Source organism: Chiloscyllium plagiosum, unplaced genomic scaffold, assembly GCF_037043375.1.
Source record: "Chiloscyllium plagiosum isolate Xiang-an unplaced genomic scaffold, Cpla_swu_hap1 HiC_scaffold_2, whole genome shotgun sequence".
Lineage (NCBI taxonomy): Eukaryota > Metazoa > Chordata > Chondrichthyes > Orectolobiformes > Hemiscylliidae > Chiloscyllium > Chiloscyllium plagiosum.
In genome coordinates, this window is record NW_028270140.1 from 72,299,248 (window position 1) to 72,370,989 (window position 71,742).

The 71,742-nt window shown below is 44.7% G+C and overlaps 1 long non-coding RNA gene across 1 annotated transcript; it reads left to right on the plus strand.

Moving 5' to 3' along the window:
• The first annotated feature begins 10,494 nt into the window (after positions 1-10,494).
• LOC122539284 (uncharacterized) lies at positions 10,495-60,101 on the plus strand. Its single transcript, XR_006309019.2, has 4 exons — positions 10,495-10,596; positions 13,821-13,925; positions 14,162-14,235; positions 60,088-60,101. It is a non-coding gene; the product is annotated as an uncharacterized LOC122539284 (long non-coding RNA).
• Positions 60,102-71,742: the final 11,641 nt, after the last annotated feature.

Genomic DNA, 71,742 nt, shown 5'->3' on the forward strand with positions numbered 1-71,742 from the left:
CAGAGCCTTGGGGGGAGGTAGGGATGCAGCAGCAGACATAGAATGGGTATGGGTTATCTGAGACATAATACCCTAGCAGAACGGAGAAGGTTCAAGACCTGCCCGCAGCGCTGTTGTGCATTCCCACAGTTGGTTGAAACCACACTGCCCTGGACAGCAAACTCACAGCAGGCTGGAAGGATCTGGAGTCAGGGCCTCCCCCGCTGATTCTAGGGAAGAGGAAGGCCCTCTTCTGCACTACCCTATCCACCAGAACTTTCAATTCCCTGTCTACCAAGTGGGGTGCTAATTTCCCTTTGGCTGTCACAGCCAGGACACATATCATGTGCTATGCAGCGCAGCTTGGACTGAATTGCGTGTCAGAGTGCACAATTGCCATTTAAAGACGGTGCTGGCATCAGGAATCCGAGCATGTCCTGATTGTGTTAAACATATCTAGCTGCAGCAAGTGGGAGAAGCAGGCTAGCATCGGGTGACAAGGGCACCATGAGGCAAGTTTGGGACAAGTTTCGGAGAAACTCACTCTGCTTTGCAGAGAAAACTCTCCCACAAACCCATAAAAATGACACCAGCAAAGTAAGGGAATTCTCAGCTCCAGGGGCTTTGCAAGATCAAAATAGTTGACTTTACTATCATCATTCCCAGTGCATTGAGGAGACTGGGCGGTGCATTCAGTTTTGTTGCTTTGGTAAAACTCCAGCTTCTTGAAAACCGCGTTAGGGAACTGGAGCTGGAGCTGGATAAACTTCGGATCATTCAGGAGGCAGAGAGGGTTATTGAGAGGAGTTACAGGGAGGTAGTCACTCCTGAGGTACAAGAAAAAGGCAAATGGGTTACAGTCAGGAGACGGAAAGGGAACCGGTAGGCAGTGCAGGGATCCCCTGTAGCCATTCCCCTCAACAATAAGTATACCATTTTGGATACTGTTGGGGGGGACGACTTACCAGGGGAAAGCCGTGGGGTACAGGGCTCTGGCACAGAGTCTGTCCCTGCTGCTCAGAAGGGAAAGGGGAAGAGGAGCAGAGCAGTAGTCATTGAGGACTCCATAGTTAGGAGGACAGATAGGAGGTTCTGTGGGGACAAGAGAGACTCACGGTTGGTGTGTTGCCTCCCAGGTGCCAGAGTTCGTGATGTCTCTGATAGTGTTTTTGGGATCCTTAAAGGGGAGGTGGAGCAGCCCCAAGTCGTGGTGCACATAGGCACCAACGACATGGGTAGGAAGAGAGATGGGGATTTAAGGCAGAAAGGCAGGGAGCTAGGATGGAAGCTTAGAGCTAGGACGAACAGAGTTGTTGTCTCTGGTTTGTTGTCCATGCCACGTGCTAGTGAGGTGAGGAATAGCGAGAGAGAGGAGTTGAACACGTGGCTACAGGGAAGGTGCAGGAGGGAGGGTTTTGGAGTGTTGGATAATTGGGGCTCTTTCTGGAGTAGGTGGGACCTCTACAAGCAGGATGGTCTTCATCTGAACCAGAGGGGTACCAATATCCTGGGGGGGATATTCACTAAGGCTATTGGGTGGGTTTAAACTAATCCAGCAGGGGAATGGGAACCAAAATTGTAGTTCAAGTATAGAAAAGGTTGAGAGTAGGGAGGTCCAAAATCAAGTTTCAAGGATGCAAGATGGCACCGGAAGTTGGTTTGAAGTGTCTACTTCAACACCAGGAGCATCCGGAATAAGGTGGGTGAACTTGCAGCATGGGTTGGTACCTGGGACTTCGATGTTGTGGCCATTTAGGAGATGTGGATAGAGCAGGAACAGGAATGGTTGTTGCAGGTTCCAGGATTTAGATGTTTTAGTAAGAACAGAGAAGATGGCAAAAGTGGGGGAGGTGTGGAATTGTTGGTCAAGGACAGTATTACAGTTGCAGAAAGGGTGTTTGGGGACTCGTCAACTGAGGTAGTATGGACTGAAGTTAGAAACAGGAAAGGAGAGGTCACTCTGTTGGGAGTTTTCTATAGGCCTCCGAATAGTTTCAGAGATGTAGAGGAAAGGATAGCAAAGATGATTCTCGATAGGAGTGAGAGAGACAGGGTAGTTGTCATGGGGGGCTTCAACTTTCCAAATATTGACTGGGAACACTATAGTATGAGTACTATAGATGGGTCAGTTTTTATCTAGTGTGCGCAGGCGGGCTTCCTGACACAGTATGTAGACAAACCAACAAGGGGCGAAGCCACGTTACATTTGGTACTGGGTAATGAGCCCAGCCAGGTGTTAGACTTGGAAGTAGGTGAGCACTTTGGTGATAGCGATCACAATTCTGTTATGTTTACTTTAGTGATAGAAAGGGATAGGTGTATACCACTGGGCAAGAGTTACAACTGGGGGAAAGGCAATTACCGATACAATTAGCTGAAAATGTGTTGCTGGAAAAGCGCAGCAGGTCAGGCAGCATCCAGGGAACAGGAGAGTCGACTTTTCGGGCATAAGCCCTACTTCAGGATACAATTAGGCAAGATTGAGAAAGCATAGGGTGGAGAAGGAAACTGCAGGGGATAGGCACATTAGAAATGTGGAGCTTTTTCAAGGAAAAGCTACTGTATGTCCTAGATAAGTATGTACCTGTCAGGCAGGGAGGAAGCTGTAGAGCGAGGGAGCCATGGTTTACAAAGGAAGTGGAATCTCTGGTCAAGAGGAAGAAGAAGGCTTATGTTAGGAGATGTGAAGGCTCAGTTAGGGCGCTTGAGGGTTACAAGGTAGCCAGGAAAGACCTAAAGAGAGAGCTCAGAAGAGCCAGGAGGAGACATGAGAAGTTATTGGCGGATAGGATCAGGGTAAACCCTAAGGCTTTCTATAGGTATTTAAGGAATAAAAGAATGACAATGGTAAGATTAGGGCCAATCAACGATAATAGTGGGAAGTTGTGTGTGGAGTCAGACGAGATAGGGGAAGCACTAAATGAATATTTTTCGACAGTATTCACTTTAGGAAACGGCAATGTTGTCGAGGAGAATACTGAGATACAGGCTACTAGACTAGGTGGGATTGAGGTTCACAAGGAGGAGGTGTTAGAAATCCTGCAGAGTGTGAAAATAGATAAGTCCCCTGGGCCGGATGGGATTTATCCTAGGATCCTCTGGGAAGCCAGGGAGGACATTGCCAAGCCTTTGGCATTGATCTTTAAATCGTCATTGTCTACAGGAATAGTGCCAGAAGACTGGAGGATAGCAAATGTAGTTCCCCTGTTCAAGAAGGGGAGTAGAGACAACCCAGGTAATTATAGACCAGTGAGCCTTACTTCAGTTGCTGGTAATAGGTTATAAGAGATAGGATTTATAATCAGCTAGAAAAGAATAATTTGATTAGGATAGTCAGCACGGTTTTGTGAAGGGTAGGTTGTTCCTCACAAGCCTTATTGAGTTCTTTGAGAAGGTGACCAAACAGGTAGATGAGAATAAATTGGTTGATGTGGTATATATGGGTTTCAGCAAGGCATATTTTTTTTTTGATAAGGTTCCCCACAGTAGGCTATTGTACAAAATGCGGAGGAATGGGATTGTGGGAGATATAGCAATTTGGATCAGTAATTGGCTTGCTGAAAGAAGACAGAAGGTGGTGGTTGATGGGAAATGTTCATCCTGGAGTCCAGTTACCAGTGGTGTACTGCAAGGGTCGGTGTTGGGTCCACTGCTGTTCGTCATTTTTATAAACGACCTGGATGAGGGTGTAGAAGGGTGGGTTAGTAAATTTGCAGATGACACTAAGGTCGGTGGAGTTGTGGATAGTGACAAAGGATGTTGTAGGTTACAGAGAGACATAGATAAGCTGCTGAGCTGGGCTGAGAGGTGGAAAATGGAGTTTAATGCGGATAAGTGTGAGGTGATTCACTTTGGTCAGAGTAACCTTTTTTGCAGCAGAGCGCGACGGGAGCTGGGCGGAAGTGAAGTCGGAGCGCAGAGCCGGTTGGGAAAGTAAGTGATTGTTATTTGAGTGGGTGTGTTCTAGACCCCAGGTCCTACAAAGTAGGGCCTCCTCTAATCTAACTTTAAAGTCCACAGACTTGCCCCAAAAAGAGAGTCCAGGGAAGTTCCTGTTGAGAGAAGAGAGAGTCTTTAGCTCAGGAGTCTTCGACAAGGAGGTTGAGTGAAGTGATTACGCCACAGTTGAAGAGGGTGAAGACATGACTGCCCAGCTGGTTCAGTGTGCTACGTGCATGATGTGGGAGGTCAACGACTCTGGTGTATCTGGCTCGTATATCTGTGGAAAGTGTGTGCATGTTCAGCTACTGAGAGAGCATATCGCAGCACTGAAGAAAGATCTCGAGGATCTTAGGCTCATCCGAGAGATCGAGATCTTTCTGGACAGGACCTTCAGCAAGGTTATTACACCGACCATACCAGAAGAGAGCAGCAGAGTGAAGATGATAAGGAAGACAGAGAGGAAACAGGTGCAAGAGACTGCGGGGGAAGTACCTGTCAGGAACAAGTTGAATCTTTTGGAAACAGTAGAGACAGATGACACTGCCAATCCATGAGGCGGTCAGGTCTGTCAATCAAAGGTTGGCGTGGAGGCAGAGCTGAGGAGTCAGACATCGCACAGAGCCGTGGTGATAGGGGACTCCATAGTGAGAGGAACTGAATGGGGTTTCTGTAATAGCAGGCAGGATTTAAGGATGGTGTGTTGCCTTCCTGGTGCCAGGATTAAGGACATCGCAGACAGAGTGCAGGAAATCCTCAAGGGCGAAGGTGAAGAGCCAAAGGTGGTGGTACATGTCGGCACAAATGATGTCGGGAAAAAGAGGAGGAACATACTACAGCGGGACTTCGGAGAACTAGGAGGAAGGCTGAAAAGCAGGATGTCCAGAATGGTTATCTCCGGTTTGCTTCCAGTTCCTCGGGCTGGCAAGGCCAGGAACAGGGAGATAATGGACTTGAATGTGTGGCTGGGGACCTGGTGCAGGAAGCAAGGGTTTAAATTCTTGAATCACTGGGGTATGTTTTGTGGTAAGCATAAATTATACAAAAGAGATGGTTTGCACCTTAATAGGTTAGCGACCAGCATTCTGGCAGGCAGGTTTGCTACTGCAACACAGCTGCGTTTAAACTAAATAGCAGGGGGGAAGGAAATTGAAGGGAAAGTTAGAACAAGGGAAGTCAAGAAAGACAACGGTATCAATGAAGCAGAAAACTCAAAAAGGGATCATGCCATAAGGTTGAGTGAAATAGGGGTTGATAGGAAGAGTGAGGGCAGTAACAAATTAAAAATACTATATATGAATGCACAAAGTATTAGAAATAAGATGGATGAGCTTGAGGCTCTTTTGGAAATTGGCAGCTACGATATTGTGGGGATAACTGAGACATGGCTTCAAGTGGACAGGGCCTGGGAAATGAATATTCAAGGCTATACGTGCTATCGTAAGGACAGACTGACGTGCAGAGGGGATGGGGTGGCCCTGTTGGTAAGGGATGATATTCAGTCCCTTGCGCGGGGGGATCTAGAATCGGGGGATGTAGAGTCAGTATGTTTAGAGCTGAGAAATTCTAAGGGTAGAAAGACCCTCTTGGGAGTTATCTACAGGCCCTTAAACAGTAGTATGGATGTAGGGTGTAAGTTGAATAAGGAGCTGAAATTGGCCTGTCGCAAAGATGTTACTACAGTTGTTATGGGGGATTTCAACATTCAGGTAGATTGGGAGAATCAGGATGGTATTGGATCTCAAGAAAGAGACTTTGTGGAGTGCCTCAGAGATGGATTCTTAGAACAGCTGGTGCTGGAGCCTACCAGGGAGAAGGCAATTCTGGATCTGGTATTGTGCAATGAACCAGAATTGATCAGGGACCTTGAAGTGAAGGAGCCATTGGGAAGTTATGACCATAATACAATAAGCTTCAATCTGAAATTTGAAAGGGAGAGGGTACAATCGGTAGTGACAATATTTCAGTTGAATAAAGGGAACTATGGAGCTATGAGGGAGGAGCTGGCCAAAATTCAATGGTGCGATACCTTAGCAGGGATGACAATGGAGGAACAATGGCAGATATTTCTGGGTATAATACAGAAGATGCAGGATCAGTTCATTCCAAAAAGGAAGAAAGATCCTATGAGGAGGCATGGGTGGCCGTGGCTGACGGAGGAAGTTAAGAAACATATAAAGTCAAAAGAGAAAATGTATAACATAGCAAAGATAAGTGGGAAAACGGAGGACTGGGAAGTTTTTAAAAGAACAACAGAGGATTACTAAGAACGAAATACACAGAGAAAAAATGAGGTACGAAGGTAAACTGACCAATAATATAAAGGAGGATAGTAAAGGCTTTTTTAGGTATGTGAAAGGGAAAAAAATGGTTAAGACTAAAATTGGGCCCTTGAAGACAGAAACAGGGGAATATATTACGGGGAACAAAGAAATGGCAGAAGAATTGAATTGGTACTTCAGATCGGTGTTCACTGGGGAAGACACAAGCAATCTTCCTGAGGTAACATTGGCTGAAGAACCTGAACTGAAGGGAATTTATATTTGCCTGGAATTGGTGTTGGAGACACTGTTAGGTCTGAAGGCGGATAAGTCCCCGGGGCCTGATGGTCTACATCCCAGGGTACTGAAGGAGGTGGCTCGAGAAATCGTGGATGCGTTGGTGATTATTTTCCAGAGTTCGATAGATTCAGGATCAGTTCCTGTGGGTTGGAAGCTGGCTAATGTTGTACCACTTTTTAAGAAAGGAACGAGAGAGAAAGCAGGAAATTATAGACCAGTTAGTCTGACCTCAGTGGTGGGAAAGATGCTAGAGTCAATTATAAAGGATGAAATTACAACACATCCGGATGGCAGTAGCAGGATAGGTCAGAGCCAGCATGGATTTATGAAGGGGAAATCATGCTTGACTAATCTTCTGGAATTTTTTGAGGATGTAACTCTGAAGATGGACAAGGGCGATCCAATGGATGTAGAGTACCTGGACTTTCAGAAAGCCTTTGATAAAGTCCCACATAGGAGGTTAGTGAGCAAAATTAAGGCTCATGGTATTGGGGGAAAAGCACTGACTTGGATTGAAAATTGGTTGGCTGACAGGAAACAAAGAGTAGTGATAAACAGCTCCCATTCGGAATGGCAGGCGGTAGCCAGTGGGCTACCACAGGGATCAATGCTGGGACCGCAGCTTTTTACAATATATATTAATGATATAGAAGATGGTATTAATAATAACATTAGCAAATTTGCTGATGATACAAAGCTGGGTGGCAGGGTGAAATATGAGGAGGATGTTAGGAGATTACAGGGTGACCTGGACAGGTTAGGTGAGTGGACAGATGCATGGCAGATGCAGTTAAATGTGGATAAATGTATGGTTATCCACTTTGTGGCAAGAACAGGAAGGCAGATTACTACTTAAATGGAGTCAAGTTAGGTAAAGGGGCAGTACAAAGAGATCTGGGTGTTCTTGTACACCAGTCAATGAAGGCTAGCATGCAGGTACAGCAGGTTGTGAAGAAAGCTAATAGCATGCTGGCCTTCATAACAAGAGGGATTGAGTATAGAAGCAAAGAGGTTCTTCTGCAGCTGTACAGGACCCTGGTGAGACCGCACCTGGAATATTGTATGCAGTTCTGGTCTCCAAATTTGAGGAAAGACATTCTGGCGATTTAGGGAGTGCAGCATAGGTTCACATGGTCAATTCCTGGAATGGCGGGATTATCTTATGTTGAAAGATTGGAGCGACTGGGCTTGTATACCCTTGAGTTTAGAAGACTGAGAGGGAATCTGATTGAGACGTATAAGATTATTAAAGGATTGGACACTCTGGAGGCAGGAAACATGTTTCCGCTGATGGGTGAGTTCCGAACCAGAGGACACAGCTTAAAAGTAAGGGGTAGGCCATTTAGGACAGAGATGAGGAGAAACTTTTTCACCCAGAGAGTGGTGGGTGTGTGGAATGCTCTGCCCCAGAAGGCAGTGAAGGCCCAGTCTCTGGATTCGTTGAAGAAAGAGTTGGTTAGAGCTCTCAAGGATAGTGGAATCAAGGGTTATGGAGATAAGGTAAAAACAATGACTGCAGATGCTGGAAACCAGATTCTGGATTAGTGGTGCTGGAAGAGCACAGCAGTTCAGGCAGCATCCGAGGAACAGTAAAATTGACGTTTCGGGCAAAAGCCCTTCATCAGGAATAAAAAAGGCAGGAACAGGATACTGATTGAGGATGATCAGCCATGATCATAATGAATGGTGGTGCAGGCTCGACGGGCAGAATGGCCTACTCCTGCACCTATTGTCTATTGTCTATTGTCTAACCGGAATGCAAAGTACTGGGCTAATGGTAAGATTCTTGGTCGTGTAGATGAGCAGAGAGATCTCAGTGTCCATGTACACAGATCCTTGAAAGTTGCCACCCAGGTTGACAGTGTTGTTAAGAAGGCATACGGTGTTTTAGCTTTTATTAATAGAGGGATCGAGTTCCGGAACCATGAGGTTATGTTACTGCTGTACAAAATTCTAGTGCGGCCACATTTGGAATATTGTGTACAGTTCTGGTCACCGCAATATAAGAAGGATGTGGAAGCTTTGGAAAAGGTGCAGAGGAGATTTACTAGGGTGTTGCCTGGTATGGAGGGAAGGTCTTACGAGGAAAGGCTGAGGGACTTGAGGCTGTTTTCGTTAGAGAGAAGAAGGTTGAGAGGTGACTTAATAGAGACATATAAGATAATCAGAGGGTTAGATAGGGTGGACAGGGAGAGCCTTTTTCCAAGAATGGTGATGGCGAGCACGAGGGGGCATAGCTTTAAATTGAGGGGTGATAGATATAGGACAGATGTCAGAGGTAGTTTCTTTACTCAGAGAGTAGTAAGGGTATGGAATGCTTTGCCTGCAACGGTAGTAGATTTGCCAACTTTAAGTACATTTAAGTCGTCATTGGACAAGCATATGGACGTACATGGAATAGTGTAGGCTGGATGGGCTTCAGATTGGTATGACAGGTCGGTGCAATATCGAGGGCCGAAGGGCCTGTACTGCTCTGTAATGTTCTATGTCCTATTTTTGAGACTTTTTCATGGTTAGATACAACTGCTCGCTCAGCCATTGTCGAGTGTAGTTAACAATATATATGTAGACCAAACCAGGTAAGGACAGCAGATTTCCTTCCCTAAAAGGTATTAGTGAATGAGAATTTTTGCTTAACTACAATTGCTTTAAGGTCGTCATTAGGCTTTGTATTTTCAATTTCATTTTTACTTAAGTTCAAATTTGACCATTTGCCATGGTGGGATTTGAAAATTCATTCTCAGAGCATTACTGGGATCTCTGCATATTAATGCTACTATACCATTGTTACCCCATATTATATCATTGCTGCCTCATACTGCAGTAGGTCTCACCAATGGAGATTTCAGTAATTAATTTGATAAGGTCCCACATTGCAGAGTGGTCAACAAGTAAAAGACCATGTGATACAAGGGTTACCGTTGGATTGGATCTACAATTGATTCAGTGACAGGAAATAGAGAGAAATGGTCAAAGATTGTTTTCACAAATGGAAACATTTATGAATGGCATTCCACTGGATTCAGTATTGGATCCCTGGCTGCTTGTTGTACATCAATTATTTGAACTTAAATGTGAGAGATGTGGTGAGGAAAGTTGAAGATGGCACAAAAATCAACCATGTGGTTGAGAGTAAAGAGGATGTCTGTCAAATTCAGAATGATACCATTGGTTTATTTAAGTCAATGGAATGAGACAAATGGAATTCAAATCAGAGAAGTGCAAGGTTTGCATTTGAAGAGGGCAAACAAAGCAAGGGAATGCATAAGAAATAGGAGGATAGTATGAGGATAGAGGGTATGAGAGTCCTCCAAATACATGTCTACCATATGCATGGAGGATATGAGGATAGAGGGTATGAGAGTCCTCCATATGCAGGTCCACAAGTCCCTAAAGATGGCAGGACTGGTCAATAAGGTTATCAAGAAATTGTATGGAACCCTTTCATTTGTTGCATAAGGCATAGCATACGAAAGCAGGGATGTAACACTGAAAATTGTGTAAAATGTTGGTTAGGCCACAACTGGATTGTTGTGTACAGTTCTTGTCACCAGATTACAGGAAAAATATAATTGCTCCAGAGAGAGCACAGAGCAGATTTACAGGAATCTTATCAGGACGTGAAATCTGCACCTATCAGGAAACATTGAATAGAAACAATCATTCACAGAGCCAAAACAACATTTTCATCAGAGATTCCCACAACCTAAAAGTACCAAATATTTTGGCGGCAATTAAAGGTCCACTCAGAATGATGCTCAGTATCCAGGCAGAAGGATCCAATCCACATTGATTTTGTAAGGTGACTGCAAAAAAAATGGGAAGACAGAAGTAAACAGAATATATGTTTTATTTTGACAACTTGAACGGTGTTATCAGTAAATAAACTTTGAGCTAAACTATAAATCAGCTTTGAGAAATTCAGGCTTCTGAGTTCTGAATCATTTTTTCACTGAGACTTACTCCACAGGTGTTACACCGCAGGAGCAATGGAGCTGAAGTAAATAGTGTCTGCTCCATTCCCAGCAGAAAGAAAACTTCAAATATCTCCACAGGGCTCCCAACAGTTATATCCTGCAACAACATGGGGCAGCATTGCTGATATTCCACCAATGCGGTGAGTAAAAGGATTATAGAACTTGCCTGCTTCGTTAATTAGTTCAGGAAACAACAACAACTTGTATATATGTCAAGTCTTTAGCATAATGAATTATCCCAATGCGCTTTCAAGGAGCACTCTCAAGTAAAATTTGAACTGAATCACTGAAAAATATACTGTAACCCTGAACCATACAGAAATCTTTAATTCAGAAACACAAGTTATCTGGAAATGTTTTTAGCTGAGGGGTCCCAAGATAGCTTCGGGGACCACAAGGTCTCCCACTTCCAAAGCAGCAATTTCAACTATGGAGTGGAGACAGCCTGGTCCTGAGACTCTGGAGGCAAAATCCTGGACCCAGATGATTACTGCTGCTGAATAGCAAAGGCTGATGAGCCCAAAACCTCTTTAAGCTAAAAACACACCATTATCAGCAAGTACTGAGAAGCTCCTGGATGATTATGTGCCAACATATCTTGGTACAAGATCAAAATAAATGTTGTGTACAGCCATCAGGTTTCCTTATCCTCTAACAGGGGCAGCACGTGGCTCAGTGGTTAGCACTACTACCTCAAAGTGCCATGGACCTGGGTTCGATTCCAGCCTTGGGTGACTGCCTGTGTGGAGTTTGCACATTCTCCTCATGTCTGCATGGTTTCCTTTGGGTGCTCTGGTTTCCTGCTACAGTCCAAAAATGTGCATGCCAGGTGAATTGGCCATGCTAAATTGCCCATAATGTTAGGTGCATTAGTCAGGGGTAAATAGGGGAGTGGGTCTGGGTAGGTTACTCTTCAGAGGGTCACTGTGGATTTGTTGGGATGAATGGCCTGTTTCCATGCTGTAGGGAATCTAATCTAAAAGCATTTGTTTGGCCTTTTGATTCCCAGGATCCAAGATTAAAACCTCAGTTAGTGAGTATTTACATATGTAAAGACCAGACCCACCTGTCCTATACAGTTTTCCACATGCTAACAAGCAAAACTGAGTTAAATGCATAAGTCAACTTGCTCCTGTTGCTTCCTAACATAGCATATTTTAACTGTCATCACCACAGAATTAACCCAGGACAGTAGTTTAAAATTCAGTGCCGAGTATTTGGATTCTTTCGTTCCAAGCAAAAAAGCAAATGTACAAAGGTAGCCTGGTTTTCCAGCCAAGTTCTTGAGTTGGTTGCTAAGGTGTTCCAAAAGATTTCACTAACTTCAGAGATCCTAAAGGAATCTTGGAAGCAAGATTTAGACTATTCATTGCTGAAATATTACAAGACTTCTGGAATATTGAAAATTCCTCTAACCATTCTGGACGGCACGGTGGCACATGGGCGGCACGGTGGCACAGTGGTTAGCACTGCTGCCTCACAGCGCCAGAGACCCGGGTTCAATTCCCACCTCTGGCGACTGACTGTGTGGAGTTTGCACTTTCTCCCCGTGTCTGCATGGGTTTCCTCCGGGTGCTCCGGTTTCCTCCCACAATCCAAAAATGTGCAGGCCAGGTGAATTGGCCATACTAAATTGCCCATAGTGTTAGGTAAGGGGTAAATGTAGGGGTATGGGTGGGTTTCGCTTCGGCGGGTCGGTGTGGACTTGTTGGGCCGAAGGGCCTGTTTCCACACTGTAATGTAATCTAATTACATGCACAGTCAAGAGAATGAACATTCGTGATGTATGGTGGACTTTTTTCTTGCTTTTAATAATATTTCATTCTTAATACTTGTTATAACATTACCTTGCTGCATTTTTCATGTTTCATTTGATGTTCTGTTAGGGGACATTTACTATAAACAGACATCTCATTATGATGTGTAAAATGCTTGACTCTTGAGGACTATGCTATAATGAGGGCAGAGTGTACCCTTCAGTGAAATAAACTATTTGTTGGAATTTTTTTTCTACATTTCTGGCATAATCCCAGGGAGCTAGAAGAAAGCATCAAATATTAATGTTGAACATAACAAAATTATGGCATCAGCTTTAGTATGCATCTACATGGTTTTGTGACAAATGAAGCAAGTATATTTAATTTTTAACAAGCCCTTGCTGTTCTTGTTTTCCCTTCTGTGAAATACATGAAGCATAAAAATTTATTCAGGTTGAAAGAAAGGCTAAGGTACCAGTCAATCACCACTTCACCACATGGCAATACTTAATTTCTAAAAAGCTATTTGCTTCAAAAGGGAGGTAAAATGATGATCTATAGTAAACACACGGGATATATTCATCAAAATGTGGGAATGTTTCAGGAAAAAAAAACAAGTGAATTTCCTGAGGTAACTGTCCTTGACCTGGGTCTTTAATCGAGTGAAATTTCATCACTTTATCTAATATCATGCTTCATGCTTTGAGCTCGCAGCAATTCTATTTTAGTGTGGTCTAATGGGCAGCTGACATATCCACTCAGCACCAGACTGTGCAATATGTGCTGACACACAAATGTAGTGTGCACTCTAGTGAGAGATGTTTAGTTCCCCATTCCTCCTCCTCACCCCTTGGAAGAATTCCGAGTTCAGAATCTTTGAAAAATTGTGTCAATCTTAATTTTGAGGATGTATACAAACTGTTCATTCCGAGGCTGGGGTGTAAGGATAGGGAGAGGGAGAACATGTTTATAATATTGAGGTTGTTCAGATTCCAGTTATTATTCGCGACTGAAAATTACATCACACATTAGCTTTCAGGAGCATTCACTGGGTCTAACTGCAATTCAAAAATAAATTGGTAAATCATGACTGCATTTTTAATTGCTGCAAGTATCAATTCAGAATTCGTATTTGAATTTTCAGTTTTATTTTCTATCCAGCCTTTTCAGTCTTCAAGAAATAGCCAATTGCACTTCATAGGCACTAAATCAGCATTGTAACCATAATATTTTAAAATGTTACTTCATTTTTTTTTTAAGTTTTGGCTTTTTAAATCCCATTTTCAAAGCACCTGCATTTTTTTTCATGTTTTTGTGCAAATGCTTGAGCCAATCAGGACGCTGGATGCCAATGTTGTAAATATTTTTGGGTTTGCTGTTGAACCTCAGCACACAGAATGAAAACATGCATTTTCTACTTTTCTTCATAACCGGCAGAAGTTCGACACTGTTGGAATGTTGGGAAATGCAGCAGTTAACTTACATTCAGCAAGTCCCACAAACAGCAAAATGAGAACAGCCCAAAATTGTTATTTTGTAATATAGATTGTTGGGCAAATATTGGCCAGGACATTGGAGATAATTCCCCTGCACTTCTTTTGCCATAGGAACTTTTGCCCCCACCGACAATCAAATTGGCTTCTGGTTTAACGTCATGAACAAAATACAAGGCTCCAACATTGCAATATCCTCCCGATGTCTGTAGATAAAGTGTAAGTAAATATCATCAAATAAATATGAGCTAATTTAAAAGCATTATAAAACTCTTTTGGCATGCATGTATTTCATGATCTATTTATTGTACAATATAATTTAAATGAGTTGTGAATGGTAATTGATTTGAAAAATTGTCCTGCAACTAAAATGATTGACTACTACAGTTGTATCCAACATCAGATTTAGTCCATCTTCAAAACCTGAACTAATTATTGCATTGGTATAATCATAGAATCTCAGAATCATACTGTATAAAAGAGGCCCTTCAATCCGGCAAGACTGCATCAATAAAAGCTACTAAATGAGGTAAGAACTTATGGTGTTCGGGACAAGATACTGGCATGGATGGAGGATTGTCTGACTAACAGAAGGCAGAGAGTAAGAATAAATAAATGCTTTTGGAACAGTCTCTTAAAGTAACACTTTCCAAAGCCAACCAAAGAGCAGTCTTTACTATAGCTAATAATGTGCAAAATGCTGGATTAATTAATTATCTGTTAATAGAGGCACCCTGAGGTGGCAGTGATCATAATACGATTGAATTTCATATTAAGTTTGAAGAGGAGTAGAGTTAATGTAAGCCTAGTGTTTTCAAATTAAATAACAGCAATTATAAGAGCATGAAGACAGAACTGGTTGGAGTGAATTAGAAGATTAGGTTAAGAGATAGGTCAGTCGAGATCCAATGGCAGCCGTTTAAGGAGTTATTCAAGAATACTCAGAAAAAGTACACCCACATGGCAAGAAAGTATAGAGGGGAAGGCAAACAATCCATGACTAACTAAGGAAATGAAAGATAGAATCAAATAGTAAGCAAAAGCATTAATACTGTAAAGGCAAGTGCAAGGTCAAAGAAGGAACAAAATACAAATGACAGCAAAGAATGAAAAAAAATGTTAAGCAGAGAAAATATAGAGTATTGAGAAAGCTATCTAGAAGTATAAAAACAGACAGCAAGAATTACTATGGGTATTTAAAAAGGGAAAGTAAAGTGAATATTTGTCTTCTAATGAGTCAGTTTGGGAAATTAATAATGGAAAATAAAGATGTTGGATGAATCAAACAAGCATTTTGAAACTGACTTCACTGCAGGAGCTACAGATAAGATCCCAGAACTAAGTGAAAGTCAGGAGGTAAAATGGGGAAAGGAACTTTAAAAAATTATGATCACCAGAGAAAGGATATGGAGAAGGTGTTTTGAACTAAAAGCTGATAAACTTGGGTTCTGATGAACATTAATACAGCAAGTCATTAATAGGTTATTGCTGTTAATTGATGTCTGTTTACACAAAGGGTAAACTAAGGGGGCCTTGTGCTGCAGTGGTAGTAGTCCTACCTCTATGTGAGAAGGTCTTGGATCAAATTTACCCCTGCCAAGACACATGTCATAAAATGTTATTGTAACAGGTTCATTTTTAATAAAACATGTGATTCAGCGATAGTCCCTACCTCTGTGTGAGAATGTCTTGGATCAAGTTTATCCCTGCCAAGACATATGTCATAAAATGTTATTGTAACAGGTTCATTTTTTAAAAAACATTTGATTCAGCAATAGTCTTTACCTCTGTGCTTGAATGTCTGTGTTCATGTCCATTTACCATGGATGCTTGTCATTGCTTGTCTGAACAACATGATTCCAAAATACCGAAAAAAAGGAGAACAGCTGTGACTGGAAGAGAACTGTTTATATGGTATAAGCAATAAACTCGCAGCATGAAAAAAATGTGGGCTGAACTTTCTTACTGTTTTCTTTGCAAAGTGGTTTTGAACTGAGATTTCTGATTGGCAGTTCACCATGCCCCATGTCAATGTTTCTCTTGTAGTCTTCCACTCTTCTGATCATTAATTATGCAACTGGCCTCTCTGGAATCGTGCAGCATGGAAGGTTGAAGTGATTGCTGCAGCTGGGATTCTGCAATGTTCATGCAGCCAGAGCCATGTTTAAATACCAGTTCCACAGCAATCCCGGAGATCTAAGTCAGAAAGTACCATTCACACTCGAGTGCTCCTCTGTCATCATCAGGGACATAGTTCAGAAGTTGGTTTCAATGTGGTTCTGTCTGATTTCTCATACTTGATGAGAATGTAGGAGTGATGACAAGTAAGTTTGCAGATGACATAAAAATTGGCTGGGTGGTTGACAGTGAGGAGGACAGTGTTAGGTGACAGGAGGATATAAACGGATTGGTTAGATTGGCAGCTCTGTGGCAGATCAAATTTAACTCTAATAAATGTGAGGTGAAAACTGGATAGGACAAGGGAGTACTCAATGAATGTCAGTGCAGTAGGAAATTCAGAGGAAGAGAGGGATGTTGGGGTGCTTTTTCACAGATCCCTGAAGGTTGCAGGACTGTTAATGGGATAGTTAAAAAGGCAAATGGATTGCTTGCCTTTATTAGTGGTGGCATGGATTATAAGAGCAGGGTGGTTATTTTGGAGCTGTACAGAATTTAAATAAAACCATATCTGGAATACTGTATGCAGTTCTGGACATTACAGTATAAGAAGGATGGGATTACACTAAAAGGGGTGCAAAGATAATTTACCAGGATGTTGTCTGGAATGGAGCATTTCAGCTCTGAAGAGAAGCTGGATAAGCTCAGGTTTCTTTTTTTGAACTGGAGAAGTTGCGGGCATGGGGCAATAGAGGTGTATAAGATTATGAGGGGCATCAACAGGATGAATAAAAAGCAGCTTAGTTAGCGGTTCAATAACAAGGGAGCGTAATTTTAAAGTGAAAGGCAAGATGTTTCGAGGGAGTTTGAGAAAGAAAGTGGTTTCACCTAGAGAGTGGTAGGGTTCTAGAATGCATTGCTTGGGTGGGTAGTCGAGGCAGGAAACCTCACAATCTTTAAAAAAAGTACTTGGATGAACATTTGAAATGTTGTAACATTCAAACCTATGGGTCTAGTGTAGGTAGTAGTATATTTTTGGCAGCCCAGACTTGAAGGGCCAAAGGGCCTCTTCTGCGCTCTGTGATTCTATAATTCTAAGAGTTCTTGGTGTAGTAGTATTGATAAAGGACTACTTTAATTAATTAACTTGCCAAGTTTTGTTTTACTCGAAGAACTATACAATTAATCAATCTAGAATTGACAATCAGGCCCACAGAGTGGCATATATTTGTGCTGGAAGCAATATATATTAACACATGAACACTGTTGTGTGGAGACAGAAAAAAAACATGTACACACTGTGTTTGTTTCAACTTAACAAAATAGGTGACAATCATTCTTTGACTCATTTATCAGGGTCGTGTCTTGACCAATCAGAGTCAGCCTAAGCTGATTTAAAGTTTAAACACAGCTTGGCAGTTAACTGAAGTTATCATTTCCTAATGCACTCCCCATAGTAATACTTCTACCAATCAGAGCCAACATGCCAAACATTCAGCATTATCCTCTCACATAATATAAATATTGTCTTCCATTTTTTTAATTGTGAATGGGCCAGATGACAGCAAGATGAAAAGCTTCGATAAAATGGCTTTTTTTGGAAACAATCAAATTCCTAATTACTAAGCAAGTAACTGAATAAATAATTGTACTAAACCAACCCATATCAAAAAGTTGAACAGCAACTTTGACACAGATAATATAACTTTAAAATATGGCTGACAATCAATAAAAGTATTGAATAAGTTGATGGATAGAGCATGAGGATATTTCTTTAAACTGGTTTTGTTTGCATGAAATCTTTCACCTCTGATGTTCAAGGAAGAAGCATTTCTTGACAGACTGTTATAGAACCCATTATTGATCAAAGCACCTTAGCACACAACTATCACTGAAGCTGACAATGATATGAAAACTGCAAGGTTTCCTGCACAGGAACTACCTGAGTTACACAAGGCACATTTTGCAAAAACAAAGTAGCAAAAACAAAGATCCCTCCATGCCCAATAAGACAAGACAATAAATAAGATCCAAAATCAAAATTTAATAATTTCAATGATTTAATACCTCACATTGAAGGACCAAGGGATTGATCATAAAATTAGATTGAATTGTTGAAGTTGTACATTATTCCTAATGAAAAATTGTATCTACTATAGTTAAATTAATACTTTGCAGAAATTCATTTTTGAGTAAACCACACTAACTTACATTTGTAATGAATTTTGAGAAATTCCCATTATTTTCAGTAAGAGCTGTTTTTAGTGAAAACGTAAGTGGTAAAGGGTTAAAACTGTGTGTAATCTTATAGGGTCTAAGTTCCATAGGTTACATCAAGATTAGTGACAGAATTGGATTAGATGTCCATGAGGTTGGTCTCAGTGTTGGGAACATATTTTTCCAGCTTTTATGTTTTTGCTGAGTGGCTCTATGAGTTTCTCTCTCGGTAGCAGTGAATTTCCAATTAAGGAGGGTTATTGCTTGTTAAATGCCTTGTGATGGTCCAAACCGCCTTATTAACATTCAGCTTCCCATCTTACCAAACCTCCTAAACAGGTTAGACATCATGAAAACTCAACACAGAAACTAGATCAGGGTGCTGCTGCTTGCTCTGAAGGATCTGCATGTTGGACCCTGGGAACCAAGATCTAAGGGGATCCTCCACAAGCACAGATTGTATGAACCCGTATTCATGAACACTGCTATCCGATATGTGCCAACCACCTAGAACTATCGTGACACCTCTCTGATCGACTGAAAGGACACTTCTGCACTTCAATATTGCACCTCGGACTCCACCAGTAACTATCATTGTAATGTTACTGCAAGGACACTGATGGACAGCTCATGCACCTATTATGAAGATGTGGGTGTACTGTACCTTTAAGAAAGTTAAAGCTAGCAAAACTACCTGACAGCATCAAGTGCTCTGAACAAGATACAATGTATCCTTTTGGTCCAGCAGCTAGGATAGCTGGTTGCCTGGAACAAAAAGACAAATTCAAATGAGGCCAATCAGTTTAAATTATACCCCGAAAAATACTCAAACTCCAACCAAGTTTGAGTATAGTGTATTGACAACCTTAAAAGCCAATGACACAATCCGATGCTTTGGGGTACAAGACCAGTGAAAATTAAAAAGTTGAGGAGGAACTGCCAATCCATCAACACATGCAGACTGCCAGGAGAATAACTCTCTTAAAGGTACCTTTATCGATCAATGACCTGTGAAACAGAAATCCCTAAGAAGAAGAAAAGAAGACAGATATAAAGCTGGCTGGTTTTGAAATTTGAATTTTTGGTAAATCTTAATTGGGGGCTTTAACGGACGAGTATTATAGAAGGGAAAGTAAAAGATAGGTTAGAGGAAGGAGTTGTAAATAGTTGTTAGTTAATTATTCTTTGTTATACTTTAAGAAATAAAGTTATTAAGGTTTACTTTAAAGTGACCTTTGGAATAGTGCTTAGCCTCTCGAATTTTCACAAATTACTACATGGGATAAATCGTCTCTGTGTTGCTGGTTTAAATTTAGCGGGAGGTTCATCTGTGTTGTAACATACCACACTAAGCTGCATCTCTATGCTCTTCAGTCATTCTCAGTGAACTACCTGGATGCCCATAGCATTGCTAACTTGTATTTCTGCACTTTGAACCTTCTTCCAGAGATATTCCTTTTGTCTTGCCTTGTCATTGAGTGCAGGCACAAAAGACGTGGCTTATCATGGTTATTAGCAGGCCTCAAACAAGACAAGGAGGATAACCTTTACTCAGGGGTCCCAGCAGCAGAGAGAAGGACAGCTTTAAATATAAGTTCAGCAGCTTGGACACAATTATTCATTCATTCAAGGTGGTCAAAGTCAGTCTCCATCTAAGGGATGAGGAGCAGAATGTTGGGCAGCCCACCAATTACGTTGAGTCTGCTTTCCTCCTGAAATGAGAGAGAGCAAGCTTTAAGGCAGATGGAGTAGGTGTGAATGTGTACTGAGTGAATGAGGAGATAGCGTAAGTGCATGCAGCATCAGAGAGAGCAACTGAGGGGAATTGTTCCAGGCATTGTAGGATTCTGGTTTACACTCAGTAATTTGCTGTTTTTATGAGCTTCAACTCACTCCCAGATTCTTGACACCTGACTTTTTTAGGGGATGTGAAATGAAGAAGGCAGTAGATGGGTGTTTCAGGGCAAAAGAATCTTTGTGTTCATTTAAAACACAAAAGATAAGTATAATATGAGAGATAAAGATAAATGCAGCAAATAGTGAATTTGACATTAAGCAGAGAACAGTAATTAAATACAATATTAAATTAAACCCTGATTAAACACAATTAGAATGTAAATAACAGTTTCAATCACAGAAACATTCATCAGTCTTCCTATGCTTAGGGTCCCAGGCACAGTCACATCCCGCCTTCCACTGCCTGCTAGCTCAGTAGAAAACTTTGAGGTCTCGGGAGATTAAAGCTCACCACTGGGAAAGATGCATTTGGAAGTACAGCTGACTGTTGAGGCTCTTGCTGTTGGATCTCTTGGTTCATTTTATTGCTGGAACAGCACAGCAGGTCAGGCAGCATCCAGGGAACAGGAGATTCGACGTTTCGGGCACGGGCCCTTCTTCAGGAATGAGCAGAGAGTGTTCAGCAGGAGAAGATAAAAGGTAGGGAGGAGGGACTTGGAGGAGGGGCGTTGGAAATGTGATAGGTGGAAAGAGGTCAAGGTGAGGGTGATAGGTCGGAGTAGGATGGAGGCGGAGAGGTCAAGAAGAAGACTGCAGGTCAGGAAGGCGGTGCCGGGCTGGAGGGATCCGGCTGAGACAAGGTGGGGGGAGGGGGGATGAAGAAACTGGTGAAGTCCAAGTTCATCCCCTGCGGTTGGAGGGTTCCCAGTCGGAAGATAAGACGCTCCTCCTCCGACCGTCGGGTTGTTGTGGTTTGGCGGTGGATGAGTCCAATGACCTGCATATCCTCGGTGGATCTCCAGCATCTGCAGACCTCACTTTCTCTTGGTTCAGAATAGTGCCATGTTTGGAAGCTTTTCTTTGGATACCACTTGGTTTGGTTTCTCCCCTCTCGGATGGTCATTGTTTCTAAGATGCTCGAGATTTGGCTTCCCAATTCAGCTTCTCTGTTCGGCTTCTGTGGTTTCAAAGTTGCTTGTTGGTACTGGAAGTCTGTGGGGAAGCTGCTTATTGGGACTGGGAGCCTGTGGGGAAGGTGGTTGTTGGGCCTCGGAGCCTGTGGGGAAGATGTTTGTTGGGGCTGGGAGCCTGTGGGGAAGGTGTTTGTTGTGGGTGGGAGCCTGAAGGGAAGCTGTTTGTTGGGGTCGGGAACCTGTGAGGAAGGTGTTTTGTTGGGGCTGGGAGCCTGTGGGGAAGGTGTTTGTTGGAGCTGGGAGCCTGTGGGGAAGTTATTTGTTGTGGTTGGAAGCCTGTGGGGAAGGTGTTTGTTGGGGTAGGGAGCCTATGAGGAAAGTGTTTGTTGGAGCCTGGAGCCTGTGGTGAAGGTGTTTGTTGAGGTTGGGAGCCTGTGGGGAAGGTATTTGTTGGGGTTGTGAGACTGTGGGGAAGGTATTTGTTGGGGCTGGGAGCCTGTGGGGAAGGCATTTGTTCGGGTTGGGAGCCTGTGGGGAAGGTGTTTGTTGTGAGTGGGATACTGTGGGGAAGGTGTTTGTTGGGGTTGGGAGCCTGAGGGAAAGGTGTTTGTTGGGGCCTGCAGCCTGTGGGGAAGGTGTTTGTTGTGGTTGGGAGCCTGTGGAGAAGGTGTTTGTTGGGGTTGTGAGCCTGTGGGGAAGTTATTTGTTGGGGTTGGGAGCCTGTGGGGAAGTTGTTTGTTGGGATTGGGAGCTGTGGGGAAGGTGTTTGTTGGTGCTGGGAGCCGGTGGGGAAGTTGGTTGTTGTGGTTGGGTGCTGTGGGAAAGGTGTTTATTGGGGATGGGAGCCTGTGGGGAAGGTATTTGTTGGGGCAGGGAGCCTGTGGGGAAGGTGTTTGTTGGGGTTGTGAGTCTGTGGGGAAGGTATTTGTTGGGTTGGGAGCCTATGGAGAAGGTGTTTGTTGGGGGTGGGAGACTGTGGGGAAGGTATTTGTTGGGGTTGGGAGCCTATGGGAAAGGTGTTTGTTGGGGTTGGGAGCCTATGGGAAAGGTGTTTGTTGGGGTTGGGAGCTGTGTGGAAGGTATTTGTTGGGTCTGTGAGCCTGTGGGGAAGGTGTTTGTTGGGGTTGGGGGTGTGTGGGGAAGGTATTTGTTGGGGTTGGGAGCCTGTGGGGAAGGTGTTTGTTGGGGCTGGGAACCTGAGGGGAAGGTATTTGTTGGGGTTGGGAGTCTGAGGGGAATGTGTTTGTTGGGGCTGGAAGCCTGTGGGAAAGGAGATTGTTGGAGCTGGGAGCTTGTGGGGAAGGTGTTTGTTGGGATTGGGAGTCTGTGGGGAACGTATTTGTTGGGGTTGGGAGCCTGTGGGGAAGGTGTTTGTTGGGGCTGGGAACCTGAGGAGAAGGTATTTGTTGCAGTTGGGAGTCTGAGGGGAATGTGTTTGTTGGGGCTGGGAGCTTGTGGGGAAGGTATTTGTTGGGGTTGGGAGTCTGTGGGGAAGGTGTGTGTTGGGATTGGGTGTCTGTAGGGAATGTATTTGTTGGGGTTGGGAGCCTGGGGGAAGGTGTTTGTTGGGGTTGGGAGCCTGTGGGGAAGGTGTTTGTTGGGTTTGGGAGCTGTGGGGAAGGTATTTGTTAGGGTTGGGTGCAGTGGGGTAGGTGTTTGTTGGTGCTGAGAGCGTCTTGGGAAGGAATCTGTTGGGGCTGGGAGACTGTGGGGAAGGTATTTGTTGCGGTTGTGAGCCTGTGGGGAAGGTAATTGTTAGGGTTGGGAGCCTGTGGGGAGTTGTTTGTTGGGGTTGGGAGTCTGAGGGGAGGTGTTTGTTGGTGTTGGGAGCTGTGGTGAAGGTATTTGTTGGGGTTGGGAGCCAGTGGGGAAGGTGTTTGTTGGGGTTGGGAGCTGTGGGGAAGGTGTTTGTTGGGGCTGGGAGTCTGTGGGGAAGGTGTTTGTTGGGGTTGGGAGCCTGTGGGGACGGTATTTGTTGGGGTTGGGAGAGTGTGGAGAAGGTATTTGTTTGGGTTGGGAGCCTGTAGGGCAGGTGTTTGTTGAGGCTAAGAGTCTGTGGGGAAGGTGTTTGTTGAGGTCGGGAGCCTGTGGGGAAGGTGGTTGTTGGGGTTGGGAGCCTGTGGGGAAGGTAGTTGTTGGGCTTGTTTGTGAGTGGGGAAGGTGTTTGTTGGGGTTGGGAGCCTGTGGGGAAGTTGTTTGTTGGGGCTGGGAGCCTGTGGGGAACGTATTTGTTGGGGTTGGGAGCCTGTGGGGAAGGTGTTAGTTGGGGCTGGGAGCCTGTGGGGAAGGTATTTGTTGGGGTTGGGAGTCTGAGGGGAAGGTGTTTGTTGGGGTTGGGAGCTGTGGGGAAGGCGTTTGTTGGGGCTGGGAGCCTGTGGGGAAGGTATTTGTTGGGACGAGGAGCCTGTGGGGAAAGTGTTTGTTGGGGTGGGCGCCTGTGGGGAAGGTGTTTGTTGGGGTTGGGAGCCTGTGGGGAAGGTGTTTGTTGGGGCTGGGAACCTGAGGGGAAGGTATTTGTTGGGGTTGGGAGTCTGAGGGGAATGTGTTTGTTGGGGCTGGGAGCTTGTGGGGAAGGTGTTTGTTGGGGTTGGGAGCCTGTGGGGAAGGTGTTTGTTGGGGCTGTGAGCTTGTGGGGAAGGTGTGTGTTGGGATTGGGAGTCTGTAGGGAACGTATTTGTTAGGCTTGGGGGCCTGTGGGGAAGGTGTTTGTTGGGGCTGGGAGCCTGTGGGGAAGGTATTTGTTGGGGTTGGGAGTCTGAGGGGAAGGTGTTTGTTGGGGTTGGGAGCCTGTGGAGAAGATATTTGTTGGGTATGGGAGCTGTGGGGAAGGTGTTTGTTGGGGCTGGGAACGTGTGGGGAAGGTGTTTGTTGGGATTGGGAGCCTGTGGGGAAGGTATTTGTTGGGGCGAGGAGCCTGTGGGGATGGTATTTGTTGGTGTTGGGAGCCTGTGGTGAAGCTGTTTGTTGGGGTTGGGAGCCTATGGGGAAGGAATATGTTGGGAGCCTGTAGGGAAGGAGTCTGTTGGGGTTGGGAGTCTGTGGGAAGGTGTTTGTTGGGGCTGGGAGCCTGTGGGGAAGGTATTTGTTGTGGTTGCGAGTCTGAGGGGAAGGTGTTTGTTGGGGTTGGGAGCCTGTGGGGAAGGTGTTTGTTGGAGCTGGGAACCTGAGGGGAATGTTTTGTTGGGGCTGGGAGCTTGTGAGGAAGGTGTTTGTTGGGGTTGGGAGCCGGTGGGGAAGGTGTTTGTTGGGGCTGTGAGCTTGTGGGGAAGGTGTGTGTTGGGATTGGGAGTCTGTTGAGAACGTATTTGTTGGGGCTGGGAGCCTGTGGGGAAGGTATTTTTGGGGTTGGGAGCCTGTGGGGAAGGTGCTTGTTGGGGCTGGGAGCCTCTTGGGAAGGAATCTGTTGGGGCTGGGAGACTGTGGGGAAGGTATTTGTTGGGGTTGGGAGCCTGTGGGGAAGGTGTTTGTTGGGGCTGGGTGTCTGTGGGGAAGGTGTTTGTTGGGATTGGGCGCCTGTGGTGAAGGTATTTGTTGGGGTTGGGAGAGTGTGGAGAAGATATTTGTTTGGGTTGGGAGCCTGTGGGGCAGGTGTTTGTTGAGGCTAAGAGTCTGTGGGGAAGGTGTTTGTTGAGGTCGGGAGCCTGTGGGGAAGGTGATTGTTGGGGTTGGGAGCCTGTGCGGAAGGTGGTTGTTGGGCTTGTTTGTCAGTGGGGAAGGTGTTTGTTGGGGTTGGGCGCCTGTGGGGAAGGTGTTTGTTGGGGTGGGAGCTTGTGGGGAAGGTGTTTGTTGGGGTTGGGAGCCTGTGGGGAAGGTGTTAGTTGGGGTTGGAGCCTGTGGGGAAGGTGTTTGTTGGGGCTGGGAGCCTGTGGGGAAGGTGATTGTTGGGGTTGGGAGCCTGTGGGGAAGGTGGTTGTTGGGCTTGTTTGTCAGTGGGGAAGGTGTTTGTTGGGGTTGGGCGCCTGTGGGGAAGGTGTTTGTTGGGATGGGAGCTTGTGGGGAAGGTGTTTGTTGGGGTTGGGAGCCTGTGGGGTAGGTGTTAGTTGGGGTTGGGAGCCTGTGGGGAAAGTGTTTGTTGGGGCTGGGAGCAGTGGGGAAGGTATCTGTTGTGGTTGGGACCCGGTGGGGAAGGTGTTAGTTGGGGCTGGGAGCCTGTGGGGAAGGTATTTGTTGGGGTTGGGAGCCTGTGGGGAAAGTGTTTGTTGGGGTTGGGAGCCTGTGGGAAAGGTACTTGTTGGGGTTGGGAGCTGTGGAGAAGGTGTTTGTTGAGGCTTGGCGTCTGTGGGGATGGTGTTTGTTGGGTTTGGGAGCCTGTGGGGAAGGTATTTGTTGGGATTGGGAGCCTGTGGGGAAGGTATTTGTTGGGTTTGGGAGCCTGTGGGGAAGGTGTTTGTTGGGGCTGGGAGTGTGTGGGGAAGGTATTTGTTGGGGTTGGGAGTCTGTGGGGAAGGTGTTTGTTGGGCTTGTTAGTCTGTGGGGAGGGTATTTGTTGGGGTTGGGAGTCTGTGGGGAAGGTGTTTGTTGGGGCTGGGAGCTTGTGGGGAAGGTGTTTGTTGGGGTTGGGGGTCTGTGGGGAACGTATTTGTTGGGGTTGGGAGCATGTGGGGAAGGTATTTGTTGGGGTTGGGAGTCTGTGGGGAAGATGTTTGTTGGGGTTGGGAGCCTCAGAGAAGATATTTGTTGGGGTTGGGAGCTGTTGGGAAGGTGTTTGTTGGTGTTGGGAACCTGTGGGAAATGTGTTTGTTGGGATTGGGAACATGTGGGGAAGGTATTTGTTGTGGCTAGGAGCCTGAAGGGCAGGTGTTTGTTGGGGTTGGGAGCCTGTGGGGAAGGTATTTGTTGGGGTTGGGTGCTGTGGGGTAGGTTTGTTGGGTTTGAGAGCCTGTTGGGAAGGAAGCTATTGGGATTGGGAGACTGTGGGGAAGGTGTTTGTTGGGGTTGGGAGCCTGTGGGGAAGGTGTTTGTTGGGGTGGGAGCTTGTGGGGAAGGTGTTTGTTGGGGTTGGGAGCCTGTGGGGAAGGTGTTAGTTGGGGTTGGAGCCTGTGGGGAAGGTGTTTGTTGGGGCTGGGAGCCTGTGGGGAAGGTGATTGTTGGGGTTGGGAGCCTGTGGGGAAGGTGGTTGTTGGGCTTGTTTGTCAGTGGGGAAGGTGTTTGTTGGGGTTGGGCGCCTGTGGGGAAGGTGTTTGTTGGGATGGGAGCTTGTGGGGAAGGTGTTTGTTGGGGTTGGGAGCCTGTGGGGTAGGTGTTAGTTGGGGTTGGGAGCCTGTGGGGAAAGTGTTTGTTGGGGCTGGGAGCAGTGGGGAAGGTATCTGTTGTGGTTGGGACCCGGTGGGGAAGGTGTTAGTTGGGGCTGGGAGCCTGTGGGGAAGGTATTTGTTGGGGTTGGGAGCCTGTGGGGAAAGTGTTTGTTGGGGTTGGGAGCCTGTGGGAAAGGTACTTGTTGGGGTTGGGAGCTGTGGAGAAGGTGTTTGTTGAGGCTTGGCGTCTGTGGGGATGGTGTTTGTTGGGTTTGGGAGCCTGTGGGGAAGGTATTTGTTGGGATTGGGAGCCTGTGGGGAAGGTATTTGTTGGGTTTGGGAGCCTGTGGGGAAGGTGTTTGTTGGGGCTGGGAGTGTGTGGGGAAGGTATTTGTTGGGGTTGGGAGTCTGTGGGGAAGGTGTTTGTTGGGCTTGTTAGTCTGTGGGGAGGGTATTTGTTGGGGTTGGGAGTCTGTGGGGAAGGTGTTTGTTGGGGCTGGGAGCTTGTGGGGAAGGTGTTTGTTGGGGTTGGGGGTCTGTGGGGAACGTATTTGTTGGGGTTGGGAGCATGTGGGGAAGGTATTTGTTGGGGTTGGGAGTCTGTGGGGAAGATGTTTGTTGGGGTTGGGAGCCTCAGAGAAGATATTTGTTGGGGTTGGGAGCTGTTGGGAAGGTGTTTGTTGGTGTTGGGAACCTGTGGGAAACGTGTTTGTTGGGATTGGGAACATGTGGGGAAGGTATTTGTTGTGGCTAGGAGCCTGAAGGGCAGGTGTTTGTTGGGGTTGGGAGCCTGTGGGGAAGGTATTTGTTGGGGTTGGGTGCTGTGGGGTAGGTTTGTTGGGTTTGAGAGCCTGTTGGGAAGGAAGCTATTGGGATTGGGAGACTGTGGGGAAGGTGTTTGTTGGGGTTGGGAGCCTGTGGGGAAGGTGTTTGTTGAGGTTGGGAGTCTGTGGGAAGGTATTTGTTGGGGTTGGGACCCTGTGGGAAAGGTGTTTGTTGGGCTTGTTAGTCTGTGGGAAAGGTGTTTGTTGGGGTTGGGAGCCTGTGGGGAAGGTGTTTGTTGGGGTTGGGAGACTGTGGGGAAAGTATTTGTTGGGGTTGCGAGCCTGTGGGAAAGGTGTTTGTTGGTGATGGGAGCCTGTGAGGAAGGCATTTGTTGGGGTTGGGGGTCTGTGGGGAAGGTGTTTGTTGGGGTTGGGAGCCTTTGGGGAAGGAATTTGTTGGAGTTGGGAGCCTGTGGGGAACGTATTTGTTGTGAGTGGGAGCATGTGGGGAAGGTATTTGTTGGGATTGGGAGCCTGTGGGGAAGATGTTATTTTTGGGGCTGAGAGCCTGTGGGGGTGGTATTTGTTGGGTTTGGGAGCCTGTGGTGGAGGTGTTTGTTGGGGTTGGGCGACTGTGGGGAAGGTATTTGATGGGTTTGGGAGTCTGTGGGGAAGTTATTTGTTGGGGCTGGGAGTCTGTGGGGAATGTGTTTGTTGGGGTTGGGAGCCTGTGTGGAAGGTATTTGTTGGGGTTGGGAGTCTGTGGGGAAGGTGTTTGTTGGGGCTGGGTGCTTGTGGGGAAGGTGTTTGTTGGTGTTGGGAGTCTGTGGAGAACATATTTGTTGGAGTTGGGAGCCTGTGGGGAAGGTGTTTGTTGGGGTTGGGTGTGTGTGGGGAAGGTATTTGTTGGGGTTGGGAGCCTGTGGGGAAGGTGTTTGTTGGGGCTGGGAACCTGAGGGGAAGGTATTTGTTGGGGTTGGGAGCCTGTGGGGAAGGTGTTTGTTGGGGCTGGGAGCCTGAGGGGAAGGTATTTGTTGGGGTTGGGAGTCTGAGGGGAATGTGTTTGTTGAGGCTGGGAGCCTGTGAGGAAGGAGATTGTTGGGGCTGGGAGCTTGTGGGGAAGGTGTGTGTTGGGATTGGGAGTCTGTGGGGAACGTATTTGTTGGGGTTGGGAGCCTGTCGGGAAGGTGTTTGTTGGGGCTGGGAACCTGAGGGGAAGGTATTTGTTGGGGTTGGGAGTCTGAGGGGAATGTGTTTGTTGGGGCTGGGAGCGTGTGGGGAAGGTGTTTGTTGGGGTTGGGAGCCTGTGGGGAAGGTGTTTGTTGGGGCTGTGAGCTTGTGGGGAAGGTGTGTGTTGGGATTGGGAGTCTGTCGGGAACGTATTTGTTGGTGCTGGGAGCCTGTGGGGAAGGTGTTTGTTGGGGCTGGGAACCTGTGGGGAAGGTGTTTGTTGGGATTGGGAGCCTGTGGGGAAGGTATTTGTTGGGGTTGGGAGTCTGAGGGGAAGGTGTTTGTTGGGGTTGGGAGCCTATGGGGAAGGAATATGTTGGGTTTGGGAGCCTGTAGAAAAGGAGTCTGTTGGGGCTGGGAGTCTGTGGGAAGGTATTTGTTGGGTTTGGGAGATTGGGAAAAGGTATTTGTTGGTGTTGGGAGCATGTGGGGAAGGTGTTTGTTGGGGTTGGGAGGCTGTGGGGAAGGTATTTGTTGAGGTTGGGAGGCTGTGGGGAAGGTGGTTGTTGGGGCTGGGAGCTTGTGGGGAAGGTGTTTGTTGGGGTTGGGAGTCTGTGGGGAACGCATTTGTCGGGGTTGGGAGCCTGTGGGGAAGGTGTTTGTTGGGGCTGGGAGCCTGTGGGGAAGGTATTTGTTGGGGTTGGGAGTCTGAGGGGAAGGTGTTTGTTGGGGTTGAGAGCCTGTGGGGTAGGTGTTTGTTCGGGCTGGGAACCTGAGGGGAAGGTATTTGTTGGGGTTGGGAGTCTGAGGGAAATGTGTTTGTTGGGGCTGGGAGCCTGTGGGGAAGGTATTTGTTGGGGTTGGGAGTCTGAGGGAAATGTGTTTGTTGGGGCTGGGAGCCTGTGGGGAAGGTGTTTTTTGGGGTTGGTAGCCGGTTGGAAGGTGTTTATTGGGGCTGTGAGCTTGTGGGGAAGGTGTGTGTTGGGATTGGGAGTCTGTAGGTAACGTATTTGTTGGGGTTGGGAGCCTGTGGGGAAGGTGTTTGTTGGGGCTGGGAGCCTGTGGGGAAGGTATTTGTTGGGGTTGGGAGTCTGAGGGGAAGGTGTTTGTTGGGGTTGGGAGCCTGTGGAGAAGATATTTGTTGGAGTTGGGAGCTGTGGGGAAGGTGTTTGTTGGGGCTGGGAACCTGTGGGGAAGGTGTTTGTTGGGATTGGGAGCCTGTGGGGAAGGTATTTGTTGGGGCGAGGAGCCTGTGGGGATGGTATTTGTTGGTGTTGGGAGCCTGTGGTGAAGGTGTTTGTTGGGGTTGGGAGCCTATGGGGAAGGAATATGTTGGGGTTGGGAGCCTGTAGAAAAGGAGTCTGTTGGGGCTGGGAGTCTGTGGGAAGGTATTTATTGGGTTTGGGAGATTGGGAAAAGGTATTTGTTGGTGTTGGGAGCATGTGGGGAAGGTGTTTGTTGGGGTTGGGAGGCTGTGGGGAAGGTTTTTGTTGAGGTTGGGAGGCTGTGGGGAAGGTGGTTGTTGGGGCTGGGAGCTTGTGGGGAAGGTGTTTGTTGGGGTTGGGAGTCTGTGGGGAACGCATTTGTCGGGGTTGGGAGCCTGTGGGGAAGGTGTTTGTTGGGGCTGGGAGCCTGTGGGGAAGGTATTTGTTGGGGTTGGGAGTCTGAGGGGAAGGTGTTTGTTGGGGTTGAGAGCCTGTGGGGTAGGTGTTTGTTCGGGCTGGGAACCTGAGGGGAAGGTATTTGTTGGGGTTGGGAGTCTGAGGGAAATGTGTTTGTTGGGGCTGGGAGCCTGTGGGGAAGGTGTTTTTTGGGGTTGGTAGCCGGTTGGAAGGTGTTTATTGGGGCTGTGAGCTTGTGGGGAAGGTGTGTGTTGGGATTGGGAGTCTGTAGGTAACGTATTTGTTGGGGTTGGGAGCCTGTGGGGAAGGTGTTTGTTGGGGCTGGGAGCCTGTGGGGAAGGTATTTGTTGGGGTTGGGAGTCTGAGGGGAAGGTGTTTGTTGGGGTTGGGAGCCTGTGGAGAAGATATTTGTTGGAGTTGGGAGCTGTGGGGAAGGTGTTTGTTGGGGCTGGGAACCTGTGGGGAAGGTGTTTGTTGGGATTGGGAGCCTGTGGGGAAGGTATTTGTTGGGGCGAGGAGCCTGTGGGGATGGTATTTGTTGGTGTTGGGAGCCTGTGGTGAAGGTGTTTGTTGGGGTTGGGAGCCTATGGGGAAGGAATATGTTGGGGTTGGGAGCCTGTAGAAAAGGAGTCTGTTGGGGCTGGGAGTCTGTGGGAAGGTATTTGTTGGGTTTGGGAGATTGGGAAAAGGTATTTGTTGGTGTTGGGAGCATGTGGGAAAGGTGTTTGTTGGGGTTGGGAGTCAGTGGGGAAGGTATTTGTTGAGGTCGGGAGGCTGTGGGGAAGGTGGTTGTTGGGGCTGGGAGCTTGTGGGGAAGGTGTTTGTTGGGGTTGGGAGTCAGTGGGGAAGGTATTTGTTGAGGTTGGGAGGCTGTGGGGAAGGTGGTTGTTGGGGCTGGGAGCTTGTGGGGAAGGTGTTTGTTGGGGTTGGGAGTCTGTGGGGAACGCATTTGTCGGGGTTGGGAGCCTGTGGGGAAGGTGTTTGTTGGGGCTGGGAGCCTGTGGGGAAGGTATTTGTTGGGGTTGGGAGTCTGAGGGGAAGGTGTTTGTTGGGGTTGAGAGCCTGTGGGGTAGGTGTTTGTTCGGGCTGGGAACCTGAGGGGAAGGTATTTGTTGGGGTTGGGAGTCTGAGGGAAATGTGTTGTTGGGGCTGGGAGCCTGTGGGGAAGGTATTTGTTGGGGTTGGGAGTCTGAGGGAAATGTATTTGTTGGGGCTGGGAGGCTGTGGGGAAGGTGTTTGTTGGGGTTGGTAGCCGGTTGGAAGGTGTTTATTGGGGCTGTGAGCTTGTGGGGAAGGTGTGTGTTGGGATTGGGAGTCTGTAGGGAACGTATTTATTGGGGTTGGGAGCCTGTGGGGAAGGTGTTGTTGGGGCTGGGAGCCTGTGGGGAAGGTATTTGTTGGGGTTGGGAGTCTGAGGGGAAGGTGTTTGTTGTGGTTGGGAGCCTGTGGAGAAGATATTTGTTGGGGTTGGAAGCTGTGGGGAAGGTGTTTGTTGGGGTTGGGAACCATGGGGAAGGAGTTTGTTGGGATTGGGAGCCTGTGGGAATGGTATTTGTTGGGGCGAGGAGCCTGTGGGGATGGTATTTGTTGGTGTTGGGAGCCTGTGGGGAAGGTGTTTGTTGGGGTTGGGAGCCTATGGGGAAGGAATATGTTGGGGTTGGGAGTCTGTGGGAAGGTATTTGTTGGGTTTGTGAGCCTGGGAAAAGGTATTTGTTGGTGTTGGGAGTCTGTAGGGAATGTATTTGTTGGGGTTGGGAGCCTTTGGGGAAGGTGTTTGTTGTGGCTGGGAGCCTGTGGGGAAGGTGTTTGTTGGGGTTGGAAGCTGTGGGGAAGGTGTTTGTTGGGGTTGGGAGCCTGTAGGGAATGAGTCTGTTGGGGTTGGGAGTCTGTGGGAAGGTATTTGTTGGGTTTGGGAGCCTGGGAAAAGGTATTTGTTGGTGTTGGGAGCATGTGGGAAAGGTGTTTGTTGGGGTTGGGAGGCTGTGGGGAAGGTGTTTGATGTGGTTGGGAGCCTGTGGGGAAGGTGCTTGTTGGGGCTGGGAGCCTGTGGGGAAGGTGTTTGTTGGGTTTGGGAGCTGTGGGGAAGGTATTTGTTAGGGTTGGTTGCAGTGGGGTAGGTGTTTGTTGGGGCTGAGAGCCTCTTGGGAAGGAATCTGTTGGGGCTGGGAGACTGTGGGGAAGGTATTTGTTGGGGTTGGGAGCCTGTGGGGAAGGTATTTGTTGGGGTTGGGAGCCTGTGGGGAAGGGTTTGTTGGGGTTGGGAGCCTGTGGGGAAGGTACTTGTTGGGGTTGGGAGCTGTGGAGAAGGTGTTTGTTGAGTCTTGGAGTCTGTGGGGATGGTGTTTGTTGGGTTTGGGAGCCTGTGGGGAAGGTACTTGTTGGGATTGGGAGCCTGTGGGGAAGGTGTTTGTTGTGGCTGGGAGTGTGTGGGGAAGGTGTTTGTTGTGGCTGGGAGTGTGTGGGGAAGGTATTTGTTGGGGTTGGGAGTCTGTGGGGAAGGTGTTTGTTGGGGTTGTTAGTCTGTGGGGAGTGTATTTGTTGGGGTTGGGAGTCTGTGGGGAAGGTGTTTGTTGTGGCTGGGTGCCTGTGGGGAAGGTATTTGTTGGGGTTGGGAGTCTGAGGGGAAGGTGTTTGTTGGGGTTAGGAGCCTGTGGAGAAGATATTTGTTGGGGTTGGAAGCTGTGGGGAAGGTGTTTGTTGGGGTTGGGAGTCTGTAGGGAAGGGGTCTGTTGAGGTTGGGAGTCTGTGGGAAGGTATTTGTTGGATTTGGGAGCCTGGGAAAAGGTATTTGTTGGTGTTGGGAGCATGTGGGAAAGGTGTTTGTTGGGGTTGGGAGTCAGTGTGGAAGGTATTTGTTGAGGTTGGGAGGCTGTGGGGAAGGTGTTTGATGTGGTTGGGAGCCTGTGGGGAAGGTGTTTGTTGGGGCTGGAAGCATGTGGGGAAGGTGGTTGTTGGGGTTGGGAGTCTGTGGGGAACGTATTTGTTGGGGTTGGGTGCATGTGGGGAAGGTATTTGTTGGGGTTGGGAGTCTGTGGAGAAGATGTTTGTTGGGGTTGGGAGCCTGTTGAGAAGATAATTGTTGGGGTTGGGAGCTGTTGGGAAGGTGTTTATTGTTGTTGGGAACCTGTGGGGAACGTGTTTGTTGGGATTGGGAACATGTGGGGAAGGTATTTGTTGTGGCAAGGAGCCTCAAGGGAAGGTGTTTGTTGGCGTTGGGAGCCTGTGGGGAAGGTATTTGTTGGGGTTGGGTGCTGTGGGGTAGGTGTTTGTTGGGGTTGAGAGCCTATTGGGATTGGGAGACAGTGGGGAAGGTGTTTGTTGGGGTTGGGAGCCTGTGGGGAAGGTGTTTGTTAGGGTTGGGAGTCTGTGGGAAGGTATTTGTTGGGGTTGGGACCCTGTGGGAAAGGTGTTTGTTGGGCTTGTTAGTCTGTGGGAAAGGTGTTTGTTGGGGTTGGGAGCTTTTGGGGAAGGTATTTGTTGGGTTGGGAGCCTGTGGGGAAGTTGTTTGTTGTGGTTAGGAGCTGTGGGGAAGGTGTTTATTGGGGATGGGAGCCTGTGGGGAAGGTCTTTGTTGGGGTTGGGATCCTGTGGGGAAGGTGTTTTTTGGGGCTGGGAGCCTGTGGGGAAGGTATTTGTTGGGGTTGGGAGCCTTTGGGGAAGGTGTTTGTTGGGTTTGGGAGCCTGTGGGGAACGTATTTGTTGGGGTTGGGAGCCTGTGGGGAAGGTACTTGGGGTTGGGAGCTGTGGAGAAGGTGTTTGTTGAGGCTTGGAGTCTGTGGGGATGGTGTTTGTTGGGTTTGGGAGCCTGTGGGGAAGGTGTTTGTTGGGGCTGGGAGTGTGTGGGGACGGTATTTGTTGGAGTTGGGAGTCTGTGGGGAACGTGTTTGTTGAGGTTGGGAGCCTGTGGGGAAGGTGTTTGTTTGGGTTGGGAGCCTGTGGGGAAGGTGTTTGTTGGGGCTGGGAGCTTGTGGGGAAGGTGGTTGTTGGGGTTGGGAGTCTGTGGGGAAGATATTTGTTTGGGTTGGGAGTCTGTGGGGAAAGTATTTGTTGGGGTTGGGAGTCTGTGGAGAAGATATTTGTTGGGGTTTGGAGCTGTTGGGAAGGTGTTTGTTGTTGTTGGGAACCTGTGGGGAACGTGTTTGTTGGGATTGGGAACATGTGGGGAAGGTATTTGTTGTGGTTAGGAGCCTTAAGGGAAGGTGTTTGTTGGCGTCGGGTGCCTGTGGGGAAGGTATTTGTTGGGGTTGGGAGCCTGTGGGGAAGGTGTTTGTTGTTGTTGGGAACCTGTGGGGAATGTGTTTGTTGGGATTGGGAACATGTGGGGAAGGTATTTGTTGTGGCAAGGAGCCTCAAGGGAAGGTGTTTGTTGGCGTTGGGAGCCTGTGGGGAAGGTATTTGTTGGGGTTGGGTGCTGTGGGGTAGGTGTTTGTTGGGGTTGAGAGCCTGTTGGGAAGGAAGCTATTGGGATTGGGAGACAGTGGGGAAGGTGTTTGTTGGGGTTGGGAGCCTGTGGGGAAGGTGTTTGTTAGGGTAGGGAGTCTGTGGGAAGGTATTTGTTGGGGTTGGTACCCTGTGGGAAAGGTGTTTGTTGGGCTTGTTAGTCTGTGGGAAAGGTGTTTGTTGGGGTTGGGAGCTTATGGGGAAGGTATTTGTTGTGGCTGGGAGTGTGTGGGGAAGGTATTTGTTGGGGTTGGGAGTCTGTGGGGAAGGTGTTTGTTGGGGTTGTTAGTCTGTGGGGAGTGTATTTGTTGGGGTTGGGAGTCTGTGGGGAAGGTGTTTGTTGTGGCTGGGTGCCTGTGGGGAAGGTATTTGTTGGGGTTGGGAGTCTGAGGGGAAGGTGTTTGTTGGGGTTAGGAGCCTGTGGAGAAGATATTTGTTGGGGTTGGAAGCTGTGGGGAAGGTGTTTGTTGGGGTTGGGAGCCTGTAGGGAAGGGGTCTGTTGAGGTTGGGAGTCTGTGGGAAGGTATTTGTTGGATTTGGGAGCCTGGGAAAAGGTATTTGTTGGTGTTGGGAGCATGTGGGAAAGGTGTTTGTTGGGGTTGGGAGTCAGTGTGGAAGGTATTTGTTGAGGTTGGGAGGCTGTGGGGAAGGTGTTTGATGTGGTTGGGAGCCTGTGGGGAAGGTGTTTGTTGGGGCTGGAAGCATGTGGGGAAGGTGGTTGTTGGGGTTGGGAGTCTGTGGGGAACGTATTTGTTGGGGTTGGGTGCATGTGGGGAAGGTATTTGTTGGGGTTGGGAGTCTGTGGAGAAGATGTTTGTTGGGGTTGGGAGCCTGTTGAGAAGATAATTGTTGGGGTTGGGAGCTGTTGGGAAGGTGTTTATTGTTGTTGGGAACCTGTGGGGAACGTGTTTGTTGGGATTGGGAACATGTGGGGAAGGTATTTGTTGTGGCAAGGAGCCTCAAGGGAAGGTGTTTGTTGGCGTTGGGAGCCTGTGGGGAAGGTATTTGTTGGGGTTGGGTGCTGTGGGGTAGGTGTTTGTTGGGGTTGAGAGCCTATTGGGATTGGGAGACAGTGGGGAAGGTGTTTGTTGGGGTTGGGAGCCTGTGGGGAAGGTGTTTGTTAGGGTTGGGAGTCTGTGGGAAGGTATTTGTTGGGGTTGGGACCCTGTGGGAAAGGTGTTTGTTGGGCTTGTTAGTCTGTGGGAAAGGTGTTTGTTGGGGTTGGGAGCTTTTGGGGAAGGTATTTGTTGGGTTGGGAGCCTGTGGGGAAGTTGTTTGTTGTGGTTAGGAGCTGTGGGGAAGGTGTTTATTGGGGATGGGAGCCTGTGGGGAAGGTCTTTGTTGGGGTTGGGATCCTGTGGGGAAGGTGTTTTTTGGGGCTGGGAGCCTGTGGGGAAGGTATTTGTTGGGGTTGGGAGCCTTTGGGGAAGGTGTTTGTTGGGTTTGGGAGCCTGTGGGGAACGTATTTGTTGGGGTTGGGAGCCTGTGGGGAAGGTACTTGGGGTTGGGAGCTGTGGAGAAGGTGTTTGTTGAGGCTTGGAGTCTGTGGGGATGGTGTTTGTTGGGTTTGGGAGCCTGTGGGGAAGGTGTTTGTTGGGGCTGGGAGTGTGTGGGGACGGTATTTGTTGGAGTTGGGAGTCTGTGGGGAACGTGTTTGTTGAGGTTGGGAGCCTGTGGGGAAGGTGTTTGTTTGGGTTGGGAGCCTGTGGGGAAGGTGTTTGTTGGGGCTGGGAGCTTGTGGGGAAGGTGGTTGTTGGGGTTGGGAGTCTGTGGGGAAGATATTTGTTTGGGTTGGGAGTCTGTGGGGAAAGTATTTGTTGGGGTTGGGAGTCTGTGGAGAAGATATTTGTTGGGGTTTGGAGCTGTTGGGAAGGTGTTTGTTGTTGTTGGGAACCTGTGGGGAACGTGTTTGTTGGGATTGGGAACATGTGGGGAAGGTATTTGTTGTGGTTAGGAGCCTTAAGGGAAGGTGTTTGTTGGCGTCGGGTGCCTGTGGGGAAGGTATTTGTTGGGGTTGGGAGCCTGTGGGGAAGGTGTTTGTTGTTGTTGGGAACCTGTGGGGAATGTGTTTGTTGGGATTGGGAACATGTGGGGAAGGTATTTGTTGTGGCAAGGAGCCTCAAGGGAAGGTGTTTGTTGGCGTTGGGAGCCTGTGGGGAAGGTATTTGTTGGGGTTGGGTGCTGTGGGGTAGGTGTTTGTTGGGGTTGAGAGCCTGTTGGGAAGGAAGCTATTGGGATTGGGAGACAGTGGGGAAGGTGTTTGTTGGGGTTGGGAGCCTGTGGGGAAGGTGTTTGTTAGGGTAGGGAGTCTGTGGGAAGGTATTTGTTGGGGTTGGTACCCTGTGGGAAAGGTGTTTGTTGGGCTTGTTAGTCTGTGGGAAAGGTGTTTGTTGGGGTTGGGAGCTTATGGGGAAGGTATTTGTTGGGTTGGGAGCCTGTGGGGAAGTTGTTTGTTGTGGTTAGGAGCTGTGGGGAAGGTGTTTATTGGGGATGGGAGCCTGTGGGGAAGGTCTTTGTTGGGGTTGGGATCCTGTGGGGAAGGTGTTTTTTGCGGCTGGGAGCCTGTGGGGAAGGTATTTGTTGGGGTTGGCAGCCTGTGGGGAAGGTGTTTGTTGGGTTTGGGAGCCTGTGGGGAAGGTGTTTGTTGGGTTTGGGAGCCTGTGGGGAACGTATTTGTTGGGGTTGGGAGCCTGTGGGGAAGGTACTTGGGGTTGGGAGCTGTGGAGAAGGTGTTTGTTGAGGTTTGGAGTCTGTGGGGATGGTGTTTGTTGGGTTTGGGAGCCTGTGGGGAAGGTGTTTGTTGGGGCTGGGAGTGTGTGGGGACGGTATTTGTTGGAGTTGGGAGTCTGTGGGGAACGTGTTTGTTGAGGTTGGGAGCCTGTGGGGAAGGTGTTTGTTTGGGTTGGGAGCCTGTGGGGAAGGTGTTTGTTGGGGCTGGGAGCTTGTGGGGAAGGTGGTTGTTGGGGTTGGGAGTCTGTGGGGAAGATATTTGTTTGGGTTGGGAGTCTGTGGGGAAAGTATTTGTTGGGGTTGGGAGTCTGTGGAGAAGATATTTGTTGGGGTTTGGAGCTGTTGGGAAGGTGTTTGTTGTTGTTGGGAACCTGTGGGGAACGTGTTTGTTGGGATTGGGAACATGTGGGGAAGGTATTTGTTGTGGTTAGGAGCCTTAAGGGAAGGTGTTTGTTGGCGTCGGGTGCCTGTGGGGAAGGTATTTGTTGGGGTTGGGAGCCTGTGGGGAAGGTGTTTGTTGTTGTTGGGAACCTGTGGGGAATGTGTTTGTTGGGATTGGGAACATGTGGGGAAGGTATTTGTTGTGGCAAGGAGCCTCAAGGGAAGGTGTTTGTTGGCGTTGGGAGCCTGTGGGGAAGGTATTTGTTGGGGTTGGGTGCTGTGGGGTAGGTGTTTGTTGGGGTTGAGAGCCTGTTGGGAAGGAAGCTATTGGGATTGGGAGACAGTGGGGAAGGTGTTTGTTGGGGTTGGGAGCCTGTGGGGAAGGTGTTTGTTAGGGTAGGGAGTCTGTGGGAAGGTATTTGTTGGGGTTGGTACCCTGTGGGAAAGGTGTTTGTTGGGCTTGTTAGTCTGTGGGAAAGGTGTTTGTTGGGGTTGGGAGCTTATGGGGAAGGTATTTGTTGGGTTGGGAGCCTGTGGGGAAGTTGTTTGTTGTGGTTAGGAGCTGTGGGGAAGGTGTTTATTGGGGATGGGAGCCTGTGGGGAAGGTCTTTGTTGGGGTTGGGATCCTGTGGGGAAGGTGTTTTTTGGGGCTGGGAGCCTGTGGGGAAGGTATTTGTTGGGGTTGGCAGCCTGTGGGGAAGGTGTTTGTTGGGTTTGGGAGCCTGTGGGGAAGGTGTTTGTTGGGGTTGGGAGCCTGTGGGGAAGGTACTTGTTGGGGTTGGGAGCTGTGGAGAAGGTGTTTGTTGAGGCTTTGAGTCTGTGGGGAAGGTATTTGTTGGGGTTGGGAGTCTGTGGGGAAGGTGTTTGTTGGGGTTGGGAGCCTGTGAGGAAGGTGTTTGTTGGGGCTGGGAGCTTGTGGGGAAGGTGGTTGTTGGGGTTGGGAGTCTGTGGGGAAGGTATTTGTTTGGGTTGGGAGTCTATGGGGAAAGTATTTGTTGGGGTTGGGAGTCTGTGGAGAAGATATTTGTTGGGGTTTGGAGCTGTTGGGAAGGTGTTTGTTGTTGTTGGGAACCTGTGGGGAACGTATTTGTTTGGATTGGGAACATGTGGGGAAGGTATTTGTTGTGGCTAGGAGCCTTAAGGGAAGGTGTTTGTTGGCGTCGGGAGCCTGTGGGGAAGGTATTTGTTGGGGTTGGGAGCCTGTGGGGAAGGTGTTTGTTGGGGTTGGGAGTCTGTGGGAAGGTATTTGTTGGTGTTGGGACCCTGTGGGAAAGGTGTTTGTTGGGCTTGTTAGTCTGTGGGAAAGGTGATTGTTGGGGTTGGGAGCTTATGGGGAAGGTGTTTGTTGGGGTTGGGAGACTGTGGGGAAAGTATTTGTTGGGGTTGCGAGCCTGTGGGGAAGGTGTTTGTTGGGGTTGGGAGCCTGTCGGGAAGGAGTTTGTTGGGGTTGGGAGCCTGTGGGGAACGTATTTGTTGTGAGTGGGAGCCTGTGGGGAAGGTGTTTTTTTGGGGTTCGGAGCTGTGGGGAAGGTGTTATTTTTGGGGCTGGGAGCCTGTGGGGATGGTATTTGTTGGGCCTGGGAATCTGTGGGGAAGGTGTTTGTTGGGGTTGGGAGCCTGTGTGGAAGGTATTTGTTGGGGTTGGGAGCCTGTGGGGAAGGTATTTTTTCGGTTTGGGTATCTGTGGGGAAGGTGTTTGTTGGGGCTGGAAGCTTGTGGGGATGGTATTTGTTGTTGTTGGGAGTCTGTGGGGAAGGTGTTTGTTGGGGTTGGGAACATGTGGGGAAGGTATTTGTTGTGGCAAGGAGCCTCAAGAGAAGGTGTTTGTTGGCGTTGGGAGCCTGTGGGGAAGGTATTTGTTGGGCTTGGGTGCTGTGGGGTAGGTGTTTGTTGGGGTTGAGAGCCTGTTGGGAAGGAAGCTATTGGGATTGGGAGACAGTGGGGAAGGTGTTTGTTGGGGTTGGGAGCCTGTGGGGAAGGTGTTTGTTGGGGTTGGGACCCTGTGGGAAGGTATTTGTTGGGGTTGGGACCCTGTGGGAAAGGTGTTTGTTGGGCTTGTTAGTCTGTGGGAAAGGTGTTTGTTGGGGTTGGGAGCTTATGGGGAAGGTGTTTGTTGGGGTTGGGAGACTGTGGGGAAAGTATTTGTTGGGGTTGCGAGCCTGTGGGGAAGGTGTTTGTTGGGGTTGGGAGCCTGTGGGGAAGGAATTTGTTGGGGTTGGGAGCCTGTGGGGAACGTATTTGTTGTGAGTGGGAGCCTGTGGGGAAGGTATTTGTTGGGGTTGGGAGTCTGTTGGGAAGGTGTTTGTTATGGCTGAGAGCCTGTGGGGAAGGTGTTGTTGGGGTTGGGAGTCTGTGGGGAACATATTTGTTGGGGTTGGGAGCCTGTGGGGAAGGTGTTTGTTGGGGTTTGGAGCGGGGGTGAAGCTGATTATTGGGGATGGGAGCCTGTGGGGAAGGTCTTTGTTGGGGTTGGGATCCTGTGGGGAAGGTGTTTGTTGGGGCTGGGAGCCTGTGGGGAAGGTATTTGTTGGGGTTGGGAGCCTGTGGGGAAGGTATTTGTTGGGGTTGGGAGCCTGTGGGGAAGGTGTTTGTTATGGCTGAGAGCCTGTGGGGAAGGTGTTGTTGGGGTTGGGAGTCTGTGGGGAACGTATTTGTTGGGGTTGGGAGCCTGTGGGGAAGGTGTTTGTTGGGGTTTGGAGCGGGGGGGAAGGTATTTGTTGGGGCTGGGAGCCTGTGGGGAAGGGGTTTGTTGGGGTTGCGTGCCTGTGGGGAATGTATTTGTTGTGATTGGGAGTCTGTGGCGAAGGTATTTGTTGGGGTTGGGAGCCTGTGGGGAAGGTGTTTGTTGGGATTGGGAGCCTGTGGAGATAGAATGAGTGTGCAGTATCGGATAGAAGATGCAATATACCGATGAATTGGAGAAGGTCACCGAACTTCTTGCTGTATAGCTGGACGTTCCTCAAGACCGCTGCGGCTTTTCAACAAATTTTTAAATATTAAAACTCACCTTGGGAGTTCAGTATTCATTTTCTCGGTGGCAGTTGGAGCGAGAGGGCCAACAGCGAGGACGAGGGTCCACCTGAACTGATCTGGAACCATTTTTCTCACGAAAAGGATAAATAGGGTGGTCACTCGGAGTTGTGAGTCAGGGGGAAGAGAAAGGGAAAGCAACAGGGAGTATGGAGTCAAGGAGAAAGATAAGCAGCAGGCTAGCATGTGTGCAGGGTTTAAGTTCAAGGCAGACTAGCAAAAAGGAAGGATAACTTAGAACATATTACTAGAGGTGATGGAAATCATGTGGATAAGAAAATTAGCATTAAGCCGCTTTACCTGAATGCTCTTAGTATTTGTAACAAAGTAGATGAATTAACAGCATAAATCATCGTGAATGATTATGAGGTGGTAGGAATCACAGAGACATGGTTGCAGGAGGTTCAAGACTGGCATTTAAACATTCAAGGATGTATCGAAAAGACAGGGAGGTCAGAGGGTAGGAGTTTGCCTTGTTAGTTAAGAATGAAGTTAGATCTATGGCACTGAATGACATCGAGTCAGATGATGTGGAGTCTATGTGGAGTTGAGGAACAACAAAGGCAAAAAAATCATAATGGGAGCTATGTACAGACCTCCTAGCAATGGTCAGGACTAGGTACGCAAGATGTACCAGGAAATAGGGCATGTCAGAAAGGCAAGGTCACGATGATCATGGGGGACTTCAATATACAAATGGCCTGGGTGAATAATGTTGCCAGTGGATCCAGAGAAAGGGAATTCATGGAATGCTTACAGTATGGCTTTATGGAACAGCTTGTGATGGAGCCCACAAGGGAGCAGGCTATTCTGGACTTAGTGCTATGTAATGAGCCAGACTTTATAAACGATCTTAAAGTAAGGGAACACTTAGGAGGCAGCGATCATAATATGGTAGAGTTCAGTCTGCAGTTTGAAAGAGAGAAGGCAAAATCGGATGTAATGGTGTTACAGTTAAATAAAAGTATTTACAGGGGCATGGGAGAGGAACTGACGGAAATCGACTGGAAGCAGAGCCTAGTGGGGAAGACAGTAGAGCAACAATGGCAGGAGCTTCTGGGTGTAATTGAGGACACAGTACAGAGGTTCATCCCAAAGAAAACAAAGATTATCGGGCGGGGGGGCTGGTGTGGGAGGTGGAATTAGACAGCCATGGCTGACAAAGGAAGTCAGGAAATGTATCATAGAGAAAGAGAGAGCCTATGAAGTGGCCAAGACCACTGGGAAATCAGGTAAAAACAATGACTGCAGATGTTGGAAAAAAAGCGCCACTGGGAAATCAGAAGATTGGGAAGACTACAAAAACAAACAGAGGATAGCAAAGAGAGAAATAAGGAAGGAGAGGATCAAATATGAAGGTAAGCTAGCCGGTAATATTAGAAATGATAGTAAAAGTTTCTTTCAATACATAAGAAACAAACGAGAGGCAAAAGTAGAAATTGGCTGTTCCAATTAATGCAAGAAGGCTAGTGATGGGAGCTAAAAAATAGCTGAAGAAGTTAATAAATACTTTGAGCCAGTCTTCACAGTGGAAGACATGAGTAATATCCCAACAATTAAAAAGAGTCAGGGGACAGAGTTGTGTATGGTAGCCATCACAAAAGATGAAGTGTTAGAAAAGCTGAGAGGTCTAAAAGTTGATAAATCTCCTGGGCCTGTTGGGCTACATCCTAGAGTTCTGAGGGAGGTGGCTGAAGAAATAGCAGAGGCTTTGGTTGTAATCTGTCAAAAAATCACTCGAGTCAGGGAAAGTCCCAGATGATTGGAAAATCGCTAGTTCAAGAAAGGATCAAGACAAAAGATGGAAAACTATAGGCCGATTAGCCTGACTTTGTTGTAGGTAAAATTCTAGAATCCATTATTAAGGATGAGATTTCTAAATTCTTGGAAGTGCGGGGTCAGATTAAAACAAGTCAGCATGGATTTAATAAGGGGAGGTCGTGCTTGACAAACTGTTAGAATTCTTTGAAGAGGTAACAGACTAGGGAAATCCAGTGGATGTTATCTATCTAGACTTCCAAAAAGCCTTTGATAAGGTGCCTCATGGGAGGCTGCTGAGCAGGTGAGGGCCCATGGTGTTCGAGGTGAGCTACTGGCATGGATTGGGGATTGGCTGTCTGACAGAAGGCAGAGAGTTGGGATAAAAAATTCTTTTTCAGAATGGGAGCTAGTGACAAGTGGTGTCCCGCAGGGTTCAGTGTTGGGGCCACAGCTGTTCGCTTTATATATTAATGATCTGGATGAAGGGACTGAGGGCATTCTGATGAAGTTCACCAATGATACGAAGTTAGGCAGACAGGCAGGTAGTTCTGAGGAGGTGGGGAGACTGCAGAAAGATTTAAACAGTTTAGGAGAGTGGGCCAGGAAATGGCTAATGAAATTCAACGTGAGCAAACACGAGGTCTTGCACTTCAGAAAAAAGAATGCAGGGACGGGCTACTTTCTAAACGGTAAGAAAATTCATAAAGCCAAAGTGCCAGTCCAGAATTCTCTAAAGGTTGACTTGCAGGTTGAGTCCGTGATTAAGAAAGCAAATGTAATGTTGTCATTTATCTCAAGAAGGTTGGAATGTAAAGCAGTGATGTGCTACTGAAACTTTTTGAAGCTCTGGTAGGCCCCATTTAGAATACTGTGTCCAGTTTTGGGCCCCATACCTCAGGAAGGACATACTGGCACTGAAGCATGTCCAGTGGAGATTCACATGGATCATCCCTGAAATGGTAGGCCTTACAGCTGAGGCTGAGGATCATGGGATTGTATTCATTAGAGCTTAGAAGATTGAGGGGAGATCTAATAGAAACTTACAAGATAATGTATGGTTTAGAAAGGGTGAACGCTGGGAATTTGTCTCTATCAGGTGGGGATACTAGGACCCGTGGACACAGCCTTAGAATTAGTGGGGGTCAATTTAAAACAGAAATGAGGAGACATGTCTTCAACCAGAGAGTGGTGGGCCTGTGGAATTTGTTGCAACGGAGCTCAGTGGAGGCCAGGACATTAAATGTCTTCAAGACAGAGATTGATAAATTCTTAATCTTGCAAGGAATTAAGGGCAATGGGGAGAGTGCTGGTAAGTGGCATTGAAATGCCCATAAGACATGATTGAATGGGCCAAATGGCCTTATTTCCACTTCTATGTCTTATGGTCTTATGGACACGGATGACAACCTCGGGCTCAGACTGATATTGATCTACATTGCTGGTCCTAAGGAAGACGAAGATATGCTGTGCACAACCCATCCAGCAGAACCTCCAGGACTCTACCCACAGAGTAGGGTGGTGATTTTGCTCTGTCTGCCATGGCCAGGACAAATATCAGGAACTGTGGAGGGCAACACAAGACTTGTGCAGGTTCACAGCAGTCCTTTAAAGATGGCGCAGGGTCAACGGATGATGGTGAACTTTGGGATATTTGCAGAATGATGAGATGTTCTGGGAACAGTGTGTGGTGAGATGAGACCAGAATTAGACGTGAGGGACACCCTAGTAGTGGGGAAATGAAGTGCGTAAGATACTCACTTAATGAGTAAGATGAGTCAGATACAGTGAGAAAAATCACTCGGCCTTATGGCAGAAATCCGACACAACTCAAACTTAGCCAAAAACTATATAATTCTACCAATGTCTTTTTCTCAGTGGCTGATGTGGTAAGTGGCCTTTAATTGTACAGCTATCAACTTTCTGAAAAACTCCAGTGTTTAATTAAACAAAGCAGAGCAAATATTAGTTGAAATTCCTTTGTAACCAGAAAACAGCTTTTTAAACAATTTGAAATTGAAACATGTTTATATTCAAGTGCACAGATTTTTCACAATGGCTAGTTCAGTCTTACTGTTTCTCATATCTAACAAATTCTGATTATAATAGTTTTCTGCAGTGTTCACAACAAAACGAAGATGAAGATATGGGTCATTTGTCTCCCCTACTCTATAGTAAACATATCCAAAATAGCTTGGGTGCACTCCACTAAATCAATTTCTTAGCTCAAGAATTCTCGAAAAGAGTGTGATGATTTTGTGAAGTTTACTCAGTGAAGTGTAGTGATCTCAGTAGTACAGCAGCAGATATTACACTGTCAAAGGGAAGATTGGAGCACAGTTCATTAGGACTGAAGTTGACTAAGTAACTCACTGAGGGATATTACAGCTGTCCTTGAAGTTTTCCCAACTACATTTTCATATACATCTATTTTCATCACAAAGAAATACATTTACTAATACAGACAAGTTACAATAAATGGAAATTTGGGTGTCAAAGATAATGGTTATTAATGCACAGTGTAATCTGGAATTCCTGAAATGCTGTTAACTATTAATGACAGTAATGATCATTCCAGGCAGTGTCATGCTGAAACACAGAACTTCAGAATAATTAGAGTACTAGTTACAGCTCATACTTTAATTTCCCATTAATCATTCCCGAAAATCTCCACTACATTTTCCAGTATTTCCCTAATCATTTTTATTTGATCAACAAGGATGTCTTGTTGCAATTTCATAAAAACCACAAAAAGTTTACATGAAAATTACATTATATTCTAACCTTCATATATAGCCTGTTAGAAAATGAGTTTAGAGTTCCCTTTGAATTTGCTTTGACATCAAAATGAGCACAAAATAGGGTAACAGTCACTGATGAATGCAATTGGCTTATGTTATATTGAATTTAATACAAGTGCTTTACATATTGACACTCAGGTTGAGGTAAAGTTTTATGCAAATACTATATTATTTTCATTCTACATCTGCCTTTTGCTTCTTTTGGCTACCAAACCGAATATGACAATAACAGTACTACAATGTCATAAGATTGAGACAGATTTAGGATCATCATTTCTCCTGGTACAACATACAAAGAGTTCCACATACAAAAATTGACACTTTTCCTATGTGCATCCTAGAATCCACTGCTCTTTCCCTGACACCTTTCTAAGTAGCTGTCTCCAGGCCCCTCACAATTAATGTTTTAGACGTTCTTTACCAATTACAGATTTCACAGCAACTGCCGCTTCAGGCTTCCCATGAAGAATTCAAACTTAAACCATATCCAAAGCTGCTGCCTTGCTAAATTATCTTTATTCGCAAGCAACATGCCAAGCTTCACTCACAGAACTGAAAAGTGTGTTGCTGGAAAAGCGCAGCAGATCAGGCAGCATCAAAGGAGCAGGAGAATCAACATTTTGGGCATAAGCCCTTCTTCAGGAATGAGGAGGGTGTGCCAAGGAGGCTAAGATAAAAGGTAGGGAGAAGGGACTTGGGGGAGGGGCGTTGGGAATGCGATAGGTGGAAGGAGGTTAAGGTGAGGGTGATAGGCCGGAGTGGGGGTGGGGGCGGACATCTCAGGAAGAAGATTGCAGGTCAAGAAGGTGGTGCTGAGTCCCACAGCTACCTAGATTACACGTCCTCCCACCCTACCCCCTGTAAAAACGCCATCCCATATTCCCAATTCCTTCGCCTCCGCCGCATCTGCTCCCAGGAGGACCAATTTCAATACCGAACAACCCAGATGCCTCCTTCTTCAAAGACCGCAATTTCCCCTCAGACGTGGTTGACAATGCTCTCCACCGCATCTCCTCCACTTCCCGTCCTCCGCCCTTGAACCCCACCCCTCCAATCGCCACCAGGACAGAACCCTACTGGTCCTCACCTACCACCTCACCAATCTCCAGATCATCGTATCATTCTTCGTCATTTCCGCCATCTCCAAACAGACCCCACCACCAAGGATATATTTCCCTCCCCTCCCCTATCAGCGTTCTGGAAAGACCACTCCATCCACGACTTCCTCGTCAGGTCCACACCCTCTACCAACCCAACCTCCACTCCCGGCACCTTCCCCTGCAACTGCAAGAAATGCAAAACTTGCGCCCAGACCACCCCCCTCACTTCCCTCCAAGGCCTCAAGGGATCCTTCCATATCCGTCACAAATTCACCTGCACTTCCACACACATCATTTACTGCATCCGCTGCACCCGATGTGACCTCCTCTACATTGGGGAGACAGGCTGCCTACTTGCGGAACGTTTCAGAGAACACCTCTGGGACACCTGCACCAACCAACCCAACCGCCCCGTGGCTGAACACTTTAACTCCCTCTCCCACTCCGCCAAGGACATGCAGGTCCTTGGCCTCCTCCATCGCCAGACCATGGCAACACGACACCTGGAGGAAGAGCATCTCATCTTCCGCCTAGGAACCCTCCAACCACAAGGGATGAATGCAGATTTCTCCAGCTTTCTCATTTCCCCTCCCCCCCATCTTATCTCAGTCCCAACCCTCGGACTCAGCACCGGCTTCTTGACCTGCAATCTTCTTCCCGACCTCTCCGCCCACACCACCTCTCCGGCCTATCACCCTCACCTTAACCTCCTTCCACCTATCGCATTTCCAATGTCCCTCCCCCAAGTCCCTCCTCCCTACCTTTTATCTTAGCCCGCTTGGCACACCTTCCTCATTCCTGAAGAAGGGCTTATGCCCGAAACGTCGATTCTCCTGTTCCTTGGATGCTGCCTGACCTGCTGCGCTTTTCCAGCAACATATTTTTCAGCTCTGATCTCCAGCATCTGCAGTCCTCACTTTTTCACTCATAGAGCCAACACGACAGCTAATGCTTCATGTAAGCTCAAGGCTTCATCCTTGACTACCTCTCAAAGCTTCCCAAATGCCTTTGGATTGCTGAAAGAATACTCCATGTTTCTCCCATAGTTACTCTAAAAGCATCAGCTTACAAAAGTTAAAGATGTTAAACTTAACAGGCCCTCATAAACTCCTCCTTTCATCTTCAGCCACCAGTGCATTATTTCAGCTCTATTCTATCAGTAAACTACACAACTTCTGTTGGAAAATAACAGTTTCTCCATTATCTTTCTCCTCTTACTAAACAGAGTGGAGGCTATTGTTTTAATGAGTTAAATAGTGATATTTCAAACAGTTACAAAGAAGCAGGACATTCATTGAATTGTTTGTCCCAAATCCATGCTTGGCTGAATTCATAAGTAAAATGTGGTTTAATAGAATGAAAAATCATGATGGACACTTTTGACAGCAGATTCTGCTTGACTATGGTCTCCCTCTACTCTTCATAGACCTTTTGACCTTAAATTACAGCGCCCTAGTACTGAAATATTTGTGAAGTTAAGAGCAGAATAAGTGAGATTAAAATAAGAAGAAGATTAGAATATGGAGTTATTTTTTGAGAAACCTGTGAGGTTGGCCTTTGAGTAAACCATTGCTTAGGACTAAAAACCTTGACAAATTGTGATTGCAAATCCCTAACTTAGACCGATTAAAACCAAAAGATTGAATTACTTTATCTCAATTCTTTTTTGCAGCACAATAAATTGAAGTAACCTAAGTTTACAATGGGTTCCAAAAAGACTATTTTATTGAATGGGTTTTATAAACAAAAGGCAAAAATGCAAATTAGTACTCTAAGTCTCCTAATGTTTTAGTGATTATGGAATTGTAGTGGTAGTAGGATGAGCTTGATTAAACTTCTTTTTGTCAAGTCAATCATATCCAAGGGCACACTTCATACATGAGGCATGAACAGGGTTCAGTGGGCAGGATCGAATTATGGAGTGAGTTTAGATTAGATCCCCTACAGTATTGAAACAGGCTCTTCAGCCCAACAAGTCCACACCGACCTTTCAAAGAGCAACCCACCCAAACCCCTTCCCCTATTTTTACCCCTGACTAATGCACCTAACACTACGGGCAATTTAGCAAGGCCAATTCACCTAACCTGCACATCTTTGGACTATGGGAGGAAACCGGAGCACCCGGAGGAAACCCACGCAGACACAGGGAGAATATGCAAACGCCACACAGACAGTTGCCCGAGGCAGGAATCGAACCCGGGTCTCTGGCGCTGTGAGGCAGCACTGCTAAGCACTGAGCCACCATGCCACCATATTCTCTTGGCTTTGAACTTCCAGAGGAGGGTGGAATGATAGTAAAGGTAGTAGAATGGTTTAAATAATGCTATGCAATCTCATAACCAGTGGATGACATTAAAGTTTTGCAGTCTTTCAACATTCAGTAGGAAGCTCAAAATATTTCCATCCTCAATGATGAGTTTTATGAGAGCCAAGATAAGGTTGAACCATTCGCAACTACCAATCAATTAGAGGTTCAGTTATGGTATTCCTGGCCCAAACATGTTTGAAATCAGTTAACTTAGAATAATCATTATTCATCTGATTCAGTTGCTTATTGACTAAGCTCATTGAGCATTCTTATGAATTAATCATATTTCCCATTTATCTGTCGTGGAACCTTTTCAATTAAAAAAAAATTAAGAAAAATTGTTTTAACCAATGTCCAATACTTTCAGATGAAATCAATATTTTAAATTAATCAGTAGAAAAGTAGTCAAACAGTGACAGCATAGGCAGAAAAAAACTGGAATCATTTCCATTTCTGGGCTATTGACTGGAATTATGTTTAATTTCAGAACAAGCTGCAGTGATGTTACCTTGTGTCAGCAGAGTAGCTGGTTTAACTTCAGTGAAAATAAGGAGCTGTTAGAAACAGGTGGAATTTAGACTTTAATTCTTTCAAGTCACAATTATACCTATTTAATTGACATTAATGAACACAGAAAATGTATCAGCAGGAAGGAAAAAAGCTCAAACAAATTTGTGCATCTTATATTGAAAAGATACATTGGATGGAATTCTCCCCTCCTAATGTGGAGTAAGCAATGGTAAACAAGTTAGGACAATACAACTCAAATGTAAAAAACTTAGAATCTCAACATTATGTTTCTCCTCTAACCTTAAATGTCAACTTCAGCATCTTGCTATTGAGCAGGAATTATCTTTTCTCATGCATTTGTATCTTAGTAATAGCCAAACTTGCCTTATATCTATACCACTTCCAAGTCTCTCCTTCCCCAAGTAATTAGGTAGCACAGTTCAGCAGATTGTTTATTGTGGCCATCTTCCAAACTTTGTCTTCAACAATATATCCCTGCATGCTCCATGATTACCATACTCTCAGACCAGTGGTCTCTGACTTTTTTAAGCATAAGATTACTTATTGGATTTAAGTGCAACTCAGGATCTAACCCTAAGAAAATATAGACAGAACAGTTTATTTTTAGTGCCATATGGATCTAAAACCATTTAAAATTATTTATTTTGACCTTTACTCACCAAGTCTCAATGTGATACGTGGTTGCACATTATCTGCCAATGCCTTGAAATCTGGGTTGGGGTTTGAGATTTCTAGTCAATTAAATGGGTTTCTCTGAGATGTGCAAGATAATTGAACATGATTATCTTCATTTGGGAGAATGTTGTCTCACAGAAGTCTGTACAGTCCAAGTAAGCTTTCAGTTTAAAAGTACAGGATTGTAGAAGGGGATATTTATCTGTTTATGTACCATTATTCCTTGATAGGACTTCCAGTTCAATGTCGTTTTGCATGATAATTATCTCTTTATTAACTTCACTGCTTTGTAAATCAAACACATGAAGAAATTTGGGAGCCAACTCAAAACTGTCAATTTAAAGGAATGGATTTGAGACAAACATACTGATCTTCTTTCATCATATCAAATTCCTGAAATCATCTGTTAAATTCCTCTGCTAACTTGTTTTGGTGTACACAGATGTTTTCTGGGTGGAACTATTTTTCTTTCTTGATTATTTTTTCCAGACTTGGTAAGTGTTGTACTGTGTTTTTTTAATTGGGAGAATTACCAACCTTGTATGTTTGGAATATTTCATTCTGAAGGAGTGTCGCTGGACCCAAACCGTCCTCCTCTGCATCTTCAAACTGGACTTGAAACACTAACTCTGCTTTCTCTCATCAGATGCTGCCTGACCTGCTGAGTTTTTTCAACAATTGCTGTTTTTACTGGTGATTGCATTCACAGCACTGATTGGATCTGTTAAGTCTCAGTCTTTTCCCTGCAGTCCACAGTGTAGTTCATTCAGTTTTAACATTATATCCATAAGGATTCCAAAGGTGAGCAATCACACGTTGTCTGACCAGGCTCATTCCTCAAATTAGGAACAGTGATGGTTTCAACTTCAGCATATCACATGAGCACCATAGACAGCTTCAACATCATTGTGTAAGGATTTTATAAAATGATGCTGAAGTACTCTTCATGAATCACGCTTACAAATTTAACAACTTTAATTATGTAAGAAAAGTCCATAACTTTACGGCTAATGCTTACTTGTGCATTATATGGTTGTCATAGGCAAAAGTGGAAAAATCAAGATCATTTCTGCAAAATGCAACAAAGCTCACATTTGCACCCAACATAATTAATGCAACATCAATTGTGATGGAAACCACTTCCTTGATTGAATTGTTTTCACACACACATATCTTTACATTTGTTGTAGAAATTATCACCCCTTGTTCTCTTTTAGAGGGCAAAAGATAAGAATATTCACCTTAATTGTTATGACCTTAAAAAAGAAGCAAACTAAAATCAGCTGGGCTGAGTTAATCATGTTGATTGATTCCGCAAACTCCAGTGAAAAGCATTCGCAGTCCTTTAGGTCCTGCTGTGGTTGCTGAAAGATGTCTTTGGAGAAAGATTCCACTCATCTTGCTCTGAACTGCTTTTGCATTTGCTCTGTGTTCTTAAAATCTTTGAATAAAGAGTTAATGCAAACAGCCATTGTTTCTTCAATCACATCACCATCAGTGAATGATTTTTCCTGTTTTACCAGGGTGGCACGGTGGCTCAGTGGTTAGCACTGCTGCCTTACAGCACCTGGGTTTGATTCCCGCCTGTCTGTGTGAAGTTTGCACATTCTCCCTGTGTCTGTGTGGGTTTGCTTCAGTTTCCTCCCACAATCACAAAGATGTGCAGGTCAGGTGAATTGGCCATGCTAAATTGTCCCATTGTGTTAGTCAGGGGTAAATATAGGGTAGGGAAACAGGTTTGGATGGGTTTCTCTTTGGAGGGGCGGTGTGGACTTGTTTCCACACTGTAGAAAATCTAATCTAAAAAAAATGGCAAATGCAAACTGATGCTTCAGTATAGGTTTTATCTTTCATTGCTGTTTTAAACAAAATCCATGGACCTTCCAATGTTCCCAGCAACACATTAACTGTAACAAAAACAAAAAGTGCTCGAGAAACTCAGCAGGTCTGGCAGCATTGTGGAGAGAGAAACCGAGTTAGTGTTTCAAGTTCAGTTTGACTACTTCGATGGAAGTCATGCAATGGCATATGATTAATGTATGCATGGTGAAGGCAGGTGGGAAAGCAATGAGATCAACTAACAAAGAATCTGTGATTGACCATTTGACCATGATCCATGTGTTGGAGACCACAGTCCTAGACCCTTCATCTATGAAGGCTGATGAAGGGCTTTTGCCCGAAGCATCAATTCTCCTGGTCCTCGGATGCTGCCTGACCTGCTGTGCTTTTCCAGCACCACACTCTTGATACTAGACCTTTCATTTATACAAGTCACCATGGACAAACTACCACTTCATCAAATTCTCATGCCTGCTCCCAGACCAATGCTCACAGCACTATAGCCCTTCAACATTTTACTTTGGGCTCAGAGATACCTATGACTTGCATGTTTTTGTCAGATCCCTTTGTGTGCAGGAAGACAGATGAAGAATCTCATTCATTCACATTGGGTGCATTTTATGGTGCTCAGCTTGCTTTCTTAGCACTCACTCACTTTGTGCCGACTTGGCAGTTGCCATCTTCTGTAAATGTCATATTATTTTCTTGCCCACACTCTTCCCAGCACTGAGTTACAGCCTGCCAGCCTTTGTGGGTTGCATTGCTTTTTAGCACAGATTGAAAGGCAGACAGCTTGTCACAGTAAGGAGCATTGAACTGGCAAGGAGGTGGACATTTTGGTGCACAGTAATGAGCTATGTTACCCTCACACCTGCATCACATGCCACAGCTCATGCAATTCGTGCACTTTATTCAACCAAATGACTCGTGTGAATGTCATAGGGAAAGAGATTAAGGGGTCCAAGACAATTAGGGAATTGCACGACAGTCACTTGAGGGGTTCATCCAATTCCAACCAAGGGGTTGACTATGGTCAGCATGATGCTTGGTCCTACCAGAGTCTGAGGATCTGTGTCCTTGCAATCAAGGTCAGTTCGACAGCTCAAGTTGAACTAGTCTGTAGGTTACAGTAGGTCTGTTGAGCTGACGTGGAGAGACCAGCTTAGAGACTGGGCCATATTCAGTCGATAATGTCCCGCAACATTATTCTGGGGGGGTTGGTCAATATTATGCCTGGATGCTCAAGAATTAATGCTCAGGAGGCTTTTTGAGGGAAATCCACAGAGAAATTGGGAAGCTCAAGTCTTGGACAGGCTTCATTGGGTTTCAAGGAATGATTACAATGAAAGGGGAAAATTCTTGATAGAAGAATGGGACTTCATCGAGAATGGAAGTGGCCTGGGAGCTCCATGATTGGGCATTGGTCACAGGTCAAAGTGACTCAGACATTTAAAGAGTGCTGAGGAAGCTATATTTACACATGCTCCAGGGTTATTTTCAATGATATGTCACCTATGCCACAATGTGCCTTGAGTAAATTTGCTTTTCCTCTCTCTCCCTCCCTCTATGTCTAAGTGTAGTCCCAGCATCCATAGATATAGAGGAGAAACCTGCACTATTGTTGATCCTGTTAACCTGGAAAACTTGTGTCATCCCAGGAGAGTAGAACAGGGCTCAGGTCTGTTGAGAATGGCCTACTCAGATCAGGTTTCATCTTCATGACTCACTCTTCTGCAGTCTTCGATATCACTGGCAGTGGCGGTAGGTTTGTTATTTGCCTCATCATCGCTATGGGTGTCTATTGGCATCATCCCTGTCTCCCTGAAACGAGGAGGCATCTAGACTGAGGTCAAGGTCCCTCATTCTCTTCTCATCTTGCCATTGATGCAGAGCACCATGGCTACAGTGATCTGTGTAAATATCCGGCAAACACCAAAAATGCTGGAGCTTAGTCTCCATGGCAGTTGCTGAACTGTTCATTGAGACAGCTGGATGTACACGTGCTGGAGCTAGAATTATAAAGATAATATTCATGGACTCTTCTATCTTTTGATCCCATTAACTAGCATCTCAGAGAATCTTACTTGCTTGTTGTGCTTATCTGTGTACAGTAGGTTCTGCTATAACATGTCTTTCTTCAACGTGAGTCGGCTTTAACATGATTGAAGATTAGACCATTATTTGTAGAACACAAACTTTCCATACCTCTATTGGCTATAACACAATTCCAGTCCCATTAGTTTAAATGACATGGCTATTGTGCAATTTTCCTATAACACGAGATCGCATGAGAATGGAACTATTGCGTTATTTCAGAACCGATTGTATATTGACCAAGTCATTAGTAGCCAAGACCAGAGCATCATATTCTGCCTGGGCTGAGCAAGTGTCTGATCTCCAGCAATCATTGGTGGGCCGGCGAGCACGGGTGTTTCTATATCAGTCATAGCTTCAGAGACGTATCTGTAATGTGCTCAGCAAATTGTACGCCCAAGTCCAATTTAAATAATGAGCCCAGCGAGGTGAAAGTCTCAGAGCTGGTGGAGGATGCAGACAAAATCATTGCTAGTTCATCCTCTGAGGGTGTGTTGGGGGCTCCTTCCTCAGTGTATTACTGAAGAAAGACCCATTTTTTCACAACTTCATCAAGATATTTCATAAGAATGCCAATTCAAGGGGAAAAAATAAACAACATTTACACAGCATGAGAGGATAGGGCTGATTGGTTAGCAAATTAACTTTGATTGGTTGAGGCTTTGCCATGGCGAGTGCAGTCATTAACGCTGATTGACATTTAACAGTTAGGCTATGTTTAACATTTTCTGATTGACTGGGAAATTCTCCTGAGACTTGAACCAGTGAATGGCTGTCATCTAATTTTTTACCTTGTCATCTAATTTGTTGAGTTGAAACAGGTACATAGAGTCATAAGGTAATACAGTCAACCATGTTCCCAAACTAAACTAGTTCTACCTGCCTGTATTTGGCCCATATCCCTCCGAACATTTCCTATTCATGTACTTATCTAAATGTCTTTTAAAATTATAATCGTATCTGCATCCACCTCTTCCACTGACAGTTCATTCACACACAAATCACTGTGTAAAAAAGTTGCCCTTGTATCCTTTTTGAATCTTTCTTCTCATACCTTAAAAATATGTCCCTAGTTTTGAACTTCCCCAACCTGAGGAAAAGACCTTATGTATCCCCCTTATGATTTTATAAACCTCTATGTGTTCCCAGCCTATTTTTATAACTTAAACCCTCTATTCCCAACAACATTCTGGTGAATCTTTTTTGAACACTCTCCAGTTTAATAATATCCTTCCTATAACTGGGCAATCAGAACTACATACAGTACTCCAGAAGAGGCCTCACTAAAGTCCTGTAAAACCTCAACATGATGTTCCGACTCCTATACTCAACGTCTGAGTAATGAAGGCAAGTGAGCTAAACACCTTCTTTACCACCCTGTCTCTCTGTGATGCAAATTTGCAAGAATTGTGAACATGAACGTCTAGGTTTCTCTGTTGTAAAACATTACCCAGTGCTGAAGATGGTAGATATTTCTGTAGCTGAGTGATGCAAGTGAAGGGAATGAATATTTGTAGATGTGGTGCTCATCAAATGAGTTGCTTTCTCTTGAAAGTATCAATCTTTTTGAATGTTAATAGAACTGTTTTCATCCAGGCAAGTGGGAAATACTTTATTACACTTCTGACTTGAGCCTTATAGACAGTGGACAGGCTAGAGGGAGTCACAAGATTCCTAGCCTCTGATCTACTCTTATAGCCACAGCATTTACATGGCTAATCCAGTTCAGTTAATCCCAAGGGTGTTGATGGTGGGGGATTCTACAATGATAATGTCATTGAGTGTCGAGGAGCAATGATTTGATTCTCTTGTTGGAGATGGTTATTGCCTGGCACTCACATTGCACAAATATCACTGACCACTTGCATGTTCTGATGTCTGCAAGTAACAGGGCCCTGTGCATTCATATATATTGCTTCCAGCACATGCAATTGCACCACACTGACAGCCTGGTGGCAATCTTGAATTGGTTGTCAGTTGAATTCCTCACACCTTCAGGATCATGTTATTTCCAGTCAAATATTCAAGTAGTAAACTCGATAGAGTGGCCCTGGTTTAATTGTACACAAATGGGACACCCAAAACGATATAGATTCAGAGTCACTGGGCCACAGATGGACACCATTCAGTCCATCTAAGCCCTATCAGCTCTCTGTAGAGCAATCTAGTCAAACTCATTCTCTGCTGTATTCCTGTAGCCCTGGAAGTTTATTCCACAAAAAATTTAAAACAAATTTTTTTGAAAATAATTGACTGTCTTCACTTTTGCACATTGTCACAAGAAAGTTCCAGGTTATTGCAGTTATTATTGTATTTCTGAACGAGCTGGTTAGGTCCTAATGGATATAGCTGGTAGACTGGGTCTGCAGCAGACGGTGAGGGAACCAACAAGAGGGAACTCATCTTTACCAGTCTGCTAATTGCAGATACATCTGTCCATGGTGGTATAGGTAAAAGTGACCACTGCACAGTCCATGTGTGGATTAAGTCCCACGTTCACATTGACAATAAACTCCATCATGTTGTGTGGCACTACTACTGTGCGAAATGGGTCAGACTTCAAACAGATCTAGCAACTCAAGACTGAGATTCATTAGATATTGTGGGCCATTCACAGCAGCAGAATTATACTCTGGCACAATCTGCAAACTCATGGCCCGACATATACTCCACTCAATCATTGCCACCAAGTTAGGGGATCAACCCTGGTTCAGTAGAGAGTATAGGAGGGGACGGCAGGAGAAGCACCAGGCATGCTTAAAAATGGGGTGTCAACCTGGTGAAGCTACCCAATAGGACTATTTGCATGCCAAACAGCATAAGCAGCAAATGATGGACGGCTAAGCGATCCCACAACCAATGGATCAGATCTAAACTCTGCAGTCCTGCCACATCCAGTTGTGAATGGTGGTGGACAATTGAACAACTCACTGGAGGAGGAGGCTCTACAAGTATCCTTACATACAGATGAGGAAGGACACCATTTTGACTGGGACAACACATCCATCCTAGGACAAGACAAACAGAGACGCGCATGAGAATTACTAGAAGCATGGCATTCCAACCAGAACTCTATCAACAAATACATTGACTTGGATCCCATCTATCACCCTCTGAGAAATCAAACAGGAAATGACATCACCAACACAGGAAGTGAGATTGCCAACCCAAGGAAACCTAAACACATAAATAGAATGTGGACCATAACACCAGTACTTCACCGGAGGCTCACTGATGATGTTACCTAGTCTGGTGACGAAATGTCTGAAAACAAACCTTCCAGCTCAGCGAACAAACGTACTTCCAGAATATCCCTATTCTCAATGATGGAAGAGCACATAACGTTAATGCAAAAGATAAGGCTGAGGCATTCACAGCAATCTTCAGCCAGAAGTGCCGAGTGGATGATCCATCTCGGCCTCCTCCAGTGGTCCTCAGCATCACAGATACCAGTCTTCAGGCAATTCTATTCACTCTACTTGACATCAGGAAATGGTTGAATATGCTAGATACTACAAAGGCTATGGGTTCTGACAACATTCCAACAATAGTACTAAAGACCTATGCTCTAGAACTTGCTACTACCCTAGCCAAGCTGCTCCAGTACAGTAACAAGACTGGCATCTAACTGAATTCCAGAGATGAAGTGAAAGTGACTGCCCTTGACATTAAGGCTGCATTCAACCAAGTGTGGTATCAAAGAACCCCAGCAAGACTGGAATCAATGGGTATCTGGGGAAAACTCTTCAGTGGTTGGAGTCACACCTGACCCATAGAGGATGGTCATGGTTATTGGAGATCAGTCATCTCAGCTCCGGGATATCTCTGCAGGAGTTCCTCAGGGCAGTGTCTGAGGCCCAACTATTTTTCAGTTGCTTCATCAAAGATTTTCCCCCCCATTATAAGGTCAGAAATAGGAATGTTTGTTGATGATTGTACAATATTATGCACCATTCATGATTCTTCAGATACTGACGCCATCCATGTTCAAATGCACAAGATCTGGACAATATCTAGGCTTGGGCTGACAAATGGTAAGTCATATTTGTGCCCCACAAATGCCATGCTATGATCATCACCAATAAGAGAAAATCTAACCACCACACCTTGACATTCAATGGTATTACTATCACTGAATCAAATGCTGGGGGTTCCTATTGATCAGAAACTCAATTGGATTCACCACCTAAATGTAGTGTCTACAAACGCAGATCAGAAGCTAGGAATACTGTGGTAAGTAACCCACCTCCTGATTCCTCAAATCCTGACAATCATCTACAAGGCACATTAAGGAGTGTACTGGCATGTACTCCACTAGTCTGGATGGGTACAGCTCCAACAACACTCAAGGCACTTGACACCTTCCAGAACAAAGCTGATGTTTAATTAGCACCACATCCACAAACATCCAATCTCTCTACCACCAATGATCAGCATCCACAAAACAAAAGCAAAAATTCACTAAAGATCCTTCGACAGCACCTTCCAAATCCACAAATGCTTCCATCTAGAAGGACAAGGGAAGTGAATACATTGGGACACTACTTCCTGCACGTTCCTCTCCAAACCACTCACCATCCCTACTTGGAAATATCTTCCATTCTTTCACTGTCTCGGGGAAGATAATCTTGGAATTACCTCCCTAACTTCATTGTGGATCAACTCAGCAGATAGAGTGCAGTGGTTCAAGAAGGTAGCTCACCACTACCTTCTCAAGGGCAACTAGGGACTGGCAATAAATACTGGCCCAGCCAGTGATGCCCATGATCCATGAATGAATTTTAAAAATGCTTTCCTTTTGTGTCAAAAATTTTTATAATTCTACAATTGACTCATTGGGCAATTGATCTGAATTGTCATTAGCTTATGTTGATGTGCTATCTTTTGATTGACAACTCCCTTAAATTCCCTCATCAATGCTACAATGCATGTTTCAATGACTAAACACTAAATAGAACGTATCACAGTTCCACCTTGTTTAATGCTATGTATAGACTGATCTTTCCATGTTATACCGTTAAATTTACAATTCAGGTCACTAAAATATCAGAGTTTTATTTTCATTATTTTGACTGCAAATCCCTGTTACATTAGACTTTGTTTTTCTCTCTTTATTAATTCAAGTTGTTTAGCAGTTGTCGGAATTATACACACAAAATATTTAACATTCAGTTCCAAAGCAGGCCAAAGCAGAATGTAATGTACAGATGGCGTGTCATTATGTTGGGCTGTGTGGCAGACGGAAGCTGTCACAAGAACTGACATGAAGGACATTTTTGTTGTTAGCCTTTTGTTGATTTCTTTCCTGCTTTGAATTCCCTAATTTGAAAAATATTCTTGACATATTTTGCTTTGCGACCATGTTTTAAAATGGATTGTAACCAAAACAATGGTGACTACATATCAACAATGCTATTCCCCTTACAACAGCTCAAATCTCACTCCTGCTTTCTCTTTCCTCCATTCCTTTGACTCTTTTCCTCTCAAAGCAAAAAAAATTGACAAATTACATCTTGCCATCAGTCTGACTGTCTTTAATTATCCCCTACAAGTGTATGAGTTCACAAATGTATTTGGTTTTGAACTGGCATTAGGCATTGATGTATAATTACCCAGTTTATCTTGTTACCAAAACATTTCAAAACTGTGAGTTGCTTTGGTAATGGGACCAAATATCTTTGAAACCAAATCACTGAGCTTGATGGGAAATTCCCTGCTTCTGTTTTACCTACGATTTACCATTGCAAGAAAACTATTCATTGTTAATCCACCTTTTCACAGCTTGGATTGAGATTTACTCTTTCCCTCAGCACACCCTATCCAGAGTAATAAGATAAATTGATTATAATGACCTTCCAAGGGTATAGAATTGTGATACAGGCAGCTAAGAGTACAATGCATTTTTAACTAAAAGTGCGTCTTGTGCAGCATAACATAACAGGCCTGACAATGTGCATTGTCAAGATTTTGTCTGGTGTGGTATGTTGGGCCTGTCTCTTTTATCAGTTAAAAAATATACTTTCCCTGTCATAGTATATTTTTCAGTTATCTCTATTTCTGTCCATCCAAATTTAGTATCAAATATTAACTGGTATCCACTCTGTAGTTGTTCTACAGAAATTGCAGACTCTAGCCGTGGACCTACTGATGTGCATGTCTAGAGGAATATAAAATAGAAACCTCAAAATGGTTTCATTATCAGTCCATGAAGCAGCAAAGAACTTGACCCTGAAAGTCAAGGGGAAAAAGCCTGAAAATTATCTTTGTATGAACAGTTAATCAATTTGTTTAATATTCTTTAGTCCATTATTTATTCAAACGTATTAACTCATTTAATTCAGGTATTATCTGTGACCTAACACCTAAATTAAATGTGGACAAAGGTATGTGATATAATTTAATGAAACATTTGACCACCAATATCACAACTGTAATTTCTAGACTTGACTTCTTTTTTTAAAAAAGCATGATGCTGTGGAATACTTACAATTCAAAAATACCCAATTTTTCTAGGTGTAATTCTTGCTTAAAAATATTCCTATAACATTGAAGTGGTTGAAAAGGAACATAAAAATGAACATGAACTCTTTTTGAGAAAGTACCTCTACAGACTTACAATATAGCCTAAAATGGCAGATATAGATCTACTTATACCTCAGGATAAACAATTTTATTCAAATATTTTCTTTCCAATAAAGTTTTATGCCTCGACGGAGACAAGACAGCTCTTCTGACCATCCCTGTTTCAGTTCTTTCAGAACAAACTGTGCCATGAAATCAGATACACTGACATTTCACAACCTTCAGCAACAGGAGCATTTTGAACAGGAAACACCATTTTGAAAGCTGATAGTGTTTGACCACACTGTCATGGACAATCTCCGTAAATATGCTACATCCAGCAGAAAGAGACCTTGTACAAACAAATCAAGTCATGCAGAAATACTGCCAAGAAGCTGATAGTCTAAGGCCTCTATGCTGACACTGGCTGCAAACCAAATTTTGATGTAGTTTAATGGCTGACCTCCAGCTCCTGACATATTCATTATATTCCTGCATTTTGGTTACGGATTTCAATAAAGTGATGACAGCTACAAGACAGGCAATATGGGCAGTTTGGCAACAGGTGGCTCAGTGATTGTTCTGAAAAGTTAATCTATTTTATCATCAAAGTTTATTGTATTTAAAGAATGTAGTTTTAAGAACTATTATTGTTGATCAAACAAAGAGGTATTTGAATCACACAATGTGACATTTTTGAATAAAGCTTTCAAGCCGTACGCTATTCTGTGGAAGATTTTTTTTTCTTCTTGTCAGGGAATAACAGAGCTTTTCATACTTGTTAACTGGTCAGCTCCAAAGCAAGTGCCTGCTGTCACACTGTGAAGTGGAATGAATATTTGACCTCCAGTCTTATGAGAAGAGAGAGACAAGTAGCATTGCCAGTTCCCCGTAAGACACCAAATCAAAACTCTTAACTCATTCACTGCTTGCTGAAATTATTACTATGTATGAAGTTCATGAACTCAAAAGATAATCACTGCTCATAAAACCCAATCAAAATTAAACTATTTTTATTGTAAAACAGTCACTGGTCACAAAAGGTGTTGTGAATAAAATAACATCCAATAATCTCCAATTCACAATTTAGTTTCATTTCTAACAACTGACTTCATGGGATGAAAGGATTTTCAACAAACAAAACGGGTATATTGGCAGTTGAGTAGCCATTCTGGTATCAAGAAGACAGAACCATTTACAAGTTTGGGACTCATCCGTATAGTTCAAGTGGGCTGCCAAACACTCAGTGATAGCTATTGGGTAACACACCATAAGGCAAAGTGAGAAACCTAGCAGCTTGTGGGCTCAATAACAAGAGCAAGGACCACAAGTCTCCACAAAACTCTCCATGCCCCAGAAATGATCCACCCATTCAAAACTCTGAACCCTTTACCTGTCACTGGACATCCATTTAACCATTTGATACATGCAGATGTCGGATCCATAATTAACCTTCCCCTGACTGCTTCATGTGTGTGCATGTTTACAGATAGTTGAAAGGTTGAAATGATCCAAGAAATGGCTAATTGCTACACCCACTAATTTTCAGTTGCTCATTGATTAGTTTTCAAATGAGACATGTGATTTTATTTCCAATTGGATATGAGTTAATAGACAAAGGGAATGAATGCAACGGCGTTTCCTCAATCATCTGTCCTATTTTTTTATCTGGGATTTCTGCGGTACCTCTACCCAAATTAGATTGTGAATTGTTGCAGTCTTAACCCTTGCATCATTGGATTTGTATAGACCACCAAGCACTTAACTACTCTTCTACAAGTTATAGTGTCATCGAGTCATAGAGAAGTACAGCACAGTAACAAACCCCATGTTTCAACTCATCCATGCCAAGCAGATATCCTAAATTAATCTAGTCCCATTCTTCAGCACTTGGCCCATGTCCCTCTAAACCCTTCTTATTCATATATCCATCTTGATGATTTTTAAATGTTGTAATTGCACCATCCTCTTCCACTTCCTCTGGCAGCTCATTCTATACACATACAACCCTCTGAGTGAAAAAGTTGCCCCTTAGGTCCCTTTTAAATCTTTCTCCTCTCACCCCACACCTATGCCCTCTAGTTCTGGACTCCCCTATTCCAGGAAATGACCTTGCCTATTTACCCTACCCATGCCCCTCATGATTTTATAAAACTCTTGTAGAGTTATAGAATGGTGGAATGTTAAAATAATGCCACATCAAAAGGAGATCAAAAACCCATTGTCCTTGCACCAATTCCTTCCTACATGAAGAATCCGATTAATCACACTTCCCTTCTTCTTTTCCCAAAGCATTGTAATATTTTCCCTTTTCAGTATGTGTTCAATTTCCTTCTGAATGTTATTGTTGAATCTACTTGTACCATTCTTTCAAGTAACACATACCAGTTCATAACAGCTCACTGTTTTAATGAAAATCGTTATTTTAACATTGGTTCTTTTGCTAATCAATTTAAAATGTGTGTTCTCTGACATTTGACCTTTCTGCAACAGCAAATAATTGTTTCTTATTTGTGAAAACTATTCTTGATTTTGAAGTGGTCCTTCAAGTCTCATCTTCATCTGCTCTGCTCCAGGAAGAACAGTCTACATTTCTCCAAACTCTCCACATAACTGAAGTCTGCACCCCAGTGTCATTCTAATCAATCTTTTCAGGTTCTCCAACACCTTGACCCAGGTTCTGAACCCCATTTAAAATGACGTCATTTCGTTCAAAATGACATCATTTATTCATTCGATCAAAATGTATTACTTCACAGCTTTCTGTGTTAAATCTTTTTCACCATTTGTTAGGTTAGTTCACTAGGCTATCACATGTGCAATGTCTCACAATTAGTTTACAGTATATCTTTAAGAAACATTGTCATGACACCATCTTTGCATCATAGAGTGTCACCTGAGGGTATAAAGGTCTCAGACTCCAACTTAGCTCAGGCAACTTGAAGCATGACATGCTGTCCGGAGCATATTGCTTTTGTAAGTGGATAGCTTGGTATTAACCCAGATACTGAAGTGCCTGTTAATGTATTATGTAATGCATATTTCAGGAGCTATAATAAAGGTATATGGTATCTTTCAGTACCATGTTACCCACAATAGTTCTTTTGTCACAGGAGCCTACACAAACATTACTGCATCAGGTATATACAACCAAATGAAAGCAAAAGCAGCACCATGATGTCAGTTCAATCACTTCAGAGATTCATAGAGTCATAGAGGTTTCCAGCACAGAAACAGAACCATCAGTCCAATTCATCCATCCCAACCCAATCTTGTCCCATCTACCAGTACCTGAACCATATCCTTCTAAACCCTTCCTATTCATATACGCATCCAGATGCCTTTTAAATGTTGCAGTTGTACTAGCCTCCATCGCTTCCTCTGGCAGCTCATTCCATACCCATCCCATCCTCTGCATGAAAAAATTGCCCCCTTAGATCTCCTTTATGTCTTTTTCCTCTCACTCTAAACCCATGCCCTCTATTTCTATACTCCCCCACCACAGAGAAAAGACTTTGTCTATTTATCCTATCCATGCCCTTCATGATTTTGTAATCCTCTATAAGGTCACCCCTCAGCCTCCAACACTCCAAGGTAAACAGCCTTAGCCTATTCAACCTCTCCTTATAGCTCAAATCCTCCAACCCTGGCAACATCCTTGCAAATCTTCATGTGGGTATAAATAATGTTAATACTTAAATCTTGGAGCTAAATTTCCATGGGACGTTTCCCAATTGTCTTTCAATGATACAAAGGATGATCAAGAGATTCTATGGAGTTTTGAGTTTTGACAGCCACCAATAATGTGACAAAGGAAGTGAGCAATTCAATTTAAGGCCAGGGAAGCACTAAGATTTTGAAGGCCTATCAGAGATTGCAGAGATGGGCAGGACTGAAGGTACTGATGACCTTGAAAATGTTGATAGCGATATTTATATTTAGGCAATTCCATGGTAACACATTTCCAAACTACTGATAAAATAGCTTTTGAGAGGTCAACTCCTTCCTGTACTTACAGTTAGCCATTGCCAAAAATGTTCAGGTGTTATGACTGAAGTAAAATAAGTCAGGGCTGATGACATCTCCACTATAGGCAAGGGCCTGGCCTGTGCCTTGTTAAAATGAGGGTAATGCTGCTAAGCAGAATCATAATTGATTTGTTGAAGTGACCATTGGGATATTTACAAAAAAAAGCACATGCTTCTAGATTATTCTGGTGATGCTCTATATCAAGATAGTCTCAAGAATTGTGTCATGTAAACATGAGAGATCTGCGGATGTCTCTGGAGATGTTGATTATCGGTCAATAGATCGATAATCTTGTCCATATCTTAACAGTCTTCATGCTTAACACATCTAATGCTTATGTAATGAAAAAACTTTCCACATTTAGGGTACCCGATAAACACAGTCTGCTGATTCCTAAAATACAAACCCAAAAAGTGGACACAACATGCCCAGAAACTCTAGCTACACTACGGTACATCAAAGACATCTCGGAGATGACTACCAGACTACTCTGACCCCTTGGCATCATAGTAGCCCATAAACTCACCAACACACTGAAACAGCAACTGATGAACATAAAGGACCCTACACCAATAATCAGCTAAAGGAATGTCATTTACAAAATGCCCTGTAAGGACAGTAGCCAACATCAGACAGACAGGCAGAAAACTAGCCACCAGGATACACTAACACCAATTTAACCACCAAAATTTTTACATACAGACGAAGAAGGACATCATTTTGAATGGGAAAATACATCCATCCTAGGACAGGCTAAACAGAGACATGCACAGGAATTCCTAGAGGCCTGGCACTCAAACCGGAACTCCACCAATAAACACATCAATTTGGACCCCATTTACCAACCTCTGAGAAAAAGAACCGGAAGTTGTATTACCCACCTTACCAAACCAAGATACATAAATAGAAAGTGAGACAAAACACCAGCACTTCGCCGGAGGCTCACTGATGATGTTACCTTGTATGGTGATGAAACGCCTGAAGACAAACCTGCCAGCTCAGCGAGAAAACTTACAACCTGAACCTCAGCCTGAGCCGCAAATCTTCACAAAAATCACAAACAACAATCTTGTATCTCATATTGACAGCACTGAACATCTGCCAAAAATGGACAGTGGCTTGAAATTTATTCCCTGTACTATTTAAATGTAAAGTTGCAATTTCAAGAGATAAATTATTGAAATTATTCAGAAAATAATTGCATTGAGTCTCAAGGAACCATCTTCTTTATATTATCAACAAGATAATACACTGAAATGCAACAGATGTAAAAGAATTATTAGTAAGGGAATTATTTCTCAATAAAAGGGCACCTTGCATGTGTTCAATTAGAATTTTATGATGCTTTACTTAGGTTCTTATCTCCATCTCATCTGGTTTCTCAAGCCATCCTGATGCTTGTTTTATAACTGTAGGACATTTTACATAAATGATTAAAATCAATTTTGAAGGAAATCAACTTTTTAACTTCAACCTTTACTCGAGTGAAGCATGGCTTCATTCTCTGCTCCTCCACCATTATCTTTGGTGTCACTCAGTGATTTATCCTTGGTTCCTATCCCACTCCTCATCTATAAACTTGAGACTTTTCACCGTATTAAAGATGATATATAAATATAAGTTGTTGTTGTGATCAGATTGACACCTCTGGAGTCCTGAGGGAGTGCTATAATATTGGAGGTGTCACCTATTCAAAGATGACTTAAGAAATCACTGCCATTGCTTATACCTCAAGCAGTATTCCTGATAGAACAGGTTGTCCAGTCAATATTCTTATTCCTGTTTATAGGATCTTGATGTGGCAAGTTGGATGCCACATTTCCCAACATTGAACTGCTAACTCCACTTCATTAGCAGTGAAGCAATTTGACTTACATTGAGGTCATGAAAGATTGTATGTAAGTGTTTTATGAGAGCTGTCATTATAATTTGATTGAGATGGGCATGGTGTATCTATTTCATAACGTATTGACATTGTCACCAGGCTTTCTAAAAGCATCATCTTGACATGGCAGAATGCCTTTGCAATATATATGAGTAAATGAATTGATACAGAATCAATGATCACAATCAAGCAATCAATAATGCTGATGCACTTTTGTTGATTTTTGTTTGTCCAGAAAGTCATTAGAAAAATTCTCTAAGGCTCATATTTGTTGTTTTTTGTATATATAGGTATTGAGTGAATAAAGATTAAAAGGATCAAAGAAAAGTCTTCTGTATGTGCAATTACTTGAGCTCACATTTTATTGTTGGGCTATGCAACATTACAGTTTAAGCCAATATTAAATATTATGATGACTGTTTGTTGTGACATCCCTCTCTCTAAGCTCTTCACTCCGAAACGCAACATTCACCCAGTTTCGAAAGGCAATTTGGAATTTCCTCTTAATTTTTCTCACCCCCCCCCCCCCAACCCCCACTATATCTCTCACAAACTTTAATACTCTACTCAAAATCTATTTCTGTCAATGATATATTCAGTCAACTTTCCAGATTCCATGGTTATTAACAGATACATTTTCTCCTCTATTAAGTTAGACAAAGGTAGTATGTTTCTTGTCGAAGAGAAAAAGTGGCAATGGGAGACTACGAGGTCAGTTTTTGCTACAGCATGTTCATTGTATCCATAAGTATCTTACAAGCTACATTTGCAAGCAGACATATTTATACCTGGATTTGACTAAGAAATAAAGCATCAGAAATGATCACGGCTGTGATTCCATTTGACTGCACACTAGAAGTAGGTTATCAGCCAGACCGCCCCACAGCTTGTGAAGGCTGCATGCTTCCATCATTTTTTATATATTACTGTGAACATCACACATATCCACTAGGATGCCATGTGTAGCCTATATCTGGGCCAGGAAAATTTCCACAACAGATGTTCATGGATCCACTGTACAGTTCAGAAGGGAATACATTGCACTGAATGTATTCATCATTCTTGTAGTGATACAGCTTATGGACCTTCCTATACTTTCCTTTGGCTGTCCAGGGTCATGATCAAGGAGTACCACTGACTTTATCACAATGCTCCGCTCATGTGCAATGTTTTGGAAGCAGACTGTATGAAAGCTGTTTCACTTGGCTTCACAGTTTCATGACAATTCAAACCGACCCTTGACAAAGCAAATCCCCATTGCATTTCCAACTGTACCGCATCACTTCTTGTTTTATAGATAACCTTCACATCAATGAAGGAAATCTAGGGAGTGAATATATCTGACCTGTTACTGATAGTGAGTGAGCTGAAGAAGGAAAATAGAATGCAGTGTTCCCAAATGTCTTAAGTGAAGGTAGAGTTGTAGGCCATGGATGATGCTTGTACGACTATCACCTGACTACTTGGTCACACTGGTGAGCTTTAACACAAATGAGAAAAAGTGTGAGGAATCTGAAAAAAATGTGTAGAGATGCACATTTTAACTTGGACTTGTGCTTGCAAACCTTCTAAAGTGACTAAAGAGTTGTGTTCCGTGAAAGTTTTTCTCCAAGTTGATGAACATTTCTATAGGCCAAGCATTTTTTTCTTATATTTCAATGAGGTCTGTAACCCTTCGTTCACAATGTTGCAGCACTCTTAGCACACAGATGTCTGTATAACTCCTCCAGTTCATGTACAAAATCTTGTGGACTCTTCTGGGTCCTGACCTTGCTTGCATTTCAAGGTGCCAGGGAAAATTGATAAAATTACTCATGAACCATTGTGGATTATTAGCTCTATAAATAAAAGCAAAACAGCTATGCTCTTGAAAGGGTGAAAATAGATTGTAAATGGCTGCAGTGCTATGTCTGTTTAAAAATCTAGATATAGCTTACAATTTTGGTCCTAATTGATAATTAACATAAGTGGAACTTGTCTAAACCAAAAACCTAAAGTTTAGCATTCAAAAAACTCTATCGCAAAAAAAAGACCCAGAAAGTTTCCTGATGTTTTTCAGACCAACAGTAAGTTAAGCTCAACAGAAATCCATGATTTCCTCAAGCAACTCAATATTATGAGAGAGATGGTGCTGAAGTTCTGGACAGCAGAACATTGTGCAATTTCTAATGAGCACTGGTAGATATTTCAAGAGCCAATCAATCCCTTAACAATCCCCTGGGCAGCAGTTCCTGACAAAAGCTTCAACTCCTTTATCAAGAAAGGGTCTTAGGCTAAAGGTAGGCAATATTTCAGAAGAAGACAAAACAAAATAAAGAGCTGCAGATGCTGGAAATCTGAAACAAAAACAAAACTTAACGCAGATCTGGCAGCATGTATAGAGAGAAATCACAGTTGATGTTTTGGGTTGGGAATGAATCTTTTTCAGAGCTAGTGGTAGCTAGGAAAAGGTGATAATTATGCTGAAAACAGGGTATGGGGGAAAGAAGTGAGTGGATAGACAGAGATGGAGCCCTAGAGTGAAAGACAGTTAGGGAGACAAAAGGATGGATGATAGGATGCTCAAGAAAAAAGAAAAGCTGGGAACGGGGACAATAAGTCAGTGAGAATGGGTTGGCTGCACTAAAATCAGCCCATGTGACAGGGCCTAGGGTGCGGGGGTAAAGAACATGGAAGAAGGTGCTCACGCTCTGAAATGATTGAACTCGATATTGAGTCCTGAAGGCTGAGGGTCGCCAAGTGGAAAATGAGATGTTGTTCTTCCAGTTGGAACACTGCAACATGCCTGAGAGAGATTTTGGCCAGAGAACACAGCGATGTGTTGAAGTGGCAACTGGAAGCTTGGAGTAATCTTTGCAGACACAGCCCCACCACCATCTGCATCCAAAGGCTCATAATCCACCATTTCCACCACCTCCAGCAGGATGCTAACGTCAGACAGATATTCTCCCACCCCTTCCTTGTCAACCTTCCACAGGGAATGTTCCCTCCAGGATATTCCTATGCAATTGCAGAAGGTATAAAAACTGTTTACCTCCTCTCTTCTCCCTATCCAAGGCCCTAGACTGAAGCAATGATTTATCTGCACTTCACTCAATCTAGTCCACTGTATTCGCTGCTCACAATGTAGTCACATCTACACTTGGGAGATAAGATTCAAACTGGGTGATCACTTTGCAGAAGACCTACAGTCTGCCCGCAAAAATGACCCCAAACTTCCAGTTGCCTGCCACTTCAACACATCACTATGTTCTCTGGCCAGCATCTCAGTCTCAGGCTGGCTGCAGTGGTCCAGTGAGGCAAGCTAGAAGAACCACATCTCATTATCCGCTTCGGGAACCTGCAGCCTTCAGGACACAGTATCAAGTTCAGAACACAAATGCCTTCTTCCATGTTCTTTGCCCACTCCCTAAAACCTGTCATGACATGGGCTGCTTTCAGTACAACCAGCACATTTTCACCTACTTATGATCTCCAATATCTGCTCTTATTCCTCCTGAGCTTACTATCAACCATCTGTCCTTCAGCCTAACTATTGTTCTCTCTCTCTTTCTGGATTCTATCTCTGCCTATCTATTACTCCTGTCCCCTCACATACCCTCACCCCTTGTCTTCCAGATTATTATCACCTTTTCTGAGTTACAATCAGTTCTGAAGAAGGGCCATTGGATCCAAAATGTTAACACTGCATTCCCTCCACAGGTGCTACCACACCTGCTGAGCTTTCCCAGCAATTTTTATTTATTTTTAATTTCAAATGAAATCCCCATTTTGACCCAGTTCAATGGATTGTTAGCATCTGAACATACTGCTAAATGTAAGGAAGTTACAACAACTTTTATGAATCAATGTTCCGGCTTCAGCTTAAATGTTGCCCAATTTTGGTCACCAAACTTTACAATGGATGTCAAAACCATGGAGAGGATGGAGTGTAGATTAACAGAATCATAGCAGAAATGAGGCACATCATTCATGTGGAGAGACAAGACTTTTTTTTCTTTTCACTGCAAAGGTTTAAGGACGATCTACAGATCTTCAAAATGATGACAGGAATTGAAAATGAAGAATAAAATAGGACGTACTTCTATTCACAGTGTAGTCAGTAAATAGAGGGTACAGATTTAAGATAATTGACATAAAAATCAGAGACTAAATGAGAAAGTATTTTCCCATAGCAAGTTGTTATGATCTGGAATGAGCCGCCTGCAAAAAGCAATAGAAGATGCAATCATAATTTTCCAACAAATTGTCTACATGTGTGAGAAAGGAAACATTCTCAGGGCTATGGGGTAAAGTAGTGGAATGGACTAAATGGATTTTTTTAACAAGTCAACACGGTGGGGCAGAATGGACTCTTGCTGTGCTGAGAAATCCTTCAATTTTATTATGACACAGTCACAAGTTATTTACCTCCCAATGTGAGCGTCCTATTCAGTCAATATCCTAAATAGGATTCTGCAAAAGTTAGTAATGTGGAAACTAACTATCCAACTGAGAGAACAATGAATACAAGAGATCTTTCACATTGTGTGTAAAATCTTGCCAGCTAAAACATATGTCCAAAAATATTATCCAGCAAGGAAATTAATATAACATTTTTTTAGTTGTTTATACGGGGAATACCAATTGGGAATTATACTTTCTTCTAACTAACACTAATAATCAGTTGGCAGAAAGACTGTCATGACATAATTCATGAGAATTGATTTCCTAGTGTAAGCTCTCTGGTATGGACAGGTTGTTCCAATTACACAGTCCATATCAGTTCACTAAGGCCAAGTTTGTCACTGTAAATAGCCGACAGAGGTTAGATCATCCAATGCCAACAATAACCAATGCTAAGATGTTTGGTGATATTGATCTTTCACATGTTTTAGCAGTTCTGACAACTATCCAAACTTCCTGCAAGCAGATTTTCATTGCCCAGGCCTCTCTCGCAGATTTTGGCTTTGGAAGTTTAGAGCTGTTGCATGATACTTCCTTGGATACTTTCTCTTGTTTTGTTCAGTTGTAATTTCTGTTATAGGGAAGTGATTGCCAGTGGAGGCAATCGCATCACCCGTCCACACAAACTCTAGAAGTTCAACTGTACTCACTATAAAAACACAATGGCTACAAGAACAGGTCTGAGGCTAAGAATACTTCAGCAAGTAATTCAAATCCTGATTCCCCAAAGCCTGTCCAACATTTACAAAGCACGAGTCAGGAATCTGATGGAATACTCTGCACTTACCTGGATGGGTGCAGCTCCAGCAACACTCAAGAAGCTTGACATCATTGTCACCACATCAACAAATTCTAATCCCTCTACCACGGATGATCAGTAGTAACAGTGTGTATTATTTACAAACGGACTGCAGAAATTCACCAAAGTTTCTCAGACAACAACTTGCAAAGCCATTAACACTTCCATGAGAAGGACAAGTTCAGCTGATACATGGGAATACCATGATCTTTAAGTTCCCTTTCAAGTTACTCACTACCCTGATTTGGAAATGTATCAGCATTCCTTCACTGTCACTGGGTTAAAATCCTTTAGCTCCCTCCATAAGTACGTTGTGGATCAACCCTTAGCAGGTGGACTGCGGCAATTGAAGAAGGCACCTTCTAAAGGGCAACTGGATGGGCAATAAATGCTGGTCAGCTAGTGACACCCACATCCCATGAGTGAATTAATAGAACATGCAACTGCTCTGTGCTGATGTGACAACTTCAACCTGCAGGAGAACTGCTTCTTTTTGAGACTTAGAAATCTGAGACTGCTTCTGTACACTCTGTTACATCAGTAGTCACTTTGGTGACTTTGGTCCCCTGTCAGTCTTCATGCTCCTCCCTCCTGTGCACATTTTTCACCATGCTGATCCCACCACAGCATGTC